The 70,796-nt window shown below is 43.5% G+C and overlaps 2 protein-coding genes across 6 annotated transcripts in view; both read left to right on the top strand.

Annotated features, from left to right (window-relative positions):
• The window catches only part of LOC311208956 (glycerol-3-phosphate acyltransferase 3-like), a gene marked incomplete at both ends in the record, with an annotated part of 21,916 nt that extends 11,158 nt beyond the window's left edge, over positions 1 to 10,758 (top strand). The window contains 11 exons of the mRNA XM_084286002.1: positions 195 to 267; positions 1,821 to 2,091; positions 2,627 to 2,701; positions 3,385 to 3,474; positions 4,385 to 4,478; positions 4,767 to 4,882; positions 7,884 to 7,939; positions 8,264 to 8,349; positions 8,815 to 8,943; positions 10,094 to 10,173; positions 10,644 to 10,758. Of these exons, the coding sequence (XP_084142128.1) occupies positions 195 to 267; positions 1,821 to 2,091; positions 2,627 to 2,701; positions 3,385 to 3,474; positions 4,385 to 4,478; positions 4,767 to 4,882; positions 7,884 to 7,939; positions 8,264 to 8,349; positions 8,815 to 8,943; positions 10,094 to 10,173; positions 10,644 to 10,758 (1,185 nt within the window). The remainder of the gene's footprint in view (positions 1 to 194; positions 268 to 1,820; positions 2,092 to 2,626; positions 2,702 to 3,384; positions 3,475 to 4,384; positions 4,479 to 4,766; positions 4,883 to 7,883; positions 7,940 to 8,263; positions 8,350 to 8,814; positions 8,944 to 10,093; positions 10,174 to 10,643) is intronic.
• A 13,658-nt stretch (positions 10,759 to 24,416) lies between these two features.
• Positions 24,417 to 58,551, top strand: LOC311209467 (glycerol-3-phosphate acyltransferase 3). Of its 5 annotated transcripts, XR_014618416.1 has the most exons (15): positions 24,417 to 24,611; positions 32,184 to 32,256; positions 37,104 to 37,374; positions 37,850 to 37,924; positions 38,418 to 38,507; positions 38,718 to 38,811; positions 39,280 to 39,395; positions 40,179 to 40,234; positions 40,672 to 40,757; positions 41,021 to 41,149; positions 41,693 to 41,772; positions 42,791 to 43,650; positions 44,093 to 44,271; positions 47,260 to 47,346; positions 57,591 to 58,551. XR_014618416.1 is itself a non-coding variant. In XM_084286815.1 (12 exons), exons 1-12 carry the CDS (start codon positions 24,468 to 24,470, stop codon positions 42,915 to 42,917), a joined length of 1,341 nt encoding a protein of 446 aa, XP_084142941.1. In that variant the 5' UTR covers positions 24,417 to 24,467; the 3' UTR covers positions 42,918 to 43,919. The 5 variants fall into 5 exon arrangements, 1 of the variants encoding a protein (XP_084142941.1); XR_014618418.1 differs by lacking the exons at positions 47,260 to 47,346; positions 57,591 to 58,551 and adding an exon at positions 44,484 to 47,232; XR_014618419.1 differs by lacking the exons at positions 47,260 to 47,346; positions 57,591 to 58,551 and having other exon boundaries at positions 44,093 to 47,232.
• The last annotated feature ends 12,245 nt before the right edge of the window (positions 58,552 to 70,796 follow it).

Genomic DNA, 70,796 nt, shown 5'->3' with positions numbered 1-70,796 from the left:
ACAATGGCTACAGGTAATCAGTGTAACAAATGAAAAAGGAGGTGTTCAAGACAGCCTTCGGGCTGAATTTTGAAATACATGAGACCTAGCTTCAATAAAGGAAGCTTAGACAATTCACATAGGGACATTACAGACTACCTGGAAATGACAAAAATGAAAACCATCAACATCTACTTTTCTTGTTTTGGGAACAGTGGGCCACCCTGCAGATTGAGAAGGGAGTAAAAATGCAGAAGGCGCTGGCACTTGAAAATTTAATCTCCAATGGTAAGAATGAAGGTGACACAGCACTATTCATCTTGTATAAGGGCAGATGCTTTAATATCTTACCCAGGAAAAAGTGAGCAGGTATATAAATTGCATCTGGTATTAAGAAAAAAAAAAAGTTGATAAAGAGTTCAATGAGCAAGTAATTGCTGATTTTGTAAACCAACAAAAGAGACCTTAAGTACATTATAGGCAAGATAGCTATGAATGATTGAGCCTTCTGAATAAAAGGCATTCAAGAGACCAGTGTAAGTAGAGAAAGGTATTGCTGATAAGCTTTTGGGAAGCTGGCCCATGTGTATTTTGTACTTTCTGACGCCGTCAGTTCAGTCTGCACAAGATCAGGAGTGAGAATTTTTTGCACGTGATGTTGCTCTTTATGGGTTTTCTCTTGCTTCTTGTACTTCCCAGCATGCAAAAGATCAAGTCTCAAGTAAAGCAGCTACACCATCTCATGGATCACAGACAGTTTGCACTCTTCTTTAGGCACAGGGATAGAATTTGAGACAGTAATTTTTTTTTCTCTTCCCTCCTTTTATTTCTTCTTTAGTCACACAGACTATTTGGTTTCTGAACTAGTGACTTTCAGGACTGATGATTTCCTGTGCATTGAAGGTTTGACTGAAGAGTAACTAGAGGAAGTTTTGAGATTCTGATCTATTAGTAGCATGCTGATTAAGGCACTTTAAATTAATTTTCAATAGTGCATATTTAATGCTCCCCGTTTAAAATCAAAAGCTGAAACCAACCAAAGAAAAAAAAAAGTACCAAGTATTAGCTGACATGAAACAATGCAATTCTAGTAATTTTAACCAGGCAGGTAGGAATCTGATCTCTGACCTCAGCAATCATCACTGAGACTTTGCTGTGTGGCTGTCCTTTGAGGTGTTAATTTTACAGATATGAAACATGAATTTTTCCTTCTTCTTCTGCAGTGTTTTCATGTCACTCTGTGTATAACTCTGTAAAAAATCTAGATGCTTTCATGTTTCTTGGTACTGAGACAACCCTTAAAGGAGAGGGGATGGGGAGGAGATGTCTCTGAGAAAAAAAAAACAGAGGAAGATGTTTATTACAGCTGGGAAGATAGTATGGAAAAAGTGAAACTATGCGCCATCAGCAAGAAAAATAACAATTTTAACACTGTCTGGCTTTGGGTCAAGACAAGAGGAGGGATCTGTAATCTTGGCAGTTGACATTCATTCAACAAATCTATTGACATTTTGAACTGTGTGTACTTCAGTTGTTTGATAAATGACAGTGAAGTAGATGTTGTGCTCAGGCTTTTATTTGCAGCTCACTCTGAACACTTGTCTCCTTTCTTCAACATCTTAGTGGTTTAGTATGATATGGCATAGGATTAGAGAAGTAACTTGTAGAATTAAATGCCAGTACATAAGCAAAGCCTACCAATGCAATTACAATGCTTAGAGTGGTAGGAGAGTCAGGTCTAAAAATCACGATCATTTCAGTTTTTTTACTAAGGGGAAGGAACACTCATTTCCTCATGTAGTTGCCTTGTTGTTTTTCTTTCTTTGTTTCTTGCTACAAAGGGATCATCCAGAGAGAGGAAACATCCATGGAAAAGGAGATGGCTGGCCACCACAGGGAATACTTCCACCTTGGGGACGTTATGTACTTTGCCAAGAAGGCATGTGAGGCAGTGGCAGAAGATGAAGTCACACGGCGCTTCTCCTCAGAGGAGCTGCTGTCCTGGAATCTCCTCAGCAGAACCAATGCCAACTTTCACTGTGTCAGCTGGCAACTGACTGTTGTGTGGATCATTGGGATCCTGATTCGGTACTGTCTCCTGATGCCTTTTCGGTGAGCCAGATGTAATTTCCTGGGATTTTTTTATTTTAAATGCCACTTTTTATGGATGTTGTAACATTAGGTACTATTGACTAGTGCAGAAATGAGAATGTAGCAAGACTTTTTTCCAAGATGCCATCAAAACCTCCCAGAGGAAAACAAAAAAAGTGCTGAAGATGTATGTTTCTTATGTTCTGTATTTTTTATTAGCATGCAAATGTCTATATTCATTGACTTTACCTGTCTGAATAAGAGAGGAAGATTGTACGCTGAACTGCTGTGATGGGTTCTTTACCACCAGATGGCTTGAGATCAAGGCTTAGTTCTTTTTGGAAGGTTGGCACTGGGCAGTACAAGATCTTGTACTCAGTGGAGGAGCAACTGAATGAAAAGCCGTGCTCATATCCCATTGGCCTTAACTGCTTTCTATTGCTAATTTGTTGCTATGTATGGTGGAGAGAAACATCCTATAAAGGAATCACAGAGTTAGAAGGTTAAGATTACATTTACCATTTTGCTTCTTATCAATGATTATTTTGTTTTGTAGCATCTGCTTGGCTTTCTTCAGCATCCTCTTGCTGATCTCTGCAAACACAGTAGTAGGACAGTTTCCAAATGGCAGGTAGGTGTTTGCTGAGGGCTCTTTCCATTTCTCCAAGGAGCTGAATTTTAGGGCATTGGAACATAAGTGTACTTGAATTTGGAAGATTAATATGTACAATTGTGGGGTGATTTTAGTCTACTGTTAAGCCATGGAGCATTCTGTGTGAGAAGTACAGCAATGGCACCTGAAAGCAGACATGTAATGTAACACAGGAAGCTACTGCTGAGAGTCCATTTAGAACAGTGAATAAAGGGATGTTTTACTTGAGTCAGAACAGGGCAAGTTAATTATCTACCATGAGCAATTCTGCATAGAGACTCTGATAAAGTTATGTCCTGTCAGTGCAAGCAACTTAAATGGGATTCAATAGCTAAAGGTTTTTATATTTAATTAATGTTAATACATGAATCAATAGCAGTAGCTTTCAGAGAAAATCTATAAAACAAAACCCCATCTATAATCTCATAATGTCTTCTCCTCTGAATCTGGTCCTTTTAGAACAGATCTGAGTAGAAGAATGGACTGACAACTCTTCTGATAACTAGTAATCTCCTCCTATGTGGTGATGTTAGTGTAATAAATCCTCTTAGCGTGGTCTTTGTAATAATGGCAATTGAGAGCAAGTTGGAAAGTTTGCATTATAATGCTCTATGAGTGACTACACAGAACTAGAAATGTACGTACAGCTTCCTTTCTTCTAGGGTTAAGTGCTGGCTGAGCAACCAGGTTCAGATGACGTGTGCTGCGTTAGGTATCCGATGTCTGAGTGGTCTTGTTCAATTCCACAACAGGTAAGTGGTTCAACTCTGCTCTTGCTTGTTAGGCATTTTGTACAGTACTGGATGTCTCCAGTGTCAGAGAAAGATTTTTATTCCATTATTACACTGCTACTTGGATCATAGAGCTTCTGTAGGTCATCTAGGCTCTGTCTGTCTTGATTTCAGTGAAGAAGTTTGTGTGCTCTGCTATGCTTTCTGTTGTGTATTGGCAGGGTACACAAAGGTGGACTAGTGCTCTATTCTTCACTATAGAAATAGGCGTTTTTCTCTATTTCTTATTAACATGTAATTGCATAGAAAAACATCACTGTAAAACGTTCAGTCGTTCTACTAGCTGATCTGTTTGGAGACTAAGTCTTCACACTCATCTGTAGTAACTTATGGATGGTAATTTAGTAATATTTTTTTTCTAATATGCTTGCTGAGTTGTTGACATTTATGCAATGGAGCCCTCTGAAATATTTTTTGTTGGTATTTCAGAGAGGAACCAAAGCCATCCTTTTTTTTTTTTTTTTTTTTTGACTTGAAAGTTTTAGTGTCCAAGAAGTCTTCGATATGTTCCTCTGTGAATGTTCATGTATGCATTTAAAATGCCTTTTCCAGTGATGTTGCATATTCTCGGATATAAGGAAACTGATTTTGATGAAAACTAGTAAAATTCAAAGGGACTCTCAGAAGTATGGGGGAAGATGACTTAGCTGTTGTAATGATAGCCAGAGGTTTTAACACACCTCAGAGTAATATTAGTATTTTAAATCATCTTGTTCTTCCACTTGCTATGAATGTACAGGTAGGGTATGTGCAAGACATTTTATTGTCACTGAGGGTCTCTTTTGTGGATGTACATTCCTTGGATAGATTACCTGATGGGGCTTGCAGTCTGGAGAATAAACATGAAATAAGACTTTCCCTGTTGTTGCAGGGAAAACAGACCACGGAAAGGAGGCATCTGTGTAGCTAACCACACATCTCCAGTAGATGTTCTAATCCTGGCTAGTGATGGATGCTATTCATTGGTATGAACAAGAGAGCTTGTAAATACCGGTAATGTTGAGATGCTCGTAGATGCAGTGTTGGACAAGAGGATGAGCTTACTGGCAGAGAGAGTGGGATTTTATAGCATTCGAAATCTCCCATTTAGGACTGTGATGTAATAGACACAGGTAGGTGTGTGCACACTTCTGACCAAGAGAATTGGTATCATTTGTGTGCAAGCTCAGAAATTGGTTCATCTTTAGTTAGATTTTTTTTTCAAGAAAATATCTGTGTGTTTTTGCTAGTGACTTTTATTTTTTGGCTTGCAGGTTGGCCAGGTACATGGAGGGCTTCTGGGACTTATTCAGAAATCTTGCATGCAAACCACTCAGCATGTTTTATTTGAACGTTCAGAAATGAAAGATCGTCATCTGGTGAGAAAAAAGTAAGGTAGTGAGATGTTTGCTTAATTGTCCTGTCAGGTCTAGTAATTAATTTTGAGGCCCCATCATGAGCTGAGAGTGTTCTGACCTTGCATCTCTTTGTGGCAGGCAGCTGTAGATTGTTGTCTGTGTAAGGTTTTAAACTACTCCATCAACGAAAGTGCAGTGTGTAGCGTTCCTCTTCTGAATTTCCAATCGCTTGCCCTGTAACCTCTGGGAATTTTCATGTTGGTACAATCCGTCTTCCTGCCCCAGGCAGGACCCTGCTCATTCAGTTTCAAGTGTGATGATTCTGGATGTCAGGACCAAAATTGCAGTTCTGACAGCACGTCCTTCCAGAACATGCCTTGCCCTGATACATTTTTTCATCAGCTCTGAGCATCAGAAAGCTGGTTTTGTCTGGTATGAGTATGGGATAAAGGGATAGTTGCCAACAATATGAAACTTTAACCTTAGGCTTACCTGTTTGCTTGTGGAGATCAACAGGCTATTTGAGGGAGCCAGCGACAGCCCATTAGCAACTTCCTCCGTCCTCTTCAGTCTTACGTATGGAAATTTGAAGAAGGAATTAAGCAAAGAAAAAAAGATCGAGGTACCACCTAGCTTGTAGAAGCTGGAAGAGCATCCTGGAGAAGTGTTCATGTGTGTTTGTTGCCTGTACTGCTCTAAAGGCCTGCAGTGCTGATTTCTGGCAGAGACAGTGTATTGGACTTGAAGGCCATGAGAAGGATAAGACTCAGTATAGCAGTTGTTAGCCTTTTAAGTGTTCACAGAGAATCTTCTTAGTCACACAAAATTATCATGACATACAGTGCAATGCAGCTAACATGAAGCAAGTATCTATGGCAGCTAGTCCTTAAAAGGGAGTTGGTCCCCTTATACTGGAATGATGTCTGATTTTTTTTTTTTTTTTTGGAAGCTGATGTTTTGTTTATGTGTTTTAACATAGAGTGGACAGGAAATGTATGCTCTTGATTCATAGGAAATGCACATAGATATCTTGAAAACCAGCAGATTAATCTGCATCATTAATCTGCTTAGTGAATTATTTTTTTTAACAAAAGTGGTTCTTAAGTGATGCAGTAAAACAGTGGCCTTTCTCTTTTCTAGATGTGGAGAAACATTATATATATGTAAATCTGATGCTAGGAACCTGGAAAGAATTAAACATTAAAATATTCCATGTGTTTTAGTCAAAAAAAAAAGGGGGGGGGGGAATAAGAAGGTTTGATTGTGCTCATTGCTAGAACCTGTCTAAGATTTTAACGTGCCATAAGAAGCCATTCTTGGGCTTCCTTTTAATTGGGTCAACATGGTGATACATAAGTAGAGGGTACAGTTTTATAAAAATCCTACACATGTATTTAGCAAGAGAAAAACGCTAAAATCAAGGCCTGAAACTAGTATAAATCCTTGCTGAGACCATTGACTGGCAAAGAGTTATTGAACAAGAGCTTCACCTGTAAGACATCACAGAATCAGCTAGGTTGGAAGAGACCTCCAAGATTACCTAGCCCAACCTTTCACCTAACACTAACAAGTCCTCCACTAAACCATATCACATATCACATATCATCTAAAGGACCTTTCTTTTAAAGACCTCCAGGGATGGTGACTCAAACACTTCCCCGGGCAGCCCATTCCAATGCATAACAACACTTTCAGTAAAGAAGTTTTTCCTAACATCCAACCTAAGCCTCCTCTGGCACAACTTTCACCCATTACCCCTCTTCCTATCACTGGGCATGTGGGAGAATAGACCAATCCACACCTCAGTACAGCCTCTTTTGAGTTACCTGTAGAGAGCGATAAGGTTGCCCCGAGACTCCTCCAGGCTGAACAACCCCAGCTCCCTCAGCTGCTCCTCGTAAGACTTGTTCTCCAGACCAGCTTTGTTGCCCTTCTCTGGACACAATCCATCACCTCGATGTCCTTCCTGTAGTGAGGGGCCCAGAAATGAACACAGTACTTCAGGTGCGGCCTCACCAGAGCCAAGTACAGGGGGACGATCACCTCCCTAGCCCTGCTGGTCACACTGTTTCTGATACAAGCCAGGATGCTGTTGGCCTTCTTGGCCACCTGAGCACACTGCTGGCTCATATTCAGCCGACTATCCACCATCACTCCCAGGTCCTTCTCTGCCTGGCAGCTCTCCAACCACTCCTCTCCCAGCCTGTAGCTCTGCTTGGGGTTATTGCGCCCCAGGTGGAGGACCCGGCACTTGGCCTTGTTGAACCTCATACAGTTGACCTCATCCCATCGGTGCAGCCTATCCAGATTCTCCTGCAGAGCCTTCCTACCCTCGAGCACATCAACACACGCACCTAACTTGGTGTCATCTGCAAACTTACTGAGGGTGCACTCAATCCCCTCATCCAGATCATCGATAAAGATATTAAAAAGAACTGGCCCCAGTACTGAGCCCTGGGGGACGCCATTAGTGACCGGCCTCTGACTGGATTTGACTCCATTCACCACAACTCTTTGGGCCTGGCTACCCAGTCAGTTCATAACCCAATGAAGCATACATCAGTCCAAGCCAAGAGCAGCCAGTTTCTTCAGAAGAATTCTGTGGGAAATGGTGTCAAAAGCCTTGCTGAAGTCAAGGTAGACCACATCCACAGCCTTTCCTTCATCCACTGTGATAGAAGGAGATCAGGTTCGTCAAGCAGGACCTGCCTTTCATAAACCCATGCTGACTGGCTCTGATCACCTGGTTGCCATGCAAGTGCCACATGATAACACTCAAGATAATCTGCTCCATGAGCTTCCTGGGTACTGAAGTCAAACTAACAGGCCTATAGTTTCCTGGGTCCACCCTCTGGCCCTTCTTGTAGATGAGTGTCACATTTGCTAGCCACCAGTCAACTGGGACCTCCCCTGAGAGCCAGGACTGCTGATAAATGATGGAAAGATGGCAAATGTTTAGATTCTTAACAAAATTCAAATGCAAGTCTTCTATGAAAATGAAGTATACACTAAAATTTTATTTTGTCTCCACAGAATTAGAGAACACATTGAAGATAAGGCCAAATTACCCATTTTAATTTTTCCAGAAGGTAGGAAACAACTGCATAGATTTTTTTGCCCTGCTCACTTTACACTGAATGCAGTTTGTCATATCCAATCTTTATAACTGAGATGTCTATTTTTAGTGTGTAGAATTAATTAGCTCTTATGAGATATGAGAAGTCAGATTCAAATATTTTACAATAGTTCTATGGCAGTCTATTTGTCATTATGTGTAGCATAATGAAAGAGAGAATGGGCTCTGGGATTATGGTACTGAACAAAAGCGTGCTTTCTCTCTAGCAACTTAGGTCTCCTTTAGGTAGTGTAGGATTCATTTGCTGATACCTTCTCTATGTTTCCATTCTGGCTAGGCACCTGCGTAAACAACACATCAGTTATGATGTTTAAGAAGGGAAGTTTTGAGGTGGGAGGGACCATCCATCCAGTAGCAATCAAGGTAACGTATTTGCAATTTCACAAACACGGAAGGACTTTTTGCAGATGGCTCTCAAGTCAGAGAGGCTGTTTGTGTGCAAACCTTAAAAGGGGTTTTGTTTTGTGGGAATAAGTCACTTAAGCAAGTCCTGAGACAACTGAATCTTTTCATGATGCAAAATGTCTTGCAGTCCAGTGCAGTATGGAAAACAGTTTGCTGAACATCTTTAGCAACCTGAAAAGTACATTTGGAAATGCTGTGCTGCTTGTGCAGTTCTATCTGGCCTTTTGTCCTAGGCCTACTGGCTTTTGAGGGATAAAGGCATGATACTAGTAATTGCACTATTCTCTTGATGCTTGCAAGGCTTTCAGAACAGCTTTAGCCCAGTCACTCTACCTCTTCCCCTAACATTCTTTCTGTGCATACGCCTTAAATCTCTTCATACCGGTTAGAAGGCAGAACATGCTTGTTCTTCTTGTCTTCCAGTATGACCCCCGCTTTGGAGACGCATTCTGGAATAGCACAAAGTATTCCATGATGACCTATACTTTTAATGTGATGACCAGCTGGGCTATTGTCTGTAATGTGTGGTACCTGCCACCAATGGTCAAAGAGGTACTTAAGCTTTTGTGTGTGTTTTGGAAATGCTCATCATAGGTTTCTGAGAGGAAACCCGCATTGTTTTTCACATTATGTTAGCAAATCATTATTGACAATCTAATGGAAAAAGGCCAGGCAGTGACACTGTAGTCCTAAAATTAAACCAAGGTTGGGAATCAGAGTGCAAGGCCTATTAGCACAATGAAAGCCATCCTAATACAAATCTGCATTTCCTTCTCTAGGATTCATGGTGTGCTCTTGGAGTAAATTAAGCTTATATCTGTGAAGGCTGTAAGCTTCCTAGAGCATAATAATTTATCTGTGCAATAGATATCTCAGAGTTCTTGTAGCTGGACAACTGAATTACAGTCACCATTCATACCTGATGGCTGCAAAAAAAAAGCTTATCTTTGTGCAGCTAACACTACAAAGCTTGCAAAACTTTAAAAGAAGGATTTGCACCCTCTCTCTAGCTTGCTTCTTCTTTACAGTCATTTCTGTTCCCTGTTTTTTTTTTCTTTTTTCTTTTTTTTTTCATAATGAGGTCCTGTGGGACACCTGAAACAGCAGAGCAAGCCATATAACAGGGGTATATCAGCTCTGGGCACCAACCTGAAGCTGACAGCTAAGACCTTTGCTGCAGCAGTGTGCATTCTGCTACTGCCTACCCCACCCCTTGCCCTGCCCTCGTCCTGGCAGGGAGGCTGCTGTAATGCATCTTCAGAGTCCTCTGCAGTTCAGGTAAACAGACCCTTGCAGAACCATGATAATACACTGGCACTGAATGCACCCAGCCCCAGCTCTATTGAAGGCACCCCGTCTCCTCTGAGGTGATTTTGTCAATGTGTTAGCAGCTTCTTGGGGTTAGACCGATGCTGTGGTCCTGGGTGCAGATACATCCCCTGCTCTGGCCAGACCTGTGACCTCGCTCTGTGTGTTACTTTGGATTGCCACGGAAACCACAGAGTCTCACACTTGGTTCTTCTTGGCACTGAACGTGACAGACCCAGTGTGCCGACTTGCCAGGTGGCATTCCTCAGGATCAACTGGAATATTACTGCAGCACCCGTTTGTCTTGTGGCATAAACAAAAGTGTCAGCTTTCTGACAAAAGACGCCTACTTAAGTGAGAAAGTTGCACAGCAAATCACTGATGTCTTTTTTAGGAAGAAGAAGATGCCATTCACTTCGCCAACAGAGTCAAGGCTGTCATCGCTGCTCGAGGAGGAATGTCTATACTTCCTTGGTATGAGAAAACTTTGAACACCTTTGAAGTGGAGTTAAAAACATATCTAGGTGTTTTTTAATCTAAAACTTAAACCTTTTAAAATTTCTTCCTTTTTTTTTTTTTTTTTTTTTCCTTTGACTGTAGTCCATTATCCTTACTGACTCAGACTAAGATAATAGTACCTTATTCTGTTAACAGCTCTACTAGACTAAGTGGATTTAGTATAGAAAGAGAAACAGAGCTGACAGGTGGATCCAGCCAGCAGGCATAATTTGGTGAAAATAAATATTTTGCCCATTATGCCCTGGATTAAAGGAAGGCTGTTGTTTATATATTGCGTGATAGATTTTGGCAGTACTGATCATTTGTGTTGCATTGCAAAAGCCAGCATTCAGAGTAAAAGTTGCTGTGACTATGCCATATAAATATTATAACATTTTTCTGTCTCTGAAGTGAACTCAGGACAATTTCTTATCTGTATCTTTCAGGGATGGAGGACTGAAAAGAAAAAAGGTCAAAGAGTCTTTCAAGGAAGAGCAACAGAAAAAATATTGCCAGATAGTAACAGAAAATGGATCTGTGGGAAATGGAAATGTTTATTAAATGGTATTTATTTTATCTCTTTTTTTTTTTTTTTGACAAGGCTTAACTACAAAGAAAATGGGCGCTTTTTTTCTTTTCTTTTTTTTTTTTTTTTTTAATATTAAAACCCACATCCTTTCCTGCTGTCCCTATAAGTTATTTTGCATATAATGCAGCAGGGAAGCCATGAAGAGATAGTATTTTTTTTTTTTTAAACAAAGCCGTCAATTTAAAAATAGGAACATTTATGACATATTTGAGAAATTCTGTGCAATGATGAGTGAGAAGAATTGGTAATAAAATTACTTAGGTTAATTAAAATGCCATTTTAAGAAATCTTTGAGTTACCCTGAAGACTTACCTGTTAATTTCTTAACTTTTAATAAAACATATCTGTCTTCCCAGACTGTATGGGTGAGCTGTTTTAGCTGTTTTCCTGTGAGCTGCAGGCACTGTGTTGCTGTAGAGATACACCTTTTATATGAGGAGGCACAGAGAAATTCAAGAAAACGTTTTGAGAATTGCAAGTTGGAGGTGAAGAGTTGGATGTCTGAGGGAAAGAGGCAGTTGCTGACCTTACTCTCGATGTCCCAAGACAAGGCATTACCAGGCAGGAAGATTTCCAGGGTCCCACTGATCAGCAGCAGAACAGCAGCAATTAGCAACATGTCCCAGATGCCTGGTTGTGTGACAAACGGATAAATTAGTGAAAGTCAAGGAGAATGACCTAGGAAAATATATCATAATTTTAAATATATATTTAGTGACTTTGCTATATCCCTTTTTGTGTCCGTTTGCATGCATTGTGCAAATTAAAGAAAACCCATGTCATGGCTTCTGTTATGCTCTGTTGTAATTATTGCTGGACAGCCACTGGCTTGTGTTACCACTTGATGTGAAGGCTGCTGATTGCTGTCACAAGCCTACCATCCAGAAATAAACACTGAGTATACTTAAAAAATCAGAGATGTATATATTCCTGTGATCTGAATGTCACTTAGAAAGCACACACAAATAGGTGTTACTTTGCTGAAGCTGCTTTAAGACACGAGCCAGTAAGGATAGTAAATAAGGTTTACATTACAGCAGCCCATTGAGTGAGGTCTCAGCAGAGACAGAGGATCACAAATACACATGCACAGATTTAGTACTGCCCAGCCATGAAGAGCTTAGGGCTTAGGTGTTAAAAACTAGTATGTATGTTTGGGGACTGCTGAAGGAGGTGGTAACTCTCCTATGGCTGCATGATACAGCAAGTAGAAGAGAACTTCTGCTCTTATGCGGTCTGGTCTGATGTATCATCCCAGGCTTTAGTTTCTATAAGTACATGAATACTCTCTACGGGTCAGTTGGTTCTAGCTTCAATATTGTGTATAAACAGCAGGAGAAACAGCCTGTTTAAAAAGATATTAGCCAACCAGGTAGGAAGAGTGCTAGCAGAATGTCTGCAGAAGAAAATTGTGTCAGGCTTTCCTACCAGGAAAGAGGTCTGCTCCTTCCTGTCTGTAGGAAGCTGTGCTTCCATTATTTATTAAGGTTTTTATCTTAGTTTCCTGGCATAAAACTCCTAAATGCTGTAATGAACTATCCATGTAACTACTTCTTCAGTGTGTCAGAGATTACAGCTGGAAATACTTCTATATGAATGGTGCCTAACGGAGATACAAGTTGTATGTGAGGGTTTAAGACAAGTGTTGGGAGCATCCTTTCCACACTACCATGTTCCTTCATCCTGCTCAGTGATGGAAGATGAAAGACTACAGCTGAAAAGTGGGGAGAGATGAGGAGACCAGGAAGAACTGCTGGAAAAGGAATTTTCTCAGTTGGGCTTGGCTTTGCAAGATGTTAGGAGCTGATGACATGTCTCTCTTCCTGTCCTGCAATGCTTCCCCAGTTTACCAAGAGAAGAGTTTTTGGATGTGTGATCCTTGTTATCATTATTACTTGTCTTGGACTTCTGAACCTGCAAGTACTACGTGTCTCTTGTTCTGCTGTGGGAAGAGTGGGCTCAGTTGGTGTGTGTGTCTGTTTTCTCTGCCATCTTTTGGCTGTCTTGACAAAAGAAGCTAAGAACTCTGACAAGTAGGTACTTTTATACAGAAAGGTGACATTTCAAGCAAATGATGAACCCAATGACTTGTCAATGAAGTGTGCTTGTTTACCTGCTGGTAAAAATACCAGCCTGATTTCAAATAGAGATTGCTTTGTCTCACCCTGCTTTGCAGAAATGTTTGGTCTTTTAGTGGTGTTTTTTTAACCTACCCTTTATCTACCCCTTTCTTTCCTCTTGCTACTCTGTTCATGATCTGTATTTCACTTGCATTTATCAGCAGTGGCCTTTGGCAAATGCTTTTAGCTGAGGTTGTATACTGCCCTCAGAGTGCTGACATTGTGGAGGAGCTGGTCGTTTTCCCAATGACCAAGGATAAGCATGTTCTCCTTCTCCAGCAGGAGGACAAGCTAGCAATAAAAGATCATGTTCTCATGATAATTTGTGAGTGGAAAGTTGGTGAACTGCAGTTTATTTCCTAAGAAATGCTGATCTTTCATTGAAAGAACTCATGTTTGTGTTACTTCCTTTTCATCTGCCAGTCTCCCAGGAACCAGGCTTGAAATTGTTTGAGGTCCTTGTTTATTCCATATTTATGCGCAAGCAGATAGAGCAGGGCCTTGTGGTTAACTGTGCCAAATGATAGGTCTAGATGGAAGAGAGAATTTTTTTCAGTGGATCAGGCATTCAAAAAATGTCATTGTAAGTTATCTTGTACAAGTTAGAAAAAAAAAAAAGATACTTAGACAAGATGGATCATCACCTTGGAGAAGTCTACAGCTATGTCTTCCTCAGAAGCACAAAATAGCAGCAGCAGAATTTAATGTATTTGCCCTTCACCTCCTTAACCAATCAACTTCACATTGGGTGGCCTCTTTTCAAATAAAATCTGATGGCTGTCTGATACAGTTAGTCAGTGTGGGCAAGTCTTGCATTGTAAAACATAGATTTGTTTTAAAAATTGGTGCTGCTAATCACTATCTATGTTTGAGTTAAATAAGTGATGCCAACTGTTGCTGTGGCACGAATTTATCGTATTAACGAAACTGAAACACATCAATATGGTACTAGGTGTGTTCATCCCATACTTCTGAAATGCCTAAGACAGCGGGCTGTGTTGAAAATCAACTTATGGTGGAATGCAGAGTCTTAGAGAACAAAAGTGGGTCCTGGAGAGGTCTGCAGCCTTAAACTGCATTGGGGCTGCCCTGCTTCTACCCTGGGTGGAAGGCTGGAGCTGCCTCCCCTCTATTTAGTCTTGTGGTTCTGAATAAATAAGGGCAACTCACAGAACCCCAGAAAGGGTTATGAGGTCTTTATTGTCTTTCCTTCCCCAGGCAAGCTTTTGACACCAAAGCTTGTGAAGTGAAAGAGTTTTTAGGATGTTTGCATTACTATTGCCTAAGTCTTCCTTGGTGGGAAGTAGAACTTGTAAAAATGATTTATGTTTTCCTCCTGTTATATGAAATGTGGAGACTGAAACAGCTTGAGCATCTGGTGCATATTTCTGGTTTTCACTTCTGGACTAAGATGAGGTTAGTTGGACATAACCATTTATCACATTTAAAGTCTATTGTGCCGCTCTTCCAGAAGGGTAAAAGTAACCTGAAACTTTCCAGTGTGAATGCAGTGTAACGTAAGTTTACATCCAATTGACTGCCACTGCCTTAACTTCTCTGAGCTGGTGTTTTAGGCAGCTTCTCTAAATTTCCTGGGCTTCGAAGAATTTATGTGAATCAAATATCAAAATAGATCAACAGTTTTGCAGTATAATTTTATAATTAGGAGACATTTATAATTTATATATATATTTTTTTTCAGTAACATTTAAGGGATGTCTGAGTGCCTGTTGTTTACTAGGAGTATAGCTCAGATTTAGTATCGTAAATTAATTGTAACAATTGTAATGTTATAGATATGTGTCCCTACGTCGTCTAAATAGCTTAGTGACTTCTTGGACTCTGTGAGAATTAAGTCACAGTTGGTTAAAACACCTAATAGTCTTTCATTGTAATGTATCTCCGTGTGAGTTCTTGGTCTCATTTTCTCCAGAAGTCTTTCTACAGCTGTGTTGCAAACCTTTGGGAACATCTGCAGCACTCTTCTCTCTGGTTTAAGTTGACATGCTCCACGTTAAGGGAAGATGCCTCCTTGCTCCTAATTACCTGAGCCAGTCTGTGTTGCATCTGTTTGATGGACTTGATGTTATTTTAGGAATTTGTTTTGGTAATTGTATATATGCCTTTTATAAGACTTGCTTTAAAGCGTTTAAAGGCAATTCGAAGACTGCCATCTAGTGGCGTCTACTTAGCGCTAGAAAACTCTCCCTTGTATAATTTCCTTAATGTTTCGTTTGCTGTGGAGATGCCTTAAAATGTGATGGATAACCCTGTTTATTTTCCTAGATTTCTGGGTAACAGTGAAAACATAGAAATAACTTTCATGCCCCAAACACCAGACCTCTGACCATCAGTTGTGCTATAGTACAAAAGCAGATTATACTTGTTCCAAGTTTGCCAGTGTTGCATGGGGTTTCCCCAGGTCATCTCTTTCCTGTGACAAACCAAACCCAGAAATACTTCTGTCCTTGAGATGCTTCAAAATCAGGTGTGGGCCTAACCCCTGTGCTTTGATAAGTACTTGGAAATTGAGTGGAGGCAGGCTGCAAGCCTAGGAAGTTGGCAAAGGCAGTGTAAGCACGATGTTCTGAACTTGTTTCTGCCAGTATGATTTCCTTGAGCAGCAGTGAAAACAGTCATCGGATCACTCCAGATTTGGCTCTGCAGTGTTTTATCTCTCTTCCCCTTGAAGGGGCCTGCCCTGAACGAAAACCTGGGGAGCAGCCTGTGCACCTTTACAGGAGGTGTTTGTTTCTAGCTTCAGGGTGTCTAGAGAATATATCCTGCATATGTGCACAGTTAGAGTCTTGATTTCAAGTAGACCAGTCTACTTGACTGGTCACAGATTGATCACAGGCAGAACATCTGGGTTTTCTAGTTTCTGTGGATGATTTGCTTTTGGCAATGTTTATCCTGCAGGGAAAATCCTGTTTGTTCACCTGCTTTCAAACATAATTCCCAGCTTTGAAACAAACTATGGAGATAACCTGTGAGGGTTTCAATGTTTCATCTGGTTTTGGAAATGCAGGATTAGGATTTAGTGGAGCTTGTACAAAGACAGAGGCCTCCTTGGCTCTCCTATTTTTGTTGTTGCTGTACAGATACAAAGGCTTTGTAGCCATTCTCCTCTCCCCTCCTCCTCCTCCTTCTTGATTTATTATTCTAATTAACGATGGCTCCTCAATTAGTGTACCAGACTTCTTTGTCAGCAGAGTTCATTCTGATCAATTGTTATCAAGGCTAGCATTTAGTATATCCAATCAATACTATTCTATATAATGGCCGTGGTATTGACCAATTTCTAATTTTACAGTATGTTGAGCCCCGCTGAACTCTTTTAATATGATAATTGCTTTACTAATCAGTAGTCATGATTTGGGTGCAATTGTGCATGATTGACATCAGCTGATATCCCTTGCTGTTTGTATTTGACTGAAAGGAAGGTGTGTGTGGGGAAACGTTAACCATAGCAGTGTGTATTACATACAATAATATTGGGGAAAATACTGCATATTTGCATATCAGGTTGAAAATCAGATCATATATGGCTAGAGGCAGCTAGGTGCGTGTGTCTATCTGCTTGAGGGTAGGAAGGCTCTGCAGGAGGATCTGGATAGGCTGCACCGATGGGATGAGGTCAACTGCATGAAGTTCAACAAGGCCAAGTGCCGGGTCCTGCACCTGGGGCGCAATAACCCCAAGCAGAGCTACAGGCTGGGAGAGGAGTGGTTGGAGAGCTGCCAGGCAGAGAAGGACCTGGGAGTGATGGTGGATAGTCGGCTGAATATGAGCCAGCAGTGTGCTCAGGTGGCCAAGAAGGCCAACGGCATCCTGGCTTGTATCAGAAACAGTGCGGCCAGCAGGTCTAGGGAAGTGATCGTCCCCCTGTACTCAGCTCTGGTGAGGCCGCACCTTGAGTACTGTGTTCAGTTTTGGGCCCCTCGCTACAAGAAGGACATCGAGGTGCTTGAGCGGGTCCAGAGAAGGGCAACAAAGCTGGTGAGGGGCCTGGAGAACAAGTCCTACGAGGAGCGGCTGAGGGAGCTGGGCTTGTTCAGCCTGGAGAAGAGGAGGTTCCGGGGCGACCTTATTGCTCTTTACAGATACCTTAAAGGAGGCTGTAGTGAGGTGGGGGTTGGTCTGTTCTCCCACGTGCCTGGTGACAGGATGAGGGGGAATGGGCTTAAGTTGCGCCAGGGGAGGTTTAGGTTGGATCTTAGGAAGAACTTCTTTACCAAAAGGGTTGTTAGACATTGGAACAGGCTGCCCAGGGAAGTGGTGGAGTCACCATCCCTGGAGGTCTTTAAAAGATGTTTAGATGTAGAGCTTAGGGATATGGTTTAGTGGGGACTGTTAGCGTTAGGTCAGAGGTTGGACTCGATGATCTTGAGGTCTCTTCCAACCTAGAAATTCTGTGATTCTGTGATTCTGTGATTCTGTAGATTTATTAAAGGTATCTAAAACATGAACCATGCCTTTACGAAATGTAAGATTTAAGCTGGTTTCTATCCAGATGCCCTCTTAGATGTTTGGGTTCTTTAATTAATATTTTCTCCAATGTCACACCCTTCCTCTTTGCATTGTGTTGCATTACTGTTGGTGTGCTGGTGGCTCTGCTCACCAGTTGCACATTATGAACAATGAATGAAACACACTGGTGTTCATCTGAACATCTGCTTTGTGTGTCATGCCAGGACACAGCTCTTGCTCTGGGACCAGGAGGCAGCAGCACTGTATGCAGGTCTAATGCTGCAGGGAGACAAAGATCATTATTAATGTGTGTTCTGGGAAGCGCGAATCTTAATAGCACTTCAGTAAAAATAAGATGAAAAGGTAAGTTAATTTACTCACAGCAGCATGTTTTATCCTTCTTTACAATACTGGCATGAACCTCCTGTGCTTGATGCGCAGAACCATGAGACTCCCACCAAATCCCTCCCAATTTAACACCACAGTGAAGTCGGATAGGCTCTCAGGTCAGTTTACCAGGAGTGCTTGTACTGTGTCCCAAAGGGAAGACCATTGCTCAATTGCCTTCTGATGCTCCTTTATTGATGCAGGACTAAGCTTTAAGTATGTGCTTAAGTGTTTTTGTTGTATAAAGGCCAGGATATTTAGTAAGTGATTAAAACAAGCACTAAGGCATTCCACTGAAAAAAAGTTTAGGTGGACAGCTTTCTATAGAGCTTCTAAAAACTGTTTCCCTATAAACACTCAGCTGTTACATCCCTAGCAATAAAATCATGCTGTAGGTGGAAGGACAAATTCTCACAAACTCAATGCTTTGCTTACCAAAACGAAAAATTTTGGATGCTGAACACCCATGAAAATTTGCCCTTGTGATGTACTTGTCATCATTGGAGATCGCTCCCTCCATTTTTTTTTAAAGCCAGCATTAAAGACTCAGGTTCTAACCTCTGCATAAGCACATCTGAGACGCTCTAGGTTGCGTGGAACATGTGTGAGAGGCTGACAGCTAAATAATCTAGGAGCCATGTGAAGCCCATGCCTTCTGGAATGACAGCCAGGTGGAATGCTGAAGGGCAGCCAAAGGAAGTGCATGCCATCTCTGTGGGGGCAGCCCAAGTGCCCAATGTGCCCCCTTTTTAATAGGCACTGTAAACGTGTCTGGTCCTGGGCAGTTAACTTTTGCACAGTGAGAAGCCAGGAATTACTTCTGGGTTTTAGGCTTGGATTTGGGGCTTTTGAGTTTAACTGAGAAGCATTCTTCATGTGTGACCCAGCACTTACTGGACAGAGAAGCACAGTAAGAACAGTTTGACTCGGGAGCCCTATTACGTATTCAGCTGGGCAGGGGAACTGTTTGTGCCAAGGATGATATCATGATTACTCAAAATAGAACAACTCCAAAAGGGGAAAGAAGGAAAAGCATGGCCCTGGGGCTACCTTGCAATCTACTTCAGTGGGCATCAGGAGACTGGACTTTTTTTAACTTCTGCTACAAATTGGTGTGCTTCAGGGCCCTGCGTGTCTTGGACATGTGGCGGAAGGCTGACATGCCTGAAGCAGTTGTCTCCAGGACAGGCTGCTGCACTGAGAGCCCTGGGCAGACTTGGAGCCACGTTCTGTGGCTGCTGTTGTCTCTGCCTCAGTCCATTCCCTAGTAGCTGTTTCATCAGGAATCCACTTCGTTTCTGTCTGCTGCTGTTAATGCCATTTTTTGGGTGTCTGCATTTTCCCATATGTTGTAAAGAAAAACTAGATTTGGGGCTTTTAATGGGGCTCTAATTGTAACCGGATCGCAGAGCTCCTAGAAACCATAATCCCTAACATAAGGAATTTAAATAGTTTAGGATGGGACATGCTTGGGCACTCTGTTGATGAAGTGCATGGTGCTTCTGAGCCCTGATCCTTGCTAGAGACAGCATGCAGTTTGCTGCAGCTGTGAATACACGCTGCTAGCCATAAAAGCTAGGCAAAAGCAAGACAACTGCCAATGTTTATCTGTGTTATAAATGAAGATACAACTCGATCTGAATTTAGTAATATTTATAAAAGGCAAGTAAACAGCGCTGGGTGCACGGGGAGTCTATGCTCTACCAACACACACACACACGAACATCGAACTTTCTAAATGTACAGAACATTGCTTTTACATACTAAACCCGAGTATGCCTATACATATGTACAATCAGAAAAGGTATCAATTGAAACAAAAACATGGCAAAGTTTTCCAAATTCTGGCAAGTGTTTAACACACAATCCTTTAAGTCTATTACTACTACTGTCCATGACTGGGGAGCATAGTTGGAGTTGGTAATCGGGGTTGAAGTGCTCCCATATCTTCCATGACTTCATTAATTTCTCTCAGATCATATAACAGCCTCCATTTTCCATTCCTTTTCTCAATTACAAACACCGGAGAATTCCAGGGCTAGTTGTAGGAACAATATCTCTCGCTTTAAGTTGTCAAGCAACTCGGCCTTCAGGCCTTATGTATCCCGTTCTTCCCGGATCGGAGGGAAACATTTCCGTCTCCTTTTCAAGGCCAATAGGGCCTGGGTCGAAAGGCACGTCCAGGTCGCCAGGGGGCAGAACAGCAAAGGCCTGCGATGGCAGTAGCGGCGGGGGGGCCGATGGTGTAGCAGAAGGATCGGTGGACGAGCCCGCAGCTCCCTCACTGCCTGGCAAACCCCACGTGTCTGACTGTGGCCCCCCATGGCTCTTTAACGCCTCAGAGACTGCTCGCCAGGAGCCGAGCAATCCCACTGCAACCTTGTCGTTTTTAGTTGCAGAGTCCCACACCTTGACCGCAATTTGGTCCCAAGTTTCAGGATCGTAAACTGTCTGATTGTTAACAAAGGGAATAAGTTATAAGGTTACCAGGACAGTCTTTGTTTCTAAGGACGTATGATTCCCCATAATGTACAGCTGCTTACCAGCAAGGGGCAGCTGTGTGCATGGCTCCACTTCTCTCAGCTTGAGCTCCAGCTCCGGTGCGCCCATTTCCAGCGACTTTCAGTACGAGCTTCTCTGAGCAGTTTGCTGAGTTTGGCCGAACCGATCTTCATGAGGCGATCAATGTGCTTGTTCCTGTCCTGGTCTCTGTTCTGCTAGCCTGTCCCTATTCATTCCTTCTTTCTACTTCTTTATTGATGACATAACTTCATTATATCGTGTTGCCTTTTCATCTTGAGAACAGGCTCCCCTCTTATATCCCTCACCCCACAACAGTCCTTTTCAAACAACTTTTCATTGATCAAACAACTTTGTCCAGCAACCAGCAAACACCCAGCAACTTCCATGCCTTGATGGCTGGAGAACAAGCAACCCCAGACGGCATGGCGCCTCCTGAATCACCCTTCTTTGTTCCCTCTAAACTCTTCACATTCCTGATGGCCTCATCGTTAAGAGTCTGATGTTACCACCAACCGTGGGGCTTGTCAACCCCCATGGCCACACTCACACATCTCCCCCTTCTTTATTAACATCAACCACCTTCTTGACACGAATTATTACTCCATATATCATATCTGTATTGTCAGTGCAACATGAATCAGAGGTAGATTCACAGAAGGTAAATTGCCAGTTTGGTTCCAGTCTATAAACTGAAGCTGAAATCATCTGACTCCTCAGTGTGTAAAGCATATCAGTTTTTACAGTGAATTATAGCAAATGAAATGGTGGAGAGAAAGCACGACCTGCCTGCAATCAGAAGACAAACGCAAGAGTGCAGAATTCCCCTGAGTGGCTCACTGACTACCCGCCATTACCAAATGGCACAAGATAAAAAGTCGCACTAAGACATCTATGCTCTAAGGGACCATATTTATTTCACATAAAATACAGATATTTACATGATCTGAAGCTGATTGATATTGTGGGAATAAAAATGTTGTTTTTGCAGAGTTACATTGTTTAAAGGTAAGGAATGCGGTATTGAGGTATGCTTGCAGTGATCAGAAAACTTAGCAGGCAACCTTGTAAAATGCAGACAACCAGACTCTTTAGAACAATTAGGTGAAAATCGCAGTGTCAAGTCAGATAAGTGAAGAAACATTACCACTTCAAACAGTAAAAAAAGTCAAAATAAATTTGAAATTTAACAGGCTGGCATCTGAAGGCCATGCATTATCTGTGAAGCATCAGATAGATTGTGAACCTGGATTACCCACTCAGTGGGGAAACAGGGGAGGGTCCTGTCATCAAAAGGTATATAAACTGTGTTTTGGAACTAGTAGGTGCACTCTCCTGCTTGTGGGACACCCGCCATTGCAATTGCGAATAAAATTGCTGCTTCACTGAGATCCTTGCCTCAGCCTATGTTATTGGCTACAGAGTGTTTCTCACAATATTCTGAAGCTGCCTGGCTCTAGTGACAGGAGACAAGTGAAAAGCTACTTCTTAACAAATCTGACCCACCCAAAGCCAGAAATATGTGCAATGACTTTGCAAAGGGAGAGTGATGAGGCAGCTCTGTCTGGATGCTTGTCCCAAGTCAGTTCAATAGCATTTCCCTGCTCCTGGAAAGTCATTTTGTAGCTACACACCACAAAGCCAAACTCTACAGGCACAGGTAATCAAGCAGGATAAAATAACTACACCGAAAGGAATGTAAAAATAAATTGTTCAGAAAACGCTTGTACTACAGCTGACTAGAATGTTGTATGTGATTTTTCTTATTCTTTGATTCAGTTTAACTGTCACAATTACATTTTATGTATACAGGGCTTTTGAAGCAAGAAATGTAAGGCTTTTGAAGCAAGAAATGTAAATACATTCTTCTGACGGTCATAAAAATAGATTAGTGCTATTATTTGCAGAAAAAAAATTAAGAAATCTCATAAGTTCCCAGAAAGATTTTTCAAAAAAAATCAACACACCCAAAGTTTTTGGATTCATTTGGAGAATCTGGTTTAGATAAAGGTGAGGCATTTAATTTCACCTTCAGCCTTTTTTGAATGCACTGACCACACTGTGTGAAATAAGTCAAAATATAAGGTTTTATGAAAATGTTTTCTTCCAATTTTATAAACACTGATATAGTCTCATAGGATCTTTTTTTCTCATACTTTGCACTTTCTACTTGAAAGTGTTCTTGCCCATGCTGAAAGTATGGTCCCAATACTTGAGAGAAAAAAGCAGGAATGGTGGCACCAATTTTAAACTACTTTATCAGTAGATAAATGATGAGTGGTTTATAACTGCTCTACCTTTTTTACAAGACAAAGGGCACTTGGCAAAGACTCTTTTGTTTTAAATAAGTCAACAGTTTTTGCAGTCAACAGCTAGCTGGTGTTTGAAGGAATGCAAGATAAAGAGAAATAAGAAACTTCAGCACATTCACTACAGGACTTTGACAGCAGCTCTGTGATTACAAGGAGGATGTCAGGTTACCAGACATTTTCCCTCTGTGCTGTACTAGGCAAAGAAGAAGGTACTTTAAGGAGCACAACAAGAAAAATGATTTTTCTCCAATTTAACCTTAACATCGTTGTGAATTACTCAGGTAAGGTTACAGGGCAACCTGGATGCAGTAGTTTGTTTTTGTTGACATGTTCACTTCTGCCTCTGTGGGTTAAGTTTATAGAGAGTGGACATGCCTGAAATTGCACCTTAATATTTGTTTTCACTACCAATTTTTTTCCCATTGTCATTTAATGACAGCAGGGATCCCAGCAGTCATCTTCCCTGCTGGAGAAAAAGAACAAATGCTGGTGAAGACTGTTCATTTTCTAGTCTTTGCTTATAGAGCTGTCAGAATCTGGCTGCCTCTGATGTCAGCCAGGATGGAGGGGGGTGGGGGGTAGTACAATAGCCACACCATTATAGTGGAAAAGTAACACCTCAGTTCCTCGCAATGAATGTTAGAACAAGAGGTGTCCAAATTGTTCTCTGGTCTTTAAGGGACATGGATGGATTTCTGCTTTCTGCAAGTCCTGACTTTGGTGCATGGCATCAGATTTGACAGACATTGTACCCATTTCAAACTTTTTGTGCTTTACTGAAACACTGGTTAACAAGGACACTGACTGGATTGAAGTAATCCATTATTTTCAGTTTTGAAGGTTCTGTCAACAAACAAAAAATCTGTGTTGCATATGTGTATCTATACGGCAACTTTTTCTACAGTTATGTTAGATTTTACTATCCGAGTGAGGCAATTGTAAAGTAAAGGAGATGAAATCTGCATGAGAGATTCTTGTCCACACACACATTATTTACCTGAGGAGCTAGATACACTGCACTGTTGCTACCTTTCCTTTGGATAGAGATTTCAGCTCCCTAATGCCCCGAGTAAACAACACATTTGGCCTCTGCCATTTGTACCTGAGATTCATGGGTGAGTGATAACTGCCCTGTATGTCATCCTGTCAGTGAAGGCACAGACAAAACACAAATTTTGAATGTAACCCTAGGTCGAATGTGTAGTGAATAGTACCTGGTTCCAGAAATAGTGTCCTTTTTTTAGTTTAGGCTCCTAACTGCTTTCTGGTTTTGAGCACCCTTACCCGACTTGTCCTTGTAGCCCTGACATGTTTGAGCAGCGCTTGAGCTGCGGCTCTGCAGCACAGGGACTCTTGTATTAAAGTGTGCGTGGCACGGACTGGGGCTCTCTGGTGCGACCACAATTAAACACTTGGGGGAAAACAAGCCTTAAGTGCTGGCTGACATCCTCGGACTGAGCGGGAGACTGCTTTTGGCGGTGGCTGTGCACAGATGCTGCACCTGCAATCGTCCCTGGAGGAATCAGACAGAGAGGCGAGGCGAGGCGAGGCAAGGAGTGGGAGAAGCGAGTCATATGCCGAGCTGAGGCGCCTCATGCAGGACACACCGTGCCAGAGCCAAAAAGCGGAGCCTGGATCACCTCACAGTCTGTGCGTCCCTCCCGGACGCAGTTCTGCGGGCCGGGGCTAGGCCTCAGGCTGCAGCTCCGTTTTTCCGCCGTCGGGGCGCCGGGGTCGGGCCGGGCGGAGCGGAGCGGGGCGGTCCCGGGGGCGGTCCGGGGGCGGTCCGGGGGCGGCCGTGAGGTTTTAGGGCGGCGGAGGGCAGCGGCTGGCCTGGGAGCGGAGGCGGTGCGGGAGGAGGCGCTGCCCGCCATGGAGGAGCTGGGCTGGCTGGCGGCGCGGCTGAGCGCGGCGTGGCTCGCCATGGTGCTCGCTCTCATCGTGCTGCCCTCGGCGCTGGGCGTCTCGCTGGGCATCTCCGAGGCCTACATGTGGGTGCTGGTGAAGACGCTGGAGGTAGGCGGGTGGGCTGTGCTCTCGTTGCCCCTTCCTGCGCTCTGTGAGGGGTGAAGGTGCCCCTGGTTCCGCTCCGTGCTCTGGCTGGAAGGACAGCCGAGCAGCGTGCCGCCCCCTCTGCCGGCCGCGGAGCCGGGGGTGCCCGCTGAGCGGAGCCCGGGTCGGCCACGCGGCCCGCCGGGGTGCGAAGAGCGCTCGGCACCATTTTGTCGCCTGGGAGTGGGGCTGGTGGGGTGGGCGTGAGGAGATGGCGGCTGGCGGGGCCCCCTCCTCGTGGGCAGGAGAGAGGGCTGCACCCCCATGGTGAGCAGGGGAGGTGAAGTCATCGCCTGTGGGGTCCGTGGGGGTGCGGTGTACATCAGTACGTTGTCACGGTAGATAGGCTTTGTCACGTTTGGTCTTGTTCTCCGAGGTCTTCGCTTAAAAATTGCTTCAGTGTCTTAAAGATCCATGGTACTTTAAAGAAAAGTAATGAGAAAGTGAACGGGTCCTTCTCCTTAAAATCATACAAGTAGTGCCAATGTCCTAATCAAAATGGCGTCTCTTCAGTGCGGCTGAGGTAGATGTGTTTTAAGGCTCCTGGTGAGAATGGGCATATTTGAGGTGTTTTCTGAGCGTGTGGGACGGATCTTTTATTATGTAGCGTCAACGGTGTGAGAATAACTTGAGGCTACAAAAACCAGTTGCTGCTGGGATTAAAAATGGATAGCAGGAGCTGATGAGGTGGAGGTTGGTCTGCCTGAAGGAGCGTGCAGATGGCCTAGTGAGATAGCCTTGTTTGACCAACTTGCTTTTACCTGTGACAAACTGCTGTTTATCGTTCTTAATTCTTATCTCATTGTCACTATTTATAGTGTTGTCAAATGCAGCAGCAAAAAGTGACTTGAAATGTCTTGGGCCGACGTACAGAGAAGCAGCTGACAGCATGCTGATGATGGCGGCCTGCTGGTCTGGGAGAATGAGCTGTTGGGATGCATACGGGAGGAAATAATATATTTTGGGAGATGAGGTTAGATCTGCTTTCTGGAGGTACAGGTGCAGTTCTGTGATCTGTTTCTTCATAAATAGATGCAATTTATAATAAAGAACATGCATTACAAATGGATTAATTAGTCTTTAATACTTTTAAGATGTGTTACATTGTTGTATTAATGTATTTACATATAACAGGTTTCTCTTTTATTTGTATATGTGTCAATATGAATTATATTTCAATAAAATGATAAATTGAGAAGGGTTCTGAGGTGAAGAGTCTGCGAAGATATACCTGCTTCACTTATTGGGTGGATAAGATCAGTGCCATGTAGACAAAACGATTTTGGCTTGAGGAGTGTTCGTTCCATCAGGACACCTGCTTAGGGAGAAGACTGCACAGAACATGTTGTTGAGGAGGTGTCCCCTTCTTCTTGGCTCATGAATATGCTTGCCTCAGCAGCTTGATGTAGAATTGATTCGAAGCAGCATGTGCAAGAAGCCCTGAAGATAGATGTTGTAACTGACTTCTTCCTGCCAAAAATAATACTAACAATGGAAAGTGGTAAATACATAGTTGCTAGCCTTGTGCAACTGTGCTGTCTGAAACTTCCTGGGCTGTTGAGTTGAATCTGCAGGCTTTCTACTGAGTAGCAGTAGACTGCTTTGGAGCAGTGTTGAGTCAGGATGCAGCAGTCTCAGGCAGGTGAGGCATTTTCCAACTGTGGCAACCTCAGCAGCTTCCTGAGGCTTCTTTCTTTCTGGCTTCCAGCCTTGGATCTCCCAGAAAGGCTCCTATCTTTGCAGAGCAGTGTGATCCTTGGGTCTGTATAACACTTAATATTGCACTGCTGTAGCCTTTGTTGCTCCTTTGATGGGCTGAGTGTATGAACTGTTGGCCAAGTGGTGGCAGTCTGTGGACTCTAGCTGAGTATGGATTTAATCTCTCTTCTTGCCTGTTTTTAACTCCCTGTTGGCACAATGGGAGAATACAGTGACTGTGCAGTTGAATTTCTGTGCAGTTTTATGTTAGGTAACATTGTGTGCTTTCTGTAGAGGTTACCTGTTATGAGGGTCCAGCTTTGCAATCTTGGGCAGAATAGTCCAGGGGCTAGGTAACTGGGTTTGCTCTGAAGCATGTGGTGTCTGCTGGCACACTGTCATGGCACACAGACATGTGCCTCTGGTGTGCAGTTGTCTTTGAGGCTGTGGTATGGAGTCAGATGAGGATGATACTGGACTTGCACTGGAGTTTTTGCCTGCCAGTACAAATAAATCTACTTATGCTTCTTTGAGGATGTGTGATGCTCACTTCCAGTGCTGCTAGTGTGACCCCAGAAAAGGGAAGGGCTCCTTTAAAGAACAATGTGTTCTTGTCAGTAATTTCAGATGAACAGAATACTAGAGAGATCAGTTGGTGCATAGTACTTTGTCTGTGCTGAGCTGCCTTGGCAAGGAACGTTATTATAAGCAAAATGCAGCATGTACAGACAGCAGCACTGAGGAAGTCATGTTTGACTGCATTGTTTGTGTTTAAACACCCAGTATTGTACTGGGGTTGACCCCCTTTATATGAAGTGGGTAAATACATGTACTTGCTGTACTATATGAGAAGGCAAGGAAGAAGTGAAGAGCATGACTTGACTATACTAATGGCAGAGGATTGCTGTTAGAAAACTTGGTTCCCCCATCACATATATATTGCTTCTGAATTGATTTGCCACATTGAGAGAAAATGGCTTGCTTTATTCTGCCTATGGCTTCCCTTTCAGTATGGAAATAATATCTGGTGCAATGTTAGCATGTGTTTGTTTTTTAAATGTTGGATTACTGCTACAGAAGCTTCTCCCTCAGCTGTTGGCTCCTGTGAGGAGTTCCTCAGACTACTGGTGCCCTGCTGTGTGGTGCCCTGTGCTTACAGAATCACTTGCAACAGAAGTATTTCTTACTCCTGAATTGGTGGAGACTGCCTCCTGTGATCATCATTGTGTGTGATGACTCAACCTGTTAGTTTTTAAACACCCTTAGGTAGCTTCCAGTTGTTAATTTTGTGCGTTGTTCCTTCTTGGTGTCAATCACGCACTCCTTTCCATCAAGGCTTTCCAATTCCGGGGCTCTTTGTTAGCAGAAAAAAACATTTATTGACTTATTTTTGCTTTGAGTGCGGTAATGTGCAGCAGATGCTTGGAGTTATAGGTGTGTTAGCATGTAACTGATCTGTCTGGGATTAATAGCGGCCCTTGTAAAAGAAGTTTCTAATAGTGTTTTTTTTATGCTTCCCTGCAGGGAATGCACTTTGACTAGGCAAGGGTGTAATAAGTTTGGTAGCTATGAGGTGGAAGCCCCAGTGCTGGTGTTACAGATGACCTTGGCAACTCGAAGGAAGCTAAACTTGGGAAGAATAAACCTGGGGACAATAAGGATCTTTGGGTGCCACTGGTGAAACCAATAGTCCCTGGCTCTGTGGGCTGTGCTGTGCTCCTTCCCCAGCACTCAAGGCGGCAGCAGCTTTCTCCTGAACCACCATCAGGGTTGGGAGCTATGGTATGTGGCATAAGGGTGGGGAAGAAAAAGGGAGAATTTGCAGCCTGTAAATATGAATCACTGTGGTTTTCCTGCTTGTTCCTGTTGAACTCATTGGCTTCTTAAGCAAGCTTTGACTGATGTCCTTGGACAGCGTCATTACAGGTCTGTGTATCTGTAGCTGGCATCCCTCATGGGCTGTGGGGCGGAGGAGAGCGTGGAGCTGCAAGAACAAGGCTGAAGGCTACTGGGTCAGAGGTTAATGAAAGCTCTTGGAGTCTGATGGGGACTATGACCTTTGTTGGCAGGGTCAGCACTGTTTTTTGGGGCAGTACTTTAGCACACCTGCTGTGTAATCTTAGTTCCTCAACAGTGTTAACCTAGGCCCCAGTCCTGTGCAGGTCCCTACCAGTGTGCACAGCAGACAGTAATGAAGGCTGCTGGCATGCAGGTGGGGCCAGTGGAGCTGGGGTTGCCCTCCACTGGGTTTATGTTGCTAATTACTGCAGCATCTTCCTGGTCAACAACCCTGACCTGATGCCACTCCTGATTTCCCAGTGCATGAACACTGGCAGTTCTGATACTGCTGATAAGCAAATGCTGTTCATGAACAGCAGCAGCTCTGCTTGTATCTTGTCCTAAAGATGTATTAGTGCATGGAGGTGTAAAAGAAGCGACTTGGCATTTATGTTGCAAATGCCCTTGATACTGTCCTGTCAAGCTGGGCTCTTTGTCCTGTTTAGAGTCTGTGACTACAGTGTCCCCCAGGATGAGGAAAAAATGGCATGGGTACCCCAGAGGGCCCTCTACCCTTGTTCTGAAGTCGTTGCTCCTTTTGGCATTGTTGTTCTCCTCACACAAAACACATGAAGTGGCATGCAGGCTTTGCTGCCTCCCCTTGTGTGGGAGGTGCTCTGAAATCTGTGTTTCTGTTGAGGTGTGGAGAGCCTCCAAGGAGGATGCTGACCTAAACCAGCATATCCACATCTGCTCTTAGTATGACCTGCCAACATCCTTAACAAGGGAACACTAGCCATTCAGTGCTGTGTAACTTCAGATTTCAGACAGCTTCAGTAATTCAGTAAGCTCTCCTTTTCAGTAGTCATCGAACATGGCTCCTGAACTGGAGATGATATTTAAGGCTGATACACAGGGTGAAGATGAGCTCCCTCCGTAAGGGAACAGGGGAAGTCCCTGCATCATTCCTAGCTGAGGTGTGACTGACTGCAACAAATCATCCTGCACCTTTGCTTTTATGAAGTCACAGCAAGTTGTACTTGGTACACAGCTACTGCTTGCAGATGAGATGTTTTCTGACATCTTTTGCAAATATGTTTTTTGCCTCTGAAGCCTCTTACAGGACCATTCATGAGTACTGCATCACCTAGTTGCAGGGTGCTTTTTGATCTCCAGTGTGCCAAGGTGATATCCTCCCCTCTGAGACATCAATCTATCTGCATGGTGATAGCTCTTTGTGGTGCAAAGCTGCTTTGGGACAGAACCGGCTGAAAAGGCAGTGGTACTGCAAATTGCCAGCTAGCAGGAAGAGAAATTACTTGCATTGCTGCATGCAGTGTCTCATGTTTTCCAAGTTAGATGTAAACAAGCTTTTCACTTAATCAGAGTTAAAATTCAGCTTTGGTGGACAGTACTTCTATTTCAAGTGCCCGTGAGTAAGTGGAATGGAGGGCAAAGGGAGCTGCCCCCTGCGGCCTTGCCTGCACTCCACCGAGCTTGGTGTCGCAGGGTACTGCAGTGTGCCGGGGCTGTGGCAACCTGTGGATGGCAAGGCCTGCGGCCTGGGCAGCGCTCCTCTGAGGTGAGTGAAGGCATTAGAGCTGCAGGAATGTGGCTGGTTATGTGGTCCTGCAATTTCCATGTGCTTGGGGAAAAGTTTACTGCCTGCTTTGCTAAGCAAAGTGCTAAAGGATGTGGTTGTGTGTGAGGATATTGCAAACTTTTGAGCATTACATTGGTATGTCTCAATAGCCTGTGTCCTCAGTGTCACTGCCTTCTGCTTGGGCTCAGGCTCTCGGGTGCTGTATGCTGAGCTGAGCTCCCCACAGCAGGATTTCTGTGGGAGAATAATCCTGAGGGAGAGTTGGGTGTTGTTTCTGAGCTCCAGGGATGCTTCTGTCCCAGGGTGGGCAAAACAAAAGGTGGCAGCAATAGGCTTTAATGCCTGCTTTGGGAGGACCTGGGAGAAGTCATTTCTCTGGTAGTATTTGTGGCTCTGGCAGTAGCCCAGTATATTTTTGCTGTTGTGTGTAATAAGTGACTTGCCTGTTTACGGAGACTTTAATTACAGCTTAACTCAATGGTTCAAGCCAGGTCAGAGGATGATTAGAACACTGTACTTGCAGTTCAGCCTCTGCCCTGTGCTCCTGCTTCCATGTAGTGGAAGAAATGTAGAAATAGAGGTGTTGTGCGTAGCTCATTGCTTTAGTAGTGTTTCCTTCTGGTGTTTGCCAAGAGTTAATGATGCAACACAGCCAAGGATGATGTGTAACAGGAAGGTGCAGAGCTGCTCCTAGAAGTTGTAGTTCCTGGAACAGCTGCTGCTTCAGCCACAGAAGAGCTGGGAAATGAAGTGATAGTGTTGGCAGGGCAGGTGGTGATTCAGCAAGGCTGGATATGGGAAGCAGCACTGGCAGTCTGCTGCTCTCCAAGGTTACATGCTGGGGGCCATGCCTTCAGGATGCGCATGGATCCCCAAATGCCCCGCAGCTCTGTTGGAAGGAAGAGGAGCAAACTGCATGGTCCATGAGGCTGATGGACAGAAAGCCTCAATTTTGAGGGCTGTGTGTCTCACATTGCTGAGTCCTGTGTGTGCAGGTCAGCGAGGCCTGTTGGTGCTGCTAAAAAGCATGGCTTTGCTGCTGGGGGAGAGGAGGGTGAGCCACTGAGGTTTGGACAGAATGGATTCATGTATGCTGCTTCTGCTGGCTCAGTGTTCTTGGAACAGCTGCTGTCACAGCTTTTCTAGAAGTCATAAAATTTAAATGGAGGAGGAATTAGAATGCATTGTCTTCACTGGCAGCTGTGTAAGACAGCTCTCTGTGGGCTTTGCATCCCTTGGCAGTGCAGCTGTGTGGGGAAGGAGTGGATCCAGGGCAGGAGGGCTGCCCCAAAGTGACGGGCAAGGCTTCGGGGCAGTGAAGGGCTTGCCACCTTCAGGCACATAAAAAATCCTGCCAGATCCAGGAGGCAGCAGGCTGCTGCACAGTGCTGTGTGGAGCTGACTCAGCTGGAGGTGGAGGCAGCCTTGTTGCCTGAGAACAGGTTGGGCTGGCTACAGTCCTGCTAGAGCTAGAAACCAGGGGGTGTTTTGTGGTGCTGGATGCCTCCATCACACAGGTTTGTGGGGAGCTTTGCAAGCTGTTCAGGATGGCTTTGTTCCCCTCTGTCTGCTTCTGATGGTCTGCATGCTACAGGACAGCAGGTTAACCCTGGTGAGCTGGCTGCCCTGTCCAAGGGCAGGGAAGTGGCTCTGTGTGAGTGTGGTTGGGCCTGAATCTGTGCTGCTTGGAACCCTGAAATGCCAGGAAATGAGCAGGTGAAGAGTCATGGGTGAAACCCAAGTGAACCAGGCTTGCTGTGACCCCCAATAGCTGGGTTAGCTGTGTTTAGGCTTCACTGGATGTGGCCCACTTGGACTCTTTCATGTGAGTATGGTAAAATAGTGCTGGTACAAGATTGATTGCAGCATGTCTGTGGGCTTTGAACTCATGCTGTGCTCTTGGGCTGGTGTGCAAGTAGTGAGGCAGGTAAGGGCTGTGGGGTGTGTGGTGCCTCAAATGACACTGCAAAGTATGTTGATCTCCTCATTGGCCTTCTGAAGACTGGCAAGCAGAGTAAGGAAGCACCGGCTTGACCTGCATGTGCTTTGGTAATTAAATATGTTCAGCACTGTTTCTTCAGAGGAGAGGTATATGTTTGTGTGTGCATCTGAGGAAGACAGGTGCCTTATTACCTGGTGAAGAGACAAAGAATAACTGATCTTAAAGTGTTGCTACAGTAGAAGTGTTTAAGTGAATATTACATCTGGGGTACTAATGCGTTCTTTCTCTTCAACAGTGGGCCACTAAACGGATAGAAAAAGGTGTCAAGAAGCCCCAGCCAGAGGTGCTGAAGATTCCTGCTGCTAATGGTAAGAGCTCAGCATCTGGTCATACTGTTCAGAGGAACCTGCCAAAGTAGGCAGGATGAGCCCTTTCAAATGGAAAGGTGGATGTGTGTGAGAGTATGGAAAAGGGTGGTAGGATGTTTATAAACTTTGATATTTATTTATTTGGCAATACTTCTGTCACATTATTAGGCAATATACTGGCACCACAGCTGTACTGCAGAGTGAAGTGCTTCTCCTACTGGCTTCTGGTGACTGGTTGAAAAACCAGGGGATGAGGAAATGAGGGGGTACAAAAGAACATCAAGTTGACTAAAGCTGAGTTTCAGGTGGAGACTGTCCTCAATTGAGGGAAATAACAGTTGCAATAAGAGTTTGCTTTTGTCATGAAACCTGTGTTTAGTACACCATGTGCAAGGCTGCTGGACAACTCTTTATCTTAAGAGTGTCAGAATACATTTAATAGTCTCCAAGGAGATCTGCCTTTTAGTGGACAGTGTTTGACAAGCTCAGAGTGCCTTCTCTGTTGTAGGATGTTACACTTCTTTCCCTAATTAGTCTGCTCCTACTTACATGCTGCCTTCTCAAGTTAATTCACTGCTTGCTGGATTAACTTCTTGGTCTCCTTTGTAGAAAGACAGCTGAAGAGTTGCAAAATCAGGTTAAAGGAAGAAATATGAAGCAATAGCTTTTCTTACTATGTGATATCCTGCACAGCGCATGTATCAGAGGGGTTGTACTAGGTCAGAGTTGGCTGTGAGAGGATGTGGGGGCTGCATGTGTGGTGAGGGCAGCTGGTGTTTGCCCAGGCTGCTCTGGGCCAGCACTTGGTTTCATCCTGGTACCTGATTGCCTCTGTACTGCTGCTGATTTGCTGTTTTCTGATCACTTCAATGTCAGCACTTTGTCTCACTTCATTTGGCAGCAAAGCTGTGAGCAGGAGCCCTTTAGCAGACAAGTGAATTATCTGATTCTACCAAATAGCTGATGTGAAGGTGGCACAGTAATGGGGACTGAAGTGGTTGTGTGTGTTTCATCTCCAGCAGAGCAGCCTTACCAATGCTGGGACACATGGGTGTTGTGCTGTCTGCATGCGGGGTGGGTAGCAGACCTAGCTGTCAGTTACAGCTGTGATCATGAGCTGGAGGTTACTGCACAGCAGTTCTGAGCACGGGTCAAAACGGGACTTGTAACCTAGTTTGTACATCTTGGGTGGTGAAGAGTTGTCTGTATCAGTCACAAGTGTCTTTAAAAGTTTTCTGCAGTGTGACAGGGATGTAGTGTGCCCCCTTACTCTGTCAGGTGCCCCATTACTGTGCTCTACAGGTTGAGTGAAGCAGTGAGCAAACCTTCCTTCATGTAAAGGTCATGGGGTCCCATCACGTTGTGGGTCACTGAGAGGGCAGGGAGTGTGACTGTTGTAACTGCACAGTCAGAGCTCTGTCCTTCCTGTACCTTTGGTCACTGAGGGTTGCTTTTTTTCTGGAGAGAGTATGACTCTAGGGGTAGAAGACCTGGAAAGTGCATGGTTCTGTGAGCCACCTTCCTCTGAAACCACCAAGTAGCTGTGCTGTGTACCTGTTCCCACTGCATGTTTGGCTGAGGGGTGTACTATGTGCGTGGTGGCTGAGAATGTGGATTAACCTGGGTGCATGTGTTTGGCTGGAGCCATAGTGGTGGCAGAAATGCCCTGTGGTAATGCACAGAGATGACAGCAGGCTGACCTGGTGCTCAGGTTCTGTTGTATGAGGATACAAACACAGCTGTGGCCTGAAACACAGTTCAGGCCTGAAGCACAGCTCAGAAAGTCCTTTTGTTGGAAGAACAAATGAGAACTTTTCCTACTGCATGTGGCTCTTAACCTGGTAAGCTAGAGCTGGCCTCTTCCTGACTTGAGGTGTGGGGAGGCAGGGAGATGTGTAGTGTCCTGTGCCAGGCTCTGCTTTTTGGAGCTTTTGAAGCTTGATCCACTTCTGATCAGGATGCCAGGTTCCTGTATGTGTGTGAAGCTGCCATGGGACCAGGATAGGCAAAGGTCTGTCATGACCAACGTGGTATCTGCTGAGATGTCAGGGCAGAGGTGTGATGGTGTTATGCAATGTTTACTGAAGGAGGAGAAGCTTCTGGTGATAAGGGGTTGTCGAGCAGCTGATTAAAGCAGGGTCAAGGCATGGGGCTGTGTGCATACCCATGTGCGTGTTGAGTGCTGGCTGACACGAGAGGCATGTGCAGTACCTGGTGCATTTGTCCTGACCATCCTGTCCTCTCCAGGAGGTGGGTCAGGAAAGAAGGGAGTACTGTACGTGGAAGGTCCAGTTTGCCCGTCAGAAAAAACATGTTCTTCCTCAAAAAGCTCAAATTCAACCTTACCTGGGCCCTTGACAGGAAAGCCAAGGGAGAAGGTGGCAGATGTCACCTTTGGCTCCAGTACCAAAACCCTGTATTTGACGTGTTGTTGAAAGGGGCAGGCCTGTGTTGGTGGCATGAGGAGTAGCCTCAGGCAAGATGCTACCTGGCCCTTGTGCTGCATGATGATCTGGCTGGTGCTGTTGCCTTATGTGGTTTCTGTTCAGAGGGCAGTGGGCTGAAATGGTGGTCACAGGGGTAGCTGTGGGCCCAGCAGGTGTCTGGAGAAATGATTACTCAGCTGTCCATGTAGGTGCTGCCTGAGCATTGGGCAGTCCTTCTGAAGCTGGTGGGTTTAGACAGCTTGGTGCTGTAATACTGAGTCAAGCAGTAGCTGTTGTTTTCCTTGTTGGTGGAGGGAGCTGCTTGCTGTACCTAGGCATAATGCTGCTTTCCAGATATGTCTCTGGCCAACTGCCTGTGGCCAAGGGATTAAAGGCCACCAAGTGTTACTCGTGATTACAAGAAGTCTGAGGATATCACTTGAGCAGCATGTGCTTTGCTTGGTTCTGGTCATAATACCTTCAGGTGCTGCTGGCACCCTGCTCAAGTACTTTGTCCGCAAGGCAGCGGGTGCCTGGGGGTGTGGTGTGACGACAGCAGCAGGCTGGTGCCCTGGGGTGACAGCCAGCACTAGTGGGGTGGCACTGCCCACTGCTGCATGAGCCAGGGGAAACAGCTGCTTGGCTGCTGCTGAGGTGGGGGCGGGTAAGGACGAAGCTTTCCCAGCTCTGCTGGGACTGGGGAAGGGCAGTGGCACTGGTGCCAGCTTCTGGGCTGTGGCTCAGCTCCCACCCCAGCAGCTGGGGAGAGAAAGAGGCTGGGCTGTCCTGCTGCAGACTTGGGTGTCTTGCAGCACATGGGTTTAAGGGAAGGGCTGAAGGAGGAAAGGAAGGACTCTTTAAGTAGAACTCTGATCCAGGTTGCAAATGCTACCCGGGGTAATCCCTGCTGCTGAATTTTTGTGCTTTGTTTGTTTAATGGGGATTCTGAAGTACATGTGTGTGTTTGGGTGTGCTGTGTTTTACTCATACAGGGTACTGATAGGAATGTGTGCTATGCAGTAGTGTGGTGCAATAGCAAGTTGGGCTGCAGAATTTAGACCTGCAGGTACTAAAAGCTTGTTGCAGTGTGGTGTCTTCCTTGGGTGTTGTTTAGTACTTACTTGAGTGATTTGAGCTGTGTATCTTGGAGCTCCTTCTGTTCACACATGCATGCCAGAAAGATTACCCATATCAGTTGTAATCTAAATGTTGCATGTAATACATGTATATTCACCGAGTTCTGCTGCTGGCAAGGCTTTCTTGGGATTTTGTGGGGGAATTCAGTGCTGCAGGGTATGTACTTGTGGGAAAGGTCCTTGTAGTTCAAAACAGTTGGGTGCTTCCTCCCTACCCATTGATCTTGATATCAAGGCACAGTGATTATGCAATTAGTCGGCATCTGATAGTGGCACCCTGAACTTGGACCTCGGTAATCCTAGTTGAGCATCTCCGGGGGTGATTGTTCTGGTTACATGCTATTCTGGATTTCTGAAGTCATTGGTTCCAGGAGCCAGACTTGCTTACCGGAAGGCAGCCACTTGATCTTTTAGCTTACATGACTTGCCCTTGCTTTCAAAAGCTTAAGTGACCAATAGGTGTTTATCTGACAACAAGATAAACAAAAAAAGTGCTAGTGAGAAGAAATACTTGATACTTGTACCATGATTCTGACCTCTCCAGGTTACTCTTCTACTGCCAGACATCCTGTGAGTAGAGTTAAAGTGAAATGCAACCATTAATAGCAGACCACATTACATTGAGGGCCCTCCAACTTTCTCAAACCTGGTGTTTTCTGGAGGGCTTCCGTTGTTTGATTTACACTAAAATAAAAATATTGGGGCTCTCTGTGCTTATGAAAAGACTTGTGCTCTGAAGGGAGGTGGGTGCATTTCTTCATGGCTGGTCCTTGTGCAGATGCTATGGAAGCTGTTTGGTCCAGGCTTTGACAGGTAGTAGTAGAGCATGTCTTAATAGACCATGGCTGTGGGAAGCTGGGATATTCAGGGCTAGGAAGTGGGGAAGCTGCCACGGAGGAGATGGAACACCCTTAAATACACAGAGCACCAGGAGCAGTTAGTGGAGAGGGCAAGTATGCATTTGATCACCTTTGGAAGGGTAGGATTGTCTTGGATGAGATTGCCAAGCTGGAGGGGTCAAGTGGTGGGAGATAGCTTGTCTTCTTATTTCACCTCCATTACACACCAGAACTTGGTGTGTTGCTTGCTTGGGGTATAGGAAGGGGAGCTAGAGAACTGGGTTACTGAAGGGTATGTGGTATTCAGCTACCCATCTGATCATGCTGCCATAAGAGTACTTCTGGCTGTAATTTTTTATCCTGAAGCGAAACAGAGCTGCAAATGTTCTGGAGGATGATGAATTTATAGAACTGCTTCTTCATATGGCTACCCTTTCCTTCCCAAGGTATCATAGAAAGAGATGAAACGCCTATGGAGAAAGAAATTGCAGGTCTACATCGAATGGAGTTCCAATTCTCCGACATATTCTATTTCTGCAGAAAAGGCTTTGAGGCCATTGTGGAAGATGAAGTCACCCAAAGGTTTTCCTCTGAAGAGCTGGTCTCCTGGAACCTCCTCACAAGGACTAATGTCAACTTCCACTACATCAGCCTGAGGCTCACTGTTGTGTGGGTCATTGGGGTTATAGTGCGGTACTGCTTCCTGCTGCCACTACGGTAAGCTTCTGGGTGCTGAGGGGTTCTGCTACTCGAGGAATACTTCCATCTGTGCCTCCCAAGGTTTTTTAGCCAAAGGCAAAAATTACAGATAGAGAACAAGTTGCTTAAACTCTTATGAGTGGATAAGAAGGCATTCAGAGCATTTGTCTCTTGTTTGACACAAGACAGTAGATGATGGCTAGTGATCATGTCTTCTGTGACTGCTTCTCCCAAGTCAAATATATTGGCAATGTGAATGTAGTGCTGTGATCTCTAAAGCTCAGTGAGTTCTGACACTACATGCATCAGGGCATCTGATACTGCTGTCTTAGCTAGGCCATCATTTGCAGTGTGACAGGGAATTAGTAGTGAATTAGAACTGACTGTGTAAAGGATCTGCAGGGTAACTAAGCTTTGCTAATCCCTTTCATTTTGAAGGGGAGGTGGTGTTAAAATAAACAAAACTACTTTGCTTTCATGTCTCCTTCTGCAGCTTTACTCTTGCTGCTATTGGGATTACCTCGATGATTGTGGGGACAACACTGGTAGGACAGCTGCCAAACAGCAGGTGAGTGTGTTTGGTGTGTGTGAGGGTCAAAAGGCTGATTATGTAGCCTTGTGTCAGTGCAAAGTACTCAGTATTGAGACAGGAATGGTTTCATGTGACCTGGACTACCTACTGACAGTCCACTTGACCTACAAATACACTGCCTTGGTAGAGGTGGCTTCTTGACAAGTTTGGGGCAGAGGCTTTGACCAGCCTCTCTTGCTCTCATAATAAACACTCAACAAGGTGTATTAAATATAAAAATACCAATGAGATACTGTGAGGGAAAAAAGCCTCCTGAGGAGATGACTGCCTTGTCTAGGTAAACAAGATAAAGCACATACCATGCCTCTTGGCCTAGCTGCCATAGCAAGTGAGTGGTGGAGCTGGGAATAGCCCTCTGAGTACCAGGAAAGTCTTCTAGTCCTGAGTTAAGTTGAGTAGGCAGAAGAACATTGCATGTGTGTCTAGCTGCTTTCCAGCATTCTCCAGATGCTTATGTCTTCTCTTTCAGTGTGAAAAACTATCTGAGTGAAGTGGTCCACCTCACGTGCTCCCGGATCCTTGTCAGAGCTCTGTCTGGGACTATCCATTACCATAACAGGTCAGTGAGCTCATGTTATGGTAACAAAACAGCACACAGCACGTGTGCTCCTTGGTGGGAGTATCTCATTAGGAAGTGGGCAGCTCACTGCTGACCCACAGGCCTTGTCAATGCTGGATGCTGACAGACCTGATGGCTTTACGGGGCTGTGTGCTTCATGTGGTGCTCATGGAACTACTGGTAGTCTAACAACAAATCTTGTAATTGCAGGGAAAACAAACCTCAGAAAGGAGGCATTTGTGTTGCCAACCACACATCACCCATAGATGCGATCATTTTGACCAATGATGGATGCTATGCAATGGTATGAGGGGAGAATGGCAAAACAAGGAAATATTGGTTGTGTTAGCTCTATCAGTTAGTGGACAAGTTACCTCAAGCACTGGGGAAAAGTACAGAATTGTTTGAGTCTGACTACAGGTTATGTGTTGGTGAAGTTGCCCTGAAAATATCAGTGTCAGGCTCTTAATCTGTTGGAAATCATTGAGATAGGTATTCGCACATACTTTTAGATCTGTTCAAGTAAATGCATTGTAATGTTTTTTGTAGACACCGCTTAACCCTGACTTGTGGTTTCCAGTATGACATTTTTTCTATCAGGGATGCTGTGAAACTGTTTTGGGTGTCTCGTGATGAACTTAGAGCAAAGCCTGCTGTAAGGAACCTGCTTTGGCAGGGGGATTGGACCCGATGATCTCTTGAGGTCCCTTCCAACCCCTACAATTCTGTGACTCTGTGTGACTGTATGCTAATGTGTCTCCTGGGCTTGCAGGTTGGCCAGGTTCATGGTGGACTAATGGGAGTCATTCAGAGAGCAACTGTGAAGGCCTGTCCTCATGTCTGGTTTGAGCGCTCAGAAATTAAAGACCGCCATCTAGTGACAAAAAGGTGAGGTGTGGGTTGGAGTGGGGAATTGGATTGCTTGTGCAGCTTTGGTATGTACTAGTGCACAAGAGGCCCCACTGGGGTAATCTGTGAACTGTCATTGAACAGTTGAGGACCGTGGTTTAGGAAGTAAAACTTTGGAATGGCCTGTATTAGGAGTTGTGATTGTGGAAAGACAGAAGCACAAGGGCGCAGTGAGGCTTTAGCAGGAAACAGGATTTGCACAAAGTCAGGATCCACAGATGACAAACAGCTGATTTGTAAGAGCCTTTTGGCAGGGATAGTGTGCAGTTATTTTACCACCTTGTTCCCCTCTGCACATCAGGACAGATTTGCTAAGTTCAGAAAGGTTTATTCAAGTAATGTGAGCTGTAGTATTTTGAAGTATCTTTTGGCAATAGGAAGTCTCCTGTTAAGTAAGCAGAACCTGGACTGAGCACTGCACAGTTTTTTTTCCTGATGTAGGCAACTTACTGCAAGTTGAGTTGATTAGTTAGTGACTTAATGGTGTATGTGGGTTGGCTTCCCAGACAATTTATAAAATAGGTAGGAGAGGAGACAGTTGCTTCCTTAAATCTAAAACTAATAGAAGTAATTTGTAGGAGGGGGCATAAGGGAATCCTTGCACAACAGTTAAGGTTTGTGGCAAACAGAGTGGAAGGTACACTAATGTCCATTAAACAGTTTTGATTTCTCACCAAAGAGTTTGGTAACTCTAATGCACATGCAGGGGGAGGGAAAGAAGATGAAAAGTAGCGATTTTTTTAAGCTTTGTTGCTTCCACAGGCTCAGGGAACATGTGGCAGATAAGAGCAAGCTTCCGATCTTAATTTTTCCAGAAGGTAAGAAACTTAACTGCTCCTTCCCTTCACTCAGTGTTTACTTGTCTCTGTTCTTGCTTTCATAACTTGTGGTGCCCAGATAAATCCTTACTGTGTTAGCTTTTGTATTTTTAATTTTTCAGTGAAGATTACACTAAGACAATACTGTGTTCCTGGCTGGTGGTTGTTCTGCCAGGAGAATTGAGTAGACATAATTTACAGGGCAAGATGAACTTATTCATGATATATTTAATGTCAGCCTTGTGCTTTCTTTCATACTTGTGGTTCCATTCAGGGAGTTGGTCACAAGACAAAGAATCCAAGCAAGCAGGGGAGAGATGCTTAACATAAAGGGTTTGCATTTGCTCCTCAGTATAAGGCCTGTATGTTGCTGTAGTGTTACTACTGAAATGTGGCAGGCTGTGTGAAATATCGACTTGATTTTATCTTCTGGACAGGCACCTGTATAAATAATACATCTGTGATGATGTTCAAGAAAGGGAGCTTTGAAATAGGAGGGACAATCTACCCTGTTGCAATCAAGGTATGAGGAAGAAGCTGGCTGCTGAACTTGAGAATGACTTGAGGGTCTGTCTTTGTCAGGGTGGTGGGAAGTTGTCTCAGTGGGGCTGCTAATGAAAGCACAGTAGCTCTTGTGGTGGGCCACCTGCCTTGGTTGAATCCTGGTATGTATGGCACTGAAACAGTCCTAGCCTGTGACTGAAAACATCCACTGAAATTCAAGAGGCTGTGGTGGCCTGTGGAGGAAGAGATTTTATCTTTTTTTTTTTTTTTGATCCCTTACAGTATGATCCTCAGTTTGGAGATGCGTTCTGGAATAGCAGCAAATACAACATTGTCAGCTACCTGCTGCGGATCATGACCAGCTGGGCCATTGTTTGCAATGTATGGTACATGCCACCCATGGTTAGAAAGGTAACTGAGCGTCTGCCTGCCTGACTGTTTAAGTTTCTCGCTTTCTGAAAGTGTTACAGGGTCTTGGCTCTCTTCTCCAAACCCCTGGCCACACTCATGTCTCCAATCCATTTTTATATGGGACTTAAGAGTGCTTTTTTGATCTATGATTAGAACTTTTCCTGATGTATTGTAGTACTGGGAGGGTCTTCCCTGGAAAGGGTGTGGAGTGCAGCCTGGTACTGTCAGCATTGCAATAAGGATGCAAATAATAACAGTAAATATGCTGTTACACATGGCTGCTAATACCAGCTGGAGTTAAGGCTACATCTGTAGCTTAAAAACCATTTTCTGCTCCATGCATTCCTTTGGAGCAAAATGTACTTGAACTCAAATGTTCTGCTGAAAAGCAAGATCCTATTTATCACATAGGAGCCTCGGGTTACATTGTCATAAGGAGGGGGGGGATCATTTGGCATGGAATCAATTGGGAGCAGCAGATGAGAAGTATGATGGAAGTTTTTGTATTCATTTCTAATTATGTTGAATTTAAAATACTTGAAGGAAGGAGAAGATGCTGTTCAGTTTGCCAACCGGGTGAGGTCAGCTATTGCTCACCAAGGAGGACTGACTGAACTTCCCTGGTGAGTGATGCTATCCTTGTTAAACTGTATGAGCTGTTTGAACATGCAGACTTCTCTGGGCTCTTAACATCCTGAGGCATGCTGCTTCTTAGGTTTGTGTTAAATACCATTTGTTTAACTTTGTTCTTCATGAGAAAATTAAGAGTACTTTAAGTGTGTATAAAAAAGGGATGGAAAAGAGGCCAATCAATTCAGTTATGAGGCCCAGCTGGAGTTTAAGATCAGATAGCTATGGTTTAGGACAAGATGAACTGCATCTGCAGTTGAGTGGAAATAGTGACCCAGAAAGGCCAAGATTTTTATTCTAGGTGTAGCCTGTTGGCAACACCAGATCAGGCTGTTTTAGTAGGTATATTGGATTTGGACTGCATGTGCATTAAGACTTAAGGCATTTGTGCTGCTTAAAAAAAATCTGCCCCCCCAACAACTTAAGTCCAGGTTTAGAAGTTAAGAATCACAGAATCACACAGAATTTCCTAGGTTGGAAGAGACCTCAAGATCATCAAGTCCAACCTCTGACCTAACACTAACAGTCCCCACTAAACCATATCCCTAAGCTCTACATCTAAATGTCTTTTAAAGACCTCCAGGGATGGTGACTCCACCACTTCCCTGGGCAGCCTGTTCCAGTGCCTCACAACCCTTTCGGTAAAGAAGTTCTTCCTAACATCTAACCTAAAACTTCCCTGGCGCAACTTAAGCCCATTCCCCCTCGTCCTGTCACCAGGCACGTGGGAGAACAGGCCAACCCCCACCTCACTACAGCCTCCTTTAAGGTATCTGTAAAGAGCAATAAGGTCGCCCCTCAGCCTCCTTTTCTCCAGGCTGAACAAGCCCAGCTCCCTCAGCTGCTCCTTGTAGGACTTGTTCTCCAGGCCCCTCACCAGCTTCGTCGCCCTTCTCTGGACAAATCACCTTGTGTGTTAAAACTCTAGAGTTGAGTCAAATGGCTGATTGGTCAAACTATGTAACATTTCTGCTGACAAACAAGGTTTACTTTTCTCTTGCTTTGTTGTAGGGATGGAGGCCTGAAACGAGCTAAAGTCAAAGATAGCTTCAAGGAAGAACAGCAAAAAAACTACAGCAAGATGCTAGTGAGAAATGGATCGGTAGGAAGTCTGCCTACAGGAACAGAGTCAGACTGAATGGTGGCTCTTTGAAACAAATATTGCACAACCAGCCTTAGCAGGAGTAATACTTTTTCTTTTTCTAATTTAAATTAACACAAACCAGAGCAACAAAATCCCTCGTGTATGCATATTCACTGTATGGCTGGTGCAGAGCCTGCCAGGAGCAGTGTCCCTGTATCTCTCCCTCTTCACTTGTCACTCCCCTGCTCATCTGCATCTTTATGCTCTGAGGTGCTGCAGCTCTGAGTATGTTCAAATGGAACACATGAAAGAGTTAAGGGACAAAAGGGAAGGGGGAAAAAAAGCACTGAAGTTGTCCTGAGCTTTTAAGGATGAAGGGAAGTACACTGAACAGATGCTGTCAGGACACTGGTTATGTGAATACTTGTTGTTCATGGTACTTCAAAGCTTTAAACAATTTTCTCTTTCTGTTGCTTAGACTTCTTAGAAGTAGACTTATTAAATGTTTTAAGATGGTGTCAGAACTGTATCACTGACTGTTCCTGTAAGCTTGCACCTGGTTGTGCAAGGGGAAAGGGACACAAGGACTATAGAACTCAAAGGACAGGAAAGGAGCTGCCCTGCCAAAAGCACAGTTCAAAGATCATGAGGAATTTGGTGGCCTTAAAACATGGAATTGCTTTTACTGAGAACTGCTACCAGAGGGAAGAAAAATGGGCAAGTCATCAATCTCACTGCTCGCTGCTACTGTGATCAAGTCATTTTCTCAAGACCACAAACTGGAAAGGTAAGAGTAAGCAGCTGGATAATGTAGGATTTGACACATGTATTATTATGAAGGGTAGTCTTAAAACACTTGTGCAGAAATTGCTGCTAAAGGCTTTAAAGTCTAAAGAGACCCTGCCAAAATACACTTTTGTGGTGTTTTGGGCTAGCAATAGCTACAACTGTAAGCATAGGGATCTGTAAGTTGTTTATGATACATGAAATGGCATGTTCAAGGTTGCAATATCTTGCTGTCTTAATGTAAAGAGTAAATAAATTCTATATTTCTAATGGGTCTTGTGTGGCATTTATGCTGTTATGTATGTGTTTAAACAAAACAGTTGTACTTCCTGGTAACAAACTTAAGGTCATACTGACAGAATTCTGCATAACACAAAGCACCATATGATGTTGTAGCTGAGCTCCTACCTGTTCTCTAACCTTACTTTCTCCTTCCCCCCCAGACTCAAAGGAACAGAAATGGCTTAGTGTTTCTTCTGTCTAGAGTAGGAGTGAGTCGTCACACAGACTGAACTTGAAATTAGAACCTGAACTCACATCATGGAGATGCAACCAATTTAGCTATAATTAACTGGAAAAGAACAAAGAGCTTCTACTTTTGTAACAAACCATGAGTGATTTTGTAAGTCTTACTTTGCCATAGCAAACAGATTTTTGAATTTAACACTAAATAGAGAAATTTACTGTACTAGACCTGAGAATCTTGCTTAAAACTGTTAGCACATAGTCTTACAAATAAGGGTTCCTGATTTGGTTTCTGTTTTTTGCTTCTGTTCTTTCTTTCCTTCTGTTATTTCTATACACTTACACAAATGTGTATTAATTATTACATAGGCACACTGCATTTTTCACTTAGTCTTGGACATCTGGTTGTGAAACCTGTTCTGAGATATGTGACTGTGGAAGAAGGCATGGGGAACCAGCCCATAACACTTTCAGGTTCAGCATGACAGACCTATATAAAAAGTTTCTGTTGAAGAGGGAGGGTTAAGGGGTTGAGAAAAGTGAGATGCAGCAGAGGTTTTTGCCTTGTTTGAATGTAATTCAATTTTGACCTGCTGCTGTAGTCCTATTAAGATGAACTGGTTGTGCGAGATTGGAGCTAATGAACATGGTTGTTGTAACTTCTGGATATGTGCTCTAAGCTGGAGCTTCGCTGGCTTGTTTCTTCCATAGGAAGACTTCTCTAATAAATTATTTAAAAATGCATGTGTATGCATGCACAAGTGTGCACAAAAAACTATTAATCTATAAAAATGTGTGCATAAAGGGAACTACTCATCTATACAGTGAGATATTCAACTACAGATAGAACAACTAGTGTTAAGGTGAGGGTGTAAATACAGAATGCCTAAGACAACGTTCATAGTCAATTTATGGCCTGATATCCTTTTACATCATGCTTTTGGAGTAGATTGCCAGCAGTTAAAGTGTATTGTGTGATAAAATTTCACTTTGCTTCTAGGATGGCCTGATATGTTCAAGTGCTTTCAGCAACAGGATTCTGAGATTTGGAAGAAGCAGCAGAGACTGGTTTGGTTCCTGCTTAAGTTAAAACTGTTTAAATGAAAAAAATCTGCTGAGTTTCACATACGTAATACAATGGCAGGCAAGTTAAGTTAGATCTAGCAAGGCAAATAAGTCTTTGTCTTGTTTTAAAGCTGAGTTTCAGAGTTATAAGTAGCTCCTACTGAACTAATGATTAAATCTTTACTCTTTGGAGAACATAAAATGTACAGATCAGTAGTAAACCTTACAAGAAGGTCTTAATGAGTAGTGTGTGTCTGTATGGCTATGAGAGCATTGCTTGGTCCATCCATCCTCCAGCATGCAGGCAGGCTGTCTGAAAAACAGTGGTAGCTTCAAATAGATGGTTCTGGTTCCTTAGTTCATTAGACCTGAGATCCACATTTTTGGAATGGTTTCAAAAAGTCTTATCTTGAGGGTGCTAATTTTAAAGGGCAGCAATGTAAACCCTAGTGGATAATAGCAGTGGGACAAAGAGAGAACAGCAAATGCCACTTGCCCCAGTGCTCAAGTTAACTATTCAAATGTCCCCCTGCCTTAGGAAGGCTTTTTGTATCCTGATAGGTATGGGAAATGTCTTTGTATCAGTAGGGACAGCCCAAGAAATCCAAGTGGCCCTTCAAGATTGAGATGTCTTAGTGCTGGGAACTAAGGGCATTGGTTATTATTTATGGACCTATTTTTTTTTAACACTTGGATGACCCTTAACTTTTAAGGAAACAGGAGTCCCCTTTTAAATTCTTAAACAATGAGGATGGCTTCATTGGCTTTGGGGCAAGCAGTTGTTTTTGAACAATCACAGAATCATCTAAGTTGGAAGAGACCTCCAAGATGGAGTCCAACCTCTACCAACAGTACCCAGTCCTCCACTAAACCATATCACTAAGCTCTACATCTAGAGGACCTTTCTTTTAAAAACCTCCAGGGATGGTGACTGGGCAGCCTATCCCAATGCCTAACAACCCTTTCCATAAAGAAGTTCTTCCTAACATCCAACCTAAACCTCCCCAGTGCAACTTTAACCCATTCCGCCTTGTCCCCTCACCAGGCATGTGTCAGAACAGACCAACCCCACCTTGCTACAGCCTCCTTTAAGGTACCTGTAGAGTGTGATAAGGTTGCTCCTGAGCCTCCTCCAGGCTGAACAATCCCAGCTCCCTCAGCTGTTCCTTATAAGACTTGTTTTTCAGACCCCTCACCAGCTTTGTTGCCCTTCTCTGGACTCACTCAAGCACCTCCATGTCCTTGTAATGAGGGGCCCAAAACTGAACACAGTACTCAAGGTGCGGCCTCACCAGAGCTGAGTACAGGGGGACAATCACTTCCCTACAATTTCTTTTTTAACTTTTCTTCAAATCTTCCTGTTAATTTTTCTTTACTGTGAGCACAGTAGGTATGGTGAATGGTTCTACTAAATGTATTATGCTCTGCCTCTACCTGTTCTTGTGTGTTTTTTTTTTTTCTCATTATATGGAACAGAAACATGAGCCTGCATGCATTTCTCATTGTAGAAAACTCAGTCTGGACTGGAAGGAGACTAATAAAAATCCTCAAATCAAGAGTCCTTGGAAATCTATTACAAATAACTTAGTATTCATTCTGGAATCTCCTGGGCTAAAATCAATTGTTTTGTCCTGGTATTTAAGGTGCTTTTTAGTGTCCCTGCCCAGTACCCTATGATATAGATGATGCTGCCAGTGGTGATGATAGCACTAAGATGGCAAATGTGGTGATGTATTACTGCTTTGTTTGCAATCAAAGTACATGTACTGACTCAGCCATGCCCAAACATATGCTCTTAAAGAGTAGGACACTGCTAATAAATCGTTGGTTTTGAGTATTTATTTGGGTGATAAAATAGTTGTTCAAGCCTGATGGTGAAGGTGAGTGAGATTTCATCACAGCTGTGCTTTTTGTCAGTGCTGCTCCTGATGAATGTGTCCTTGCCATTACCAGCTCTGGTTTGTTGCTGTCCAGATTTTTTTTTCTTGCCCTGAAATGAACATAATAAAGACAAAAATGTGACCTCTGGAGTAAAGGTATGGACTCCAATGATTGTTTGCTGTCTCCGTCTCTTTATTAGATTTTCTGAGGCTGTTTTCCCCCCTATTTGCTGCACAAAATCGATACAAATGGAATACCAGCACAGTCACTAAACAATAATGAAAAGGTAAATTCATTTTACAGAGAAGCCAGTGCATGTAAAACATCTAGAATTGTGATGTGTGGTTTTTATTTTTATTTTTTTTGCACAGATCAAAGTTATTACAGTCCTTGAAAATTAATATCTGGCTCTTAGGCTCTATAAATGGTGTGTGACCTCTTCTTATCCTTCAGCTATTGAGAAAAATGGTACTTTTTTAATACTAGAGAGACATGCAGTGTGGTACAGTTGCTTGGATAGGACTGCCACTTATTTAGCATGCATGGGATGGATGAGTGCTTGGGTCAGTTGCCCACAGTTGCCACATTATAGACTGTTGATAAGACCCCACTGTTGGGCAGGTAGATACAGAGTTGCTGGGCCTGAACTTCAGTGGAGCTGCCCCTGTGGCAGGGTTAAGAGGCCTAGAGAAATTCCCCTGAGCCTTCCCTCTCTTGGCTCTGTGGGCTGGGCATGGCATGGGGCAGCAAGCTTCCTTTGCTTTCCAGGTTGTTTCTTCCCCATCTTTGTCAGGCAGGGAGGGTCACCTGGGCTAACCCTCACCCTGCTAGGTTGCAGGACACTGCTAGGGCTCCTATGTGGGACAGTGACTCTGTCCTTAGGCCCCATACTATTGTACAATCCACAGGTGGCACTCTGTCCAGTTTGTTTTCAAGCACCAGAGGTTCTGTGTGTATAGCGTATGTCAAAAGACCTGAGTTGATTGGGATTTAAATTTCAAAGAGAATGAGGTACTTGACCTTAAAATTCTGGAAATTGCTCTGTGTGATGTCTTCATGCTGCTATTCCACTGCTGGAAGTTGTTGGCCTTACTGCAGTTGCGTCAATTTAAAACAAGAATGGATCTGAGGACTGTGATACTTGCCTGTGCCTTGAACCTTATGTCCTATCTTATCAGGACTTTATCAAGATGTTAAGTACTAAGTCCATAGATTTCTTATACAAAAGCAAGTTGCATAGAAATGTAAGAGCAATCTTCCTTAGAATCTTAAGGCAGTCACCTCAGTGCAGGGAAATACTTCAATACTTTGCAGAAGATGGACTTGAAGCTCTTTGTAAAGCAGCGCTGCATTTGATTTCATGATAATTGGCTTTTCGATGTGGTTTTTTTTTTTTTTTTTGAATTTGCAATGAGCTGGCTGGCAGATGACTTAAACCATCTTTACAGAACAATGGAGATGCTGCCTCAGGTGATACTTTTTTTTTTTTTGCTAATCAACTGGGGCAAAGCTAGGATGGAATGGAGTGACTCACAAGAATTGCTAGCTCCTATTGGGGTTAGCAGGGAAAGTTGCTGTCTGCTTTTTACCACAGCACTGCCACCCAGCGGTTGGAGCCTTGTGTTGGTGTGATGCTGGATGTGCCAAAGCACTTTATGTATCTGGAGTAAACGTGAGTCAGACACTTTAACAGCAGCAGTTTTTTGTGTGCTGTACCTTTCAGGACTTGACACTTTCCTTGTTTTCTCATCATGTTTTATAACCTAGTTGCTATTTTTTTTTTTGAAGAAGCACTCTGCAGTTTTTGTTTTCTTTTCCAAGAGGAAGGCGCAAGCTGTCACTGAAGAGTAATGTCACTGAGAGGGCTGGAGTGGTTTGGCAGAAGGTCTGCTAAGGACTATGACTGAGAGCTGAGAATGACATTGTTGTGTAGCTGTATAGAGAACGTCAAGGTTTGATGTGTGTGCACTCATGAGTGAGTACTAATCCAACCGCCTGCTTAGTTAATTGGCCCTGAAGATGCTGTTTCCAATTGCCAAAACTAACGCATGCTGCTACTTTCTTTGCATTATTATTGTTTTACATAGTAATTGGCCTCTGAAATAACTATGCTGCTGTGAAATGAGTTTTTCACATCCTTTTCAACTTCTTATATTCCTCATTTTGGGTCCTTTTGAGATATTGCGTGCTCCCACATGACATAGGCAATGAGTATCTGGCATTCTTTCCTGTATAATCATACAAACACAAGGTTGGAGAGGACTTACAAGAACATCTAGTCCAACCATCCTCCTATCACTGATACTACTCACTAAGCTACTAAATCATATCTCATAGCACCTTGTCCAACTGCTTCTTGAACACAGCAAGGGATGGTGAGTCCACCTCCCTGGGCAGGCCAGTCCAGCACCTGACCACTCTTTGGGAGAAAAAGTTTTTCCTGGTACTAATCTAAATCTTCACAGGTGCAACTTGTGGCCATTTCCTTTAGTCCTATCATTAGTTATCTGGGAGAAGAGGCCAACCCCCTCCTCATCACAGCCTCCCTTCAGGGAGTTGTAGAGTGCAATGAGGCCTCCCCTGAGCCTCCTCTTCTCCAGACTGAACAATCCCAGCTCCCTCAGCCGCTCCTCATAAGACTTGTTTTCTAGCCCCCTCACCAGTTTTGTTGCCCTTCTCTGCACACACTCCAGGGTCTCAATGTCCTTCTTGTACTGAGGGGCCCAAAACTGAACACAGTACTCAAGATGCAGCCTCACCAGAGCAGAGTACAGGCAGACAATCACCTCCCTGCTCATACTGGCTACGTTATTCCTGATACAGGCCAGGATGCCATTGGCCTTCTTGGCCACGTGAGCATGCTGCCAGCTCATGTTTAGCTGAGCATTGATCAACCCTCCCAGGTTCATTCCCTCTTCAGTCTTCTAGACACTCTGCCCCAAGCCTATAGCATTGCATAGGGTTACTGTGGCCAAAGTGCAGGGCCTGGCACTTGGTCATGTTAAACCTCATACCGTTTGTTTCGGCCCAGCAGTCCAGCCTATGCAGATCCTTCTGAAGGGCCACCCTACCCTCAGGCAGATCGACACTACCTCCTAACTTGGTGTCATCTGCAAACTTACTGAGGGTACACTCAGTTCCCTCATCTAGGTCATCAAGAAAGATACTAAGCAAAATAGGCCCCAGTACTGACCCCTGGGGGACACCACTTGTAACAGGATGCCAGCTGGACTTAACTCCATTAACCACAACCCGCTGGGCATGGCCCTCCAGCCAGTTCTTTACCCAGAGTGTACCTGTCCAGGCCACGGGCAGCCAGTTTCCCCAGGAGAATACTGTGGGAGACCGTGTCAAAGGCTTTGCTGAAGTCTAACTAGACTACGTCAACAGCCCTTCCCTCATCTACCAGTCTGGTCACACAATCATAGGAGGAGATGAGGTTGGACAGGCATGACCTGCCTTTCATGAACCCATGCTGGTTGGGCCTGATCCCCTGGATGCCATGCATGTGCTGTGTGATCTCACCCAAGATGATTTGATCCATGACTTTCTCTGGAACCGAGGTCAGGCTGATAGGCCTGTAGTTCCCTGGGTCCTCCTTACTTGTAGATGGGAGTCACATCGGCAAGCCTTCAGTCCTCTGGGACCTCTCTAGATAACCAGGAACGCTGATAGATGGTGGAAAGCAGCTTGGCAATTATCTCCACCAGCTCCCTCAGCACCCTAGGGTGGAGATCACCTGGTCCCATGGACTTGTGATATTCCAGATGGAGGAACAGGTCTCTGTCTCTTCCTGGATCACAGGGCAGGATTCTCTACCTGAATCACAGGGGATGTCCAGGTCAGAGTGTAAAGTACCCTAAGGATAACTGAATGACTATTGAAGACAGATGTAAAGGTGTTGAGAACCTCAGCCTTATCCTCAGTGATCACATTGCCTGCTGTATCAAGTAAAGGATGAAAATTTTCCTTGATTCTTCTCTTGCTGTTAATATATTTGTAAAAGGATTTCTTATTCTCTTTTACTGCAGTGGCCAATCTGAATTCAAGCTGGGCTTTTGCCTTTCTAACTTCCTCTCTGCATATCTTAGCAACTTCCTTGTAGTTGCCCCAAGTAGCCTGTCCCTTCTTCCAGAGGAGGTAGACTCTATTTTTCTCCCAGTTTCAATAAAAGTTCCCAGTTCATCCATGCTGGTCTTCTTCCCCTCTGTCTTGCCTTAACAGGACTCAGGAACAGCCTGCTCCTGTGTCCTTAACATTTCCATCTTGGAGAGCATCCAGTCTTCCTGGACCCCTTCAGGATAACTTCAGGAGTGACTCCCAAGGGACCCCTGCAACAAGTGTCCTGAATAAGTCAAGTCTGCCCTCTGGAAGTTCAAGACAGCGGTTTTGCTAGTTACCCTTCTGACATCACCAAGGATAAAAAAAACTCTACAATTTCATGGTCACTCTGCCCAAGACAGTCTCCAGCTTTCACATCTCCCCCCAATCCTTCTCTGTTAGTGAAGAGCAGGTCTAGTGGGGCACCTCTAGAAGTAGGCTCTTGAACCAGCTGTGTCAAGAAGCCATCTTCCACACACTCTAGAAACCTCCTGGACTGCTTCCTCTGTGCAGTATTACACTTTCAGCATATATCAGGGAAGTTGAAGTCTCCCACGAGAACGAGTGCTGGTGATTGTTTAACTTTTGCAAGCTGCTCATAGAATGCCTCATCCATCTCTTCGTCCTGATTAGGTGGTCTATAACAGACCCCCACCACGATGTCACCCCTATAGGCCTTCCCCTGATCCTTATCCATAGACACTCAACTTTATCATTCCCAAGCGTCAAGCTCTTCAACATCAAAACACACTTATATAAAGAGCCACGCCACCACCCTTCCTATCTTGTCTATCCCTTCTGAAGAGCTTGTAGCTACCCATCACAGTACTCCAGTCATGGGAGTGATCCCACCATATTTAAGTTACTGCAACTAGGTCGTAGTTAGCCTGTCACACAATTGCTTCTAGCTCCTCCTTTTGTTGCCCATGGTGCATGCACTGGTGTAGATGCACTTCAGACGAGACATCTGCCTCACCCCCAGCTTCAGCGTTGTTCCCCAAGGCACTTCCCTGGTAAGCCCTGTTTTACCCCCTTCCCCCATCACAGCTAGTTTAAAGCTCTTTCTGCAAGTCCTGCTAGCTCCTGTGCTAGGATTTGTTTCCCCTTTTGAGACAGGTGAGTACCATCCATTGACAACAGGTTGAGTAAACTGCTCCATGGTCAAAGAACCCAAAGTTCCTGTCTTGACACCAGCCTCTCAGCCTTTTACTCATTACCTGTGTTTTCCTAGCCCACTCCGTGTCCTTCACCTCCCTAGAAAGAATAGAACAAAACATGACTTCTGCTCCTGTTCCTTCAACTATTCGCCCTAAACACCTGAAGTCTCTTTTCATAGTTTTGAGGCTTCTATGAGCGATTTCATCACTGCCCACCTGAACTACGAGTAATGTGTAGTAATCAGTGGGGTGAACCAGCTCAGGGAGTTTTCTAGTTATGTCCCTGACCTGGGTCCCAGGTAGGCAGCACACTTCCCTAGGGCTCAGGTCTGGTCTTCAAACGGGGCCCTCCATTTCCCTGAGCAGGGAGTTGCCTCCCACAACCACCTTTCTTTCCCGGCAGAGGCAGTTCCTTGGTAACCTCTTAGGGGAACCTTCCCCTGCTTCCTCACTTACCTCCCCTTCAATGTCTAGTGCTACAAACCTACTGCTTAGGGGGACCTGGGGACGCGAGGGAAGCATCAGGGGGGTTTGCCCATGGTACCAAGCAGGGGCCCTCTCCCAACCCTCCCCATCCCTCAGGTTGCCCCCCCACCTGACAGGGACAGTGCAGGGCGTCCACCACCAATTGTGGGGTATCTCCATGGTCTCTTGGCTTTGCCACCATGCTGAGCAGACCTTCCACCTGCTTGCACCTCACACAGGTGCAACACCTCCGCCTGGAGCACGCAGTTACAATGCGCGGGGTGCCCCTCACCGGGCCTGGCGGGCACCGGCCTCGACTACTGAGCAAAATAAACATACTCAGTTCTGTTTTCAAATGCAGCTTATTGGTGTATTTGACACAGCCTAGAGCGCTGAAGAACCCAAAACACTGCAGAACTCATTGGCAAAATCTTCGCCATCAAGGATCATTTTCACTGCTTTGAAATTCCTCTGTGATTAATGAAAAACACAAATAAGCCTTAGGTGTATGCTACTGTCATGTTCCTGGTATGAAACGACAGGCCTCGTTTTTTGCATCTCTCACTGCTTGGCAAAAAGCTCTTTGAGCTTTTTCTCAGAGCACTCCTAGGTGACAGATACTTCTAGATGGCGAATATTTCCAGGTCCATTGTGTCCATTACCAATTTATTGGTAATGTTCTTCAAGCTTTTTGGATAAACAGAAGTTTTGCAGCCAGGATGAGCTATAATTATTTTTGAAAAAGAATAAAAATGTAGTCATGTTACTTAATAAATACAGATGAAGGTTGCTGTAGGTTTATACCAAAACATACATGTTCTTAGCTTATGCTTGAACCTCTGGAAGCTTTACAGTTAAAATAAAATAAAATAAAAAAACATGAAGAAGCACCATTGTGTGCACGGATACCTTAAAAACTTTGTGGCTCAGCATAGTAGGGAGGTGGGGATTTTCATGATTCTCTAATGTTAATGCTCCTCTGACAGGTTCCTCTTCATAGAGGTCTGGGGTAGGTGTTTCCCAGCCCTCCTTGCTGGCAGCACCAGGGGCTGGCAGCTGCGCTGCTGCAGGAGTACTGCTCCTCTTGCTTAATTACATAGAAACAAATAAGACCCTTTACCTCCTCCTGGTGGAAACATGCACCAATTTAGCAAACAGTTTGAGCTTGAGCTGGTTAAATCATAGTAAACTTGATTATAGAAATAATAGAAGCCAGCCAAGCACAGGCTTATTGTCAAAAAGATAAAAATACTTATTTGAATCTTTACTGGCTAACTTTGCAAAGTTGAGGTGGCTTAACAGTTTGGGACCTTAAGCTGCATTCATCTTTCAGCTAGCACATATTGCCACATCACCTGCTGAAATAAAGTTGAGCAAGCATTGAAACTGTACAAATGGGGGAGCTGTTGGGGCTTGCACTGTATTAAATTTTAGCCCAATTTACGGATTGCTGCATTCATAGCAAGTTCTGTTACTCCCGACAGGCTTGTTACTCTCTGTTGTGGAGCCTCTTTTCCTGTAGGGTTTGGGGGGCAGGGAGCTATCTGAGTAACTAGATAAAGAATAACGTTGCTTAGATACGTCTCTGTGGTTCCTCAAGAAGATGGACTCTGTAGTGAGTAAAACTCTCAGCCACTAAGAAAATTGTTATTTGAATTGGTTGTAACCCAGAGAGAAAACAGAGGAAATACATCCCAGGACGTGACAGCACAAGTGCTGTCTTGAGAATGCCTGTGATAGCCCTGAACATTTTTTCATGGGCATGTGATGACAATTCCAGCACATCTCATTACAGCTTACACAATTCCCTTACTCCAGTATCTCAAACAGCTTTCTCATGGTGTACATTCCGTGGTTTCACCCTGATGGGCAGCTGAGCTCCACCATGCCACTCTCACTCCATCCTCAAAAGAACAGCAAGGGAAAATGGAATAGAAAACGGCTCATGGCTTTAGAGTAGGACAGGAACAGGGCTCACAAACTGCCATCAGGGGTAAAACAGACTTACCATAGGCAGGTTAGTATGATCATTACTAGCAAACTAGAACACTGAGAAACTGAAAGCAGATAACACCTTCTTCTCTGTCCATCCTCTCCCATCTCATCTGCTCAAGCGGTGCAAGGGGGCTGCAGTCAGTCCAGAGCACTTCACCTTCTGCTGCTTCATCTTGCTCCCTCTCTGTCCCTGCTCCTTGTGGGGTCCCTCCCATGGGATGCTGTCTTTCCCAAACTGGTCCAGTGGGGGCTGCCCCCAGGCAGCAGCTCTTCAAGAACTGCTCCAACATGGGTTAATTTTCCCCCTTTTTTTTTTAATCTGCTCTCACAGAGGCTTTACCAGCGCTGCTCACTGGCTCAGCTCTGCCCAGCAGCAGCTCCTTTTTGGAGCATCTGGAGCTGGCTCTTGTCCAACATGGGGCAGCTTTTGGGCTCTTCTCACAGTGGCCACCCCTGCAGCCCCCCACCGCAAAACCCTTGCCACTTAAGCCAAATACGTGCATGCATGTCCTGAAATGAGAGTGGTTATTTCACACTTAGCAGAGAGGTAAAATAAACTGCTCAGGATACTATTTCAAGAAGACTATTATGCTATTGAGCATCATGTTACTTTCAAAGCTGTGTGAAGAGGGTGCTTTATATTGCGTATAGTGGCTTATAAATTAATGTTTTACTTCTTTTACTTTCAGTTCTAGGGCTTTTATGGTTCTTGACGTTAGAGATGTCACAGCATTTAAATAGGAAGACAAAATTTTGTTTTGGGCCACAGTGCAAAAATGCTCATTTTTAGGTAAGCAATCAAGACATGCTAAGATGAAGCTGCCAATCAAAATAGTCCATAAAGCTAAGCACAGAGTTCCACTACAGGGGCAGAAAGCCAGCATGCAGCAGGCTTTTGGCCAAAAGTGTGCTTGGACTGCAGCCAGAGAATGTGGAAGCAGACTCAGCCCCTGCAGGTGATTCCTGAGCTGGAATAATTGTCTGTTGTGAGAAAACTATTGCAGAGTGAGCCAGGCAGGCCAGATTTTTGGGGAATATGGATCCTGGGGGATGGCAGACATTTGTCCACTGTGTGCATACTACATGGACATTTGCATGGTTGCAGTCAGTTCTCCCAGGTGGAGGGGCTGTGCACAGCAGTGGAGAACTGGCAGGAAAAAGCTTCAGCTCCTCAGTTCATCTTGCAGTAGCCTCTTGTCTCCAGACAGCTGTAGAGTTGTATGGTACATGTGAAAATTTTGATAAACTTTTCCTTCACAATTTTCAGAGGGAAGACGAAAAATCTTTCTGAAGGGCCATGGATTTAGGTTTGGTTAGTTTGTCACCTGGTGTGTTGTCGGAGGGAAAGCAGGCTCAGATTAGCATGGTAGTAGTATGGTAGAAGTATAAAACTGCCTGTGTTTGTAGCCAGAAATCTGTTCTGCGCACACAGAGCTCTCTGTCCCCTTTTGAGAGGGTGAGATGTTTAATTGATTTACGTGGCAGTGTGATGAAATCCTTTTCTTGTGATACATTTACATATTCTTAAAGCACCTTTTCCTCATAGTCTCAGATGATGGAAGGAAAGTACACTGTCACATTTCTGTAATTCCCTCATGCACTGTTTCTCGTAACTAACCGGGAATCTGTGATCTGAGACGCATTTGTGGACTTTCTGCATCTTAAAATACTGAGTGGTAAGCTGATGAACAACTGCTGGGGGGCACATACTGTCTGCTAATTTTGCATAACCTTCATTAAGTGGGAGAAAAGCTGGCGTTTTACAGCACACACAGCTAGGGGGCAGCACCAGCTCACGTTTACTTTTTGCCTGCCGAGCATCTTTCTTGGCAGTGCCCTAAGCAATAGCGGCCCATCTATATGGCGCACTATTTGCGTACTCTAAGGAGATGGGCTATAATTGGCCTTCATTGATTTTGTTTTTATTGAGCTAAAATAGAGTCACAGCTTCTTAGGCAAGAAGAGCTGATTGATTTGTGGTAGGATTCAGGACTATTCAGTTGAAGAAATAATTAATTATGTTCTTATTTAATAATTGCCAGGGTCTAAGTTTGCTGTTACCATTCAAGTCTGTACTGCTGAATTTTATTCTAGACTGTCTCTCCTTTTAAAAGCTGGGAAAAGGTGCCAACATACATAAGGCAGTTCACAGGAAACAACACTCCTTTTCTGGTCTACCCCTTTATTACCAGTCCTTTTTTTCCCTTCACTTCCTCCACACTTACCCAAATGCATGCAGTTCTTCTTTCCTGATGTTAATTGATAGCTCCATTCCTGGCAATACATTTTTTAAAACTGTTCCAAGAAAACACCTTCTTAACCAGAAGCTGGAAAACACTGGAAGATAATTGTTTTCTTTGGAAAAAATGAATAGTAATATGCTCTTAAGATTTTTCTGATACTAGCTCAAGCTCTTGCCCAGCTGAAATGCTGTCTTGTGTTAGGCAGGGGTATGCAACAAATACACCTGTTTAGATCAGGAGTTGGGGTGGGTGTTGATTACGTGCTGTTACATGCTTATGAAGATGAAACAGTGGGTGTGTGCTTGTGTGACTGAGTTGTGGTTTTGCTGAAGCTGGAGGGGTAGTTGTTTCTTACCTTGTGGCGTTCTTATGAAGAATCCATCTTTTTAAACCTTCGCAATGTGCCTCTGAGCAGACAGTGCAATACGGCAGAGGCAGATTTCATGAGCTGCGCTAGTAGAGTTGAAAGGAAGATTATAATGGCCATATACAGCGAAGTTAGCATTGGCAGGTATCTAACAAAGATGATAATTAGTACATTTTCTCTTATTCTTATCTTTTGCTTGCAGCATGGTATGGTGACAACATTTGTTGTTCTTGTAAAGTGGTGGATCTTACTACGCGTATGACATTAAACGCTAATGAACTGAGTCCAAGCACTTTCTGTTCTGCTGCCAGGAAAGCAGAGTTCAGTAAATACCTCGCACCAAGCAAGTAAATGACAAAGGAACTCTCTGGACAAACAACAACCAAATGTAAGAGATCATTCTTTGTAACAAATTAGTTCTTAAATGAAAGGCTTATCCAGTGGCTTCAATGGATGAAGCCTCAGTGAGCACTCTGAAGCAGACACGGTTGCCAATAGTAAGTAGGACACAATCCTCGAGGGGCCTCACGTCCTTCATATGTATGTGTTGTAGGGGCAGGAAAAACAAAATAAAAGACTACTGGAAAAATAATAGTGGTTCAGATGGTCTTGGCTGCTGGCTGTCAGTAAAGGGCCCTGTATAGCTCAGAGGGAGATCGCCTCCCTCTGTGCATCTGTTCAGCAGCTCTGGCTTCTGCTGGGGAGGTGAAGTTGAAGTGCCCTGGGCTAACTCATGCCCCTTCTCCACCTGCGGTACTGGAAGGGGTGCAGCACTGGATGTGTTCAGAGGGCTGCAGTTTGTTCCGGGAATGCATTTGCATTGGTGGAAATCTTTTAGAAACTGGGATGAAAAACTGCAAACTTGCTGTTCTTCTGTGCTTCTCAAAAATGACAGATTTTAACTTGGAAGCGTCTTACCAGAATGGCCATACTAGAAATCTACCACATTAAAGTTACTCCTTTCTTTCCCTTGCATTTCCAAGAAAAAGCAGGCAGCAAAACATTTCAGTATCAAAAAAAAAAATAAAAAAATTTCTTCCCCCTCATCAGTTTCTGTGGAAAAAGATCTGAAAAGATAGAAGGGAAGTAGATTCTGAGGTTTGGTTGTGAGATGATGATGATTATTATTTAATTCTGGAAAAATGGAAAGCGTTTTTTTCAGGAGTATTCCCTTACTTGAAAAAGTTGGATCTGATTTCTTTAGCATTTAAGTGGGGAGTTCATATCACTCAGATGTGAGCAAACGTCTTTAACCCTGTTGTATGGGAGGAGCTCCAACAGAGGGAAGGAAAGGACTGAACACAAGATCTAACAACTGATACCTGAGTGGACTTGGAACACCATTATGACAAACTTACAACTCAGTAATTGCTGCATGGGGAGACAGCCAGCTCTGCTTAGTTGTGTGCGACTCCAACATGTCCACACCCCAGCAGCTCCTTGAGCTGTTTCTGTGCCCCAGCAATGAAAACGCCCTCCTTTCCTTGATGGCAAACCTGTTCTTCAGATAACTTGTCTTTGAGTGCAGTTGATGCTAATGGCCAACACGACAAACATGCCTGCATTGTTAATGCCTGCAGGTCTGTGCTTTGGCTGAGTGTCCCGGACCTCTGCTGTCACCCAGCAGCCAGACCTGTCCCTGTCCATGGAGAACTGATTTCTTTTTCCCCCTTGTGTGGAAAATTGACTGCCTGCCCCACAATATCTTCATGCTCCAGAATGAAGGGTTCCAGTGCATGGTTTGGTGGTAGTGCAGCAACTTATCTGCTGGGAACCGCGCTTCGAGTGGGATACAAGGTGATGTGGGAGGCTGTGGCCTGAAAGAAAGGAGGTTTCTGGGGGAAAAGGGCATCAGGAGCCAGCTGTGTGATCTGATGGCTGTAAGTCCAAGTTTTTTCAAAATCAAGATGAAAAAAAATCAATTTTTTTTTCAAAATCAATTTTTCCTCAAGATCATGGTGGTGGTAACTACTCAAAAACCTTGACAAGAGGTGGTAAGCATTGCTTTCTGTCTGAGTGTATTTTGTAGAGTTACCTTGTGCGTACCTTGTAGGTTTTCTGTGTCATTTGCATCCCCATCTTATTATTCTCTCTGCATGAGAGGTCACAGTCATTTCAGAGCAAGGAAGATAAGGATGGGGATATTTTGCAACCATGCCTTATAGCATTCATTGACTGACCAGCAACTTGATGGTACTTTTTGCCTCCATTCAATTTATGGAAAGTAGTTTTTACTGCCCCTTGGATTGGACTCATATTTCTGCCTTGGGACAGAGGTAGTGCTTACGGCAGAACAGTGCATTTGTAAAGGTTGCCTGTTTTGGTCAGTGTTGTGAACAGTTGAATCTGAATTCCAAGAACTTGAGAAGAGGTTTCCCTTGGCTTTCACTGAAAGCAGGATCAGGCCTTAAATCTGCTTAAGATTTAACACGTGTTTTACAGGCATCTTAAACTTCATGGGTCTGAGATGGACCAGAGCTTCAAAGTCTTGACACTTGTGTGAGATTGGTTGCCTTTAACAATGAAGAATTTCATATGCTGATATGCTCTGGATAACGAATGATCAGTTTAGGAGAAGATGAGCACCTTGGGGGTTGTACAGATTATTGGACTGCCTACCCTGGAGCTTCAGCTACTGCATTGTAAAGATAACGAATGATTAACTGATCGCATACTTTGTACTTACCTTGATTGCTAGCAGTGCTTTGGCCACACTGGTTGTTGTAGCAGCTTAGGCTTAGAAGATGTACTCTGGGGGGAGGAGAAGGAAAAAAAAGTCAAGGGGCATAGGACATGGAAGAGAAAGTGCCACCAATAAGCTTCCTCACTGGCCCATGTAATTGTTGCGGGTAAAACAGGAGTGGAACAGAGCTGGGAAAAGGGGAGTACAGCAGGAATGGTCACAGCTGAGATGATGTGGAAACACCCCCTGTATAGAGAGAAAAGCTTGCATTGCATCCTTCTCCCTCACCAGCTGAGCCCTCATTTTTATTTTTATTTTTATTTTTATTTTTATTTTTATTTTTATTTTTATTTTTATTTTTATTTTTATTTTTATTTTTATTTTTTATTTTTATTTTTATTTTTATTTTTATTTATTTATTTTTTTTTCAGAAGGATGCAGAACTAGGTTAAATGTCTGAAGTGTCTCTTTCATATAATACTACCACATCAGTCTCTTTAAAGAGAGATGGCATCTCTGCCATTGCTCCTTTGCAAAGTTCCATCTGCTAGGGATCTTACTGCTGTTGCGGTATTTCCTTCTCCCAGCACTGCTGCATAGGTGTTCTGAGGCCTTGGCAGATGATTAAGCCCTGGACTTCTGTGGTTCAAAGGGCGAGTTACAGAAATCAGTGGCTGTTAAGAGGTGGTTGGCCTCAGGAAGTCCACATTAGACAATAAGTTAATTCCAATTGCTGTTGCCTCTGTCTTTGTAGGCAACAAGTAAATCCCTGTTTGCCACTGCTGCTGATGAGGTATATATAATAAGTTGCTAGGTCTGAAGGGACTACAGGTGGCTGTGCAGCTCTAATGCTGTATGCAACAAGGGAACATCACAAGCAAATTTGGTCTAATGGTCTGCCAGAAATCATCAAACATTTCTTTCACAAAGCGGAAGGGAAAAGCTCTTGAACTCTGCAATATAAACCAGGGAACTAGCTGTAGAACTACATTTCTTTTCTATAATGAAAGGATCCTATAATGACTCGCATCAGGATCACATACTGGAACAGATGGTTTTTGGGTTGTTCATCTGTCACCTTGGCAGGTGAATCTTCACTGAGATGGAGGTGGTGGTAGTAGCACACAATGGTTAAAATTGTTCCTTTTGCTGAAATTTCTCAAAAGTTTGGAACAAGGCTCAAGTAAAGGTAGTTTAACTGCACTTGAGAAATTAAAATAAGGAAATAACACTATGGATGTATGGTTGGATAGGCAGAGTATTAACTTTCCAGTACTTCTGCAGCAATCATTACAACTGGGTTGCTGACACAGGCAGAACCCCCTGGAGCAAAGTACAGTTTTTAACCAGATATTCAGCCCAATATTGAAAAGGACAGGCATCTGTCTTTAGTGGCCTGCAGATGTGAAAGCCTGCCAGTGGGAATACTGTCAATTCTTTAATGTCCTGTTTCTGGTTTTGCAACTTTGAAATAACTGCCAATATAAGAGTTGAAACAGATACAAATGAGTGTGCTGTGATGTTGGCAAATGGAGGCTATGTTAATCTTGGTATGGAGAGTATCTGTGTGTCTGTGAATCTGTGTGTGAATAACGATCAAATAAAATTGCACATTAATAATGGTCATAAGTCATATTTACTGTCTACAGCACTTTCTGCCCAGATGCTCCAAAATGCTTTATGAACCTTGGAAAATCACAACAAGACAAGGTAAGGCATGCTGTCCACCACAGACAGTGGAGAGAAGAATGAAATTTGGTATGGCTTAGCTATGTTGGCCAGAAGTTTTCCAGTAGCCCTGAGCAGAACTGAAATGTTGTGGCTTGGTCTTCTGCACTGAGTTTTTGGTTCATTGTTATTGCTAGACAGTGGGGCCCTTCTGGGTTAACTGCAGCTGGGGAACTACAGCAAAACTTCCTAGCTCTGCCCATTACTTCTGATGCTAAAGAGCAATTTCTTCTTCCTCCATTTTTTGGCATGCAAGATACCCTCAGAAGATACCCTCAGAAGATAGCAAGAATTGTATTTCGTAGCAATAACGTATGAAAAATCTTTAAGGCTGGTTTCCTAATTTGTTTCTACTTCAATTAAGTTTTTTTAACTGCATGTCTTGTCTCATAAAATGATGAACGCTTTCAATTTATTGAAACAGTTGTTCTATAAAAGAGCAATATGCTTGAGCAGCTCTTTGTACTGATACATCATCATCAACCTTAGTAATGAATGGGAGAGAGAGATAGGGCTGGTTCTGGCTCCATTGAAAACATTTGTAGATTCTATCTGGAACAGATTTTATTAAAATTGCAACAAACTTTATAAAGCCCAATATACGCTTCATTAAGGGAACATTACCTTACAATTATGATTAATTAGATTAAATTTATGAAAGTGTGTTATTTGTTCAAATCAAAAGGGTGGTAGGGAAGAATGATGGATGATGAAAGACTGTGATAAATGAAGAAAGCAGCTGAACTAAATTGAATGTGTATTCATCCGTTTTCACTTCATAACTAATGATAAATTGAGCATGTCACATTTAACAATACATGTCCGAGCTTAAGCACAGCCCCGGCTCCTGTACACTAATGTCTTTTGTCAGATAGCTGCATCTAGGGGATGTGATATTTTGTTTGGAGAAACTTACACAGTTCATTATCTATCTGCCCCTGCTGCTGAAATCACAAATGAAAGCTCTTACTCTCTTGAAATAAAATGATGGAAGTCTCAATTAGGACAGAATTGTCTAGGAAGCACAATCTGACTGTGAAGTGCTAATTTGACTTGGAAAGCAAGTGATGTATTGAAAGTTGTATGTTGTTGACAAGAATACAGTTTGGGATAATTGCAAACTTGAATGAGCCTGTGAGGGTTAGAGTGTAACTTGGTGGGTCACACTCACTTGTTGTGCAGCTACTTGTGGAAGATGCTTTTCAGCATTTGCTGAAATGTCAGAATTTGGCCCCAAAGACTCGGGGGACTCTGGGCAACAAACTTGTGTGGGTGACGCCTGGGTGCCTCTGGATGGTTTCACAGGTTCTTGAACTCATATGGCGTTTCCTTTGTTAACTATTGTTTCCTTCTACAGGTCAATCTAAAAAACACAGTCTTCCCATTGGTAATCAGCAGTTCTGCTTCTTTTCTTGGTTGTAATAGATGTGAAGCAGGATGACAGCAGTGAGTGAGTACTGGGGATATTCATTTTGTTTTCATCTAAAACAAAGGAAAACACTTTGTTCTGGGATCACTAAGAGCTTTGACCAGCCTTTCATACCAGAGATGTTATTTTAGCTGACTTGTTTCTTTCATTCCTGTTCCAAAACTATTTGAACGTGTTAGGCTAACATCAGTGATGGCCGGTTGAGCTGCTGAGCTGCACTACAAATGAAATTTGGGTATGAGATGTTTAGCATTTCCAGGAATAGTTCAGCTGTGACCCAACAAATCCTTGTGTGCTGTAGACCAAAGAACTAAAAAAGGTGGTTGTGTAGTTTCAGAGGTAATGGGGAGCAATCGCAGAAGGAACTTGGTGCATAAAATAATATCTGTGGTCCCCCAAAACCAAAATGGAAGGAAGTCCTGCATCTCTTAAAAGCACTGGGCATGTACTGTAAACTAATAATGAATGCAACTGGGGAGCTAAACATCAGCGTAAATGTCACGTGTAACTGGTTACCAAAGATGACAGGTAAAGTGCTTGACTCTCATCCCTGTTTCTTTATGCTTAAACAAGCTTTTCCTTGGCACACTGAGTGAGGAAAGCTCCATCCTGCTGAAGAAGAGGGATTGCAGGGTGAGGCTTTGCTCCCAAAACATCGTTCCATGGTTTCCAAGCAGGACTGGAGGAAGGATGCAGCCCCATCTGTTGTCAGCCTCTATCAGCAAGCAACAAGAGGTACTGTGTTCCTTTATTTTTAGCACATGTGAGCTTTGCTAGTCTGGAAACTTCCAAATTTTTCCTGCCTTCTCCCTGTACAGCGTGCATCACTAACGTGTTTCTAGGATAAGTTGTGGTGATGATCTCTAGCTGGACCTGATTGAGATGAGTGAGAACTCCTCAGATTGTGTGTGAAGCAGCAATGGACAAAAAAAAAATAAAAAATGCTGTTTTCCTTATCCCTGAACAGGTATCTTATGCAAATTGGTCTTGAAATAACATAAGCCATCCCATTAAAGATGTAAATGCCTCAGGCAGACCTATCAAGGACTTGCAGCATAGAAACTGTGGTAGTATGTATATATATAATGGCATATATGCTGGTTATCTTTTAAGTGCTGCACAAACACTGGTTATTATACCCACCAGCACTTACTTGAAGTCAGGAGCAGACCCAACCTCCTTCCTATACAATGCTACATGCAAGAGTGGACACTAAACAGGTTCTGAACAATTGAACTCATTTAAGAAAGCGTGGTGACACTTTGCTTTACCAGCCTCTTAAATGCTAAAAAGGGAAAGAAAGGAATTTGTGTGTCTTAATGAAGCTGAGGAAAAACCTAAAGACTACAAAAGAATGGGAAGCCAACTGTAATGTTAAACTTGTCAATGAGCTTTGGAAATGACATCCTTTCTCCCTAGACTACTGCAAGTGTTTTAAGGTCCTGTAGTGTTGTTCATCTGTGGCCTCAGGTGGCAAAGTGATTTGTGGATGTCAGACACCACACCTGGGATGGATGTAGTGGCACTTCTGTGAAAGTCTTCTCAGCTTTTCCTTTATCTGTTTAGCAGGAATGCTGCAAAATATTTTAGTCTAATTTAACTGATGAGTGCAATAGAGGATTTCTTGTTGTGTAGAGAAGTAATTTATTTGCACCTGCAACCACCACTCATAAAACCACTACTGGTCAGTCTTGAACTGTTAAGGTCTTATCCTTTGGCAAGGCAGTGTTAACACACAGCATTGAATTGGCTTTAGCAGCTGGTTAATAGAAGTACAATTCTGTTTAAATGACAGGGTCTTGTTATATATGGAGTGGTAATTCGTGTCGAGAAAATGATTGATATTAATAAAGAAGGGGGAGATTTGGGAACGTGGCCATGGGGGTTGGAAAGCCCCGTGGCTGATGATAACATTAGAGTCTTAACGATGAGACCATCAGGAATGTAAAAGAGTTTAGAGGGAACAAAGAAGGGTGATAAAGGAGACTCCATGCAGTCTCCGGTTTCTTGTTCTCCAGCCATTAAGGCATGGAAGTTTCTGGGTGTTTGCTGTTGTTATATTCAAAGTTGTTTGACCAATGAAAAGTTGTTTTGAAAAGAACTGCTGTGGAGAGAAGGGTATAAGAGGGGAGCCTGCCCTCAAGATAAACATAAAAAAAAGGCAACACGATGTGATGAAGTTATGTCATCAATAAAGAAGCAGAAAGAAGGAATGAAAAGGAACAAGCTAGCAGAACGGAGACCAAGATGGGAACAGGCACACTGATTACCTCATGGGCATGGGTTCGGCCAGGCTCAGCGGACTGCTCGGGGAGGCTCGTGCTGAAGGTCGCTGGAGGTGGGCGCGCCGGAGCTGCGAAGAGGCTCGAGCTGGAAGGGGTAGACCCAGCGCAAGGCTGCCCCTCGCTGGTAAGCAGCTGCGCATTATGGGGAATCATACGTCCTTAGGAACAAAGACTGCCCTGGTAACTTTACAGCTCATTCTCCTTATTAACAATTGGACAGTTTATGATCTTGAAACATGGAACCAAATTGATGTCAAGGTGTGGGACTCTGCAATTAAAAGCGCCAAGGTTGCAGTGGGACTGCTCGGCACCTGGCGAGCAGTCTCTGAGGCCTTAAAGAGCCATGTGGGACCTACAGTCAGACACGTGTGGTTTGCCAGACAGTGAGGGAGCTGTGGGATCCTTTACTGATCCGACTGCTACGCCATGGGCCCCTCTGCTACTACAGCCATCACAGGCCTTTGGTGTTCCGCCCTCTTGTGACCTGGACATGACTTTTGACCCAGGCCTCATTGGCCTTGAAAAGGAGATGGATATGCTTTTCTTCAATCCGGGAAGAACGAGGTACATAAGGCCTGAAGACTGAGTTGCTTGACAATTTAAAGCAAGACATATTGTTCAAAAGGAATGGAAAATGGAGACCTGTTTGTAATCAAGAAAAGGAATGGAAAAATGGAAACTGTTAAAGTCATGGAACTTGGGGGATTGTTTGTTGCCTTTTCTGATTGTATGTATGTGTGGGCATACTTGGGTTTAGTACGTGGGGGCGGTGTTCTGTATATTTAGAAAGTTTGATGTTCATGTGTGTGTGTTGGTGGAGCGTAGACTCCCCGCACACCCAGTGCTGTTTACTTGCCTTTTATAGTTTTTATGCCTTTTATAGCTTGTATATCTTTTATAAGTATAAATATTACTAAATTCAGATTGAGTTGAGTTGATTAATTTATATCTGTCTGTAATGAAACTAATTCTGTAGTTCAATGGTGTAATTAGTGGCAACAAAAGTTTAAGAAATTTGATGGAAGTCCTGTGCAAAGTAGTTTTTTTTTTTATCCATATTTCTGTGACTGTGGTTGTGTTGTTTTGTTGTAGCTGACATGTAAAGTGTAAGCTTTGTGCCTGTCCTCATCTGTTATTGGTAATGCTTCTCAAGTAGTTGTTTGTGGGTGCCACAGGCTTATTTCTGACTGCTACGTGATCGAGGTGGATTTTTTTGAAAAATGGTTTGTACTGTGAATATATTTAAGACCCTAGGGAATAGAGTTAAGTGAACCATGCGGACTGTTTGAGCCATCTCAAGCTGCGGTATCTTAGTGGCTGATTTTTGCCCTGAATTTAGATTTGGGTGAGAAAGGAGGGTGTAAGGTCTGTGAGGAATATTCCCATGGGCCCTTTGGTTTCCTGTCCTTAGTACAGTGCACTTGCATCTTTCTGTTGTCACCTCTGCAAGCCTCTTCCCTGCCAGCCCTACTCCGCATCAGCTACTACATTCTCTTGTAGAAGACGGTGAGTAAAGTGAGCAAGATGGGAAGGTGACTCTTCTGGAGGAAATGCTACAGGCAGTTCAGCCCTCTTCAGGAAAGCACTCCTTTGATACGCTATCAAAGGTGTCACAGTTTGGGACTCCTTGAAATAAGATGGCTGAGAGTAATTTCTGGACTCTCAGGATATCTCCAAGGCTTTGCAGCATGAGCACCTATAAAACAGGCATCAGGAGTGATTCCTTTCTTAAAAGGTGGCCTTTCATCTTTAGAAAGCTATGTAGGCCACCCTTCCCCCATGGTTGGGTAGAAGCAGAAGGCACAGAGGAGACATGGGTGTAGGAATCATTAAAGTGAAATGTGAGTCATGTTCATTAAAGGCAAGCTGGGAGAGTGTCTGATATTAGTGATAATGATTAGAGCTTCCTGTAATAATAATGATGGCGATTCAACTATATGAATTGAACATTCATTCTAAGTTAATTCACATCCTTTTAAATAAGTTACTTATGGGAACAAAAAAAAAAAAAAAAAAAAAAGCCCTTTTTAGCTAATAATTTGAATAGACTGGTCAGAAGAACACTGAAATAGTGATCCTCCCTCTGCGCTGGTGGTTTTGAACACTAATCTGTATATCTGTATCTAAATTTTATACTGAAAGCATACTTAGCTATTTTTGTAATTAATTGCATCCCTGCTAAATGCTATCCCTTCTTCTCATTGGAACTTGTCTGCGTTCACTAGCAATATGTTTGCAATCAAGGTGATGATAAAGGGCCTTGTTTTGGTGTGAGATTACTTAAAGAGAACTTCACTTTGATTTTTGGCATTCTGAGGCACAGCAGGGAGACGGGTGATTTATTGTTTGCCATATAAACATCTCCATTTTGAGCAAGAAATCGTGGTCTACAACTACTCCTTCTCTGGGAGAAAAAAAAAAAAAAGAAGAAAAAAAGGAAGGAATTGTTTATTGTATATACGAAATAAAGACTTTGAAAAGTGAGATGAAAAGGAGGGCAAATGTTTTGGTTAAATAGTGAAGGAAAGCTTTGGAGGTGGCAGCCATGGATTTGTAGTAGTCACTCAGCAGGGATGAAAACCTGTTGTTAAAGCTGTGTAAGGGTAGCCTGGGGATGGGGTGGTGGGTGGTGGGAAGCAGATTGACTGCTCCAGTGGACTCGGTGATGGACACAGGTAGTTAATCATTCTGAAGCATGGTCATTCTGGAGACCTTGGGTCCATTAGTGTATTGGAGACCTTAGAAGTTGATCTGCTGAAGTCAACATGTGCATGTTCGCAAATTCACCTCAAGTTAATAAGGTGGGTGTTCTCATCATTTTGCTCAGTATCTTTGCCCGGCACTCAGCATAGGTAAGTCAAAGAAAATTGTTGCTGTAGTTAGGTATAAACACTGTACAGAATGCTACGGTGTTTCAGCTGTGAAAACTTCTCAGAGGTAAAACTGAATTTGTACTATGATTTGCCATTTGATTAAAATATTACTTGTATTAAAATATTTCTTGCATTGCCATACATTACAAGATTACTTGTCAAAACCTCGGTCCTGAACACTACCAAAAATTGGAGGAATTCCAAATTATGATGTGAATTGAGATGTTCAAAGTGAACTTCATACTAATATCATTAGGTGTGAACCTGGATGATATGTTCTGCTGCCTTTGTGCATTCAACTTGCTTCATCTGGGTTCTCGCATATAATAGCATTTGCAGATCAACTTGTGCAAAACTGCAAACGTAGGAAATGTGAAGAGTTTTCCATAATTTATTCCTCAAGTTGTTGTCTTGTTCTTGACATTCAGTCTGACCTGCAAAGCTCTCAGAGTCAATACCTGTCTTCTGTTGGAATCATTGCGGGTACCTATTGCATTGTGTGTTATCCATGTGAGAGGGAACGTATGGTTATTTGAGATGTAACTCCAGCTAGCTGTGAGAATGTTTCCTTACAGATGCTGGCAGATGTTTCAGAAGAGCTGAGGAGGGCTCACTGCTGAGCAGCCAGCCTGAGAGCCCCATGGGCTCAGGGAGCTGTCCAGCATTCTTTTCTAGGTGAAATTTGCAACTTGGACAATTTTTTTTTCTTCCCGTAATTTGAGAACTTTCCTTGTTTTAAGTGGAAGAGATATGACTCTGCACAGCTGCAACAAATCCATATTGCATTAAAAGACTTTCTGGAACAGCAGTACTGGAACACACCCCAGATCAGGCTAGGATAATCTTTTAATAAAAGACTTAAACCGTTTTATGATTCTGTGGTTCTCTTTCTCAGTTAAAATATGCTGAGAAACTAGTTTCTTATGTTATGATGCTGCAGAGGAGATTGCTACTTCAGTGTATAACTAATTTGGAATCATCTTTACAGAATGGCCCTTTTCTCATTCATAGCTCTGAGGGAAAAATGTCACTAAAAACTTCCTTATAGGTAGTAAGCAAATTAATTATTTTTTTTTCTTTGGAGTATTTAGGATTTTGGAATATCTTGCTTATCACCAGCAGATAATTCTGAGGCTGAGGCCTTTGAAAGAGGAATTTTTCCTTTTCCAATCTTTAAATAATTTTTGTTCAGCTGCTTCTGAAATCTGAGTTAACCACAGACTGCCTCTAGTTTTTATTGCATAGCATCTGACAAAGGGGACTATTTCTGGTATGACACTAACCTTATTTTTTTCCGAATAATGATCTGTGTGGATTGCATATGTTTAGATATTGGTCTGAAAGACATGATATATTGGACCAAGGGTTTAGCACAGTTTATAATCTTGACCTAAGATCTGGCAGACTTCATAACTTGTTGGTGAGTGAGAGAGCCCAACTTTTGCTCTGTGAAATGCAGAGATTTGATCACATGCTGTGCAGTTTGAATTCTTTGGGAGGCTTAACCATTCTGATTTTAAACCATACCGCCTCCCTGAGAAGTGTTTGTGGCCTTTTATGTTCTTTACTAATGATAAGACCCAAAGTTATTTGACCATTACAAAATATTGAAGGATGCTGGGTGTTTTAATCCAAAACAGAAATCAATTAGAATATGTGCTGAGGCCTGATATTCATCTTGCCTCATCCATTCATATTTAGGTCCATAGGGAACCACTTGAAAGAAGCTGATTTCCCCTCCCTCTCCTGTTTTCTTCCCTTTACTGCCTTTCAGAATTCTCTCCTTTCCTTCTACCTCCCTATCTTAACCTCATCTAGATACCTATTAGCTCGCTCTTTCAGTAACACTGTTCTGACTTCCACAAAAGTGCTTTTTAATGTAGGAGATGTACTTCAGCCATAACACCAGGGTCACTTTCTGAGTAATATTTTATGGGATTGATTAAACTTTAACACCGTAACTGTTGACTTTATAGGCCAAGGAAGAGACTCTGAGTGCTAAGCTCTGGATAATTTGTGCTTCACAATTTTTTAAAATCAAGTAGAGATAAGAGTTTAATGTATTTGATAAAGCAGGCCTCTATTTTTTCCCAGTGTCTCCTATTTTAAAAGACCCCCAACATTTAACATGAAATAAAGTCTTTAACACTAATGAAGTAAAGTTAGAGTAAATAACCGTATTTAAAAAAAAAAAAAAAAAAAAAAAAAGGTATTCATACCTATGTGAAGAATATGAGAAAGGATGTTATTTGCTCTTTGGCTGCAGATGTGAGCACCACATATTTTTTGTTACGGGTAGAAAGTGAACAAAGGGGTGCTGTTGGCTGGGAGTTGAGGTTGCAGAAGCATGGCATTTCTTCTCAGTGGGAATTCTCTCTTTGTTGTGACTGTCATAGGAAATAAAAAATGG

The sequence above is a fragment of the Netta rufina genome, assembly GCF_964035555.1.
Source record: "Netta rufina genome assembly, chromosome: 4".
NCBI lineage: Eukaryota > Metazoa > Chordata > Aves > Anseriformes > Anatidae > Netta > Netta rufina.
Note: the sequence above shows the minus strand (reverse complement) of the source record. Positions and strands in the feature narration are given on the sequence as shown.

What these genes read in the sequence shown, in the direction of transcription:
- LOC311209467 (XM_084286815.1), top strand. Translation starts at nt 24,468, where the DNA reads ATGGAGGAGCTGGGCTGGCTGGCGGCGCGGCTGAGCGCGGCGTGGCTC. An exon ending in GGACAGCTGCCAAACAGCAG is followed by an intron (nt 37,925 to 38,417) that starts GTGAGTGTGTTT and finishes CTTCTCTTTCAG; the next exon opens with TGTGAAAAACTATCTGAGTG. An exon ending in GATCTTAATTTTTCCAGAAG is followed by an intron (nt 40,235 to 40,671) that starts GTAAGAAACTTA and finishes TCTTCTGGACAG; the next exon opens with GCACCTGTATAAATAATACA.